The sequence below is a fragment of the Eriocheir sinensis genome, unplaced genomic scaffold (assembly GCF_024679095.1).
Source record: "Eriocheir sinensis breed Jianghai 21 unplaced genomic scaffold, ASM2467909v1 Scaffold3, whole genome shotgun sequence".
NCBI classification, from domain to species: domain Eukaryota; kingdom Metazoa; phylum Arthropoda; class Malacostraca; order Decapoda; family Varunidae; genus Eriocheir; species Eriocheir sinensis.
This window is the reverse complement of record NW_026111609.1, coordinates 1,567,051-1,639,139: the sequence shown is the minus strand read 5'-3', so window position 1 is coordinate 1,639,139 and position 72,089 is coordinate 1,567,051. Positions and strand designations below refer to the sequence as shown.

General features: G+C 51.0%; 1 protein-coding gene and 1 long non-coding RNA gene across 3 annotated transcripts in view; both read right to left on the bottom strand.

Annotated features, from left to right (window-relative positions):
• Window positions 1-2,108, bottom strand: part of LOC126991532 (uncharacterized) — a 9,683-nt gene extending 7,575 nt beyond the window's left edge. For both annotated transcript variants that reach the window (XR_007745630.1, XR_007745631.1), the window contains exon 1: window positions 1,992-2,108. This is a non-coding gene — a long non-coding RNA (uncharacterized LOC126991532). The remainder of the gene's footprint in view (window positions 1-1,991) is intronic.
• Window positions 2,109-20,809: 18,701 nt separating this feature from the next.
• LOC126991547 (histone acetyltransferase p300-like) lies at window positions 20,810-22,789 on the bottom strand. Its single transcript, XM_050850284.1, has one exon. It carries the CDS (start codon window positions 22,787-22,789, stop codon window positions 20,810-20,812), a length of 1,980 nt encoding a protein of 659 aa, XP_050706241.1.
• Window positions 22,790-72,089: the final 49,300 nt, after the last annotated feature.

The window sequence follows — 72,089 nt, the reverse complement described above, 5'->3', positions numbered from 1 at the left end:
GTGTGAGTGGTCTCAGCCCTCCCCCAAAATCGGTACAATGAGACCCTGGCTCGCTTCCGTAGGGGAATGGCTGGCTGTCTCGAGAGAGACCTGCAGCAGACCAAAAGGTGAATTACACACACACACACACACACACACACACACACACACACACACACACACAATACGCCTGCCTCGTATCTCTACGGTGACTGTAGAGTTGACTTAGAGAGAGAGAGAGAGAGAGAGAGAGAGAGAGAGAGAGAGAGAGAGAGAAATTAGTTGACCATAAACTGGCTTGACACGTTTTCTGCGTTTTTTCATCTACATCTATCAGGGACAGACTACGAGAAAATAAAATAAAAGCATTACTTACAGATGTGACTTTATCTCATATCAAATTATGAACAAAAGTAGTGGTCTTAGCTCAGTGGAGCAGAAACAGATGAGAGGTGCAGAGAGGGGCGGGGCGGGGCGGGGCAACATGATAAGGTGATCAAGCGTGCCGGCAACTCGGTGGGCGAGAGGTTTCTACACTCGCAAGTAACATATTTTCCCTCACTTTATTTGTGTTATTTCATGGTAGAAACAAAGGGTATTTGACTACCAGTGGTAGTAACTGTCCGCTAAGATCCAATATGAGTGCATGAAATTACTTCATACTCTGACATAAGAATAATATTGGGAGGTACATAAAACACCGTAGCATATCCGAGCAACATTTTGAAAGTCTCGTGCCATATCCGGGAAGAAATGAAACACACACTGACTCAAGCGACCATGACGCAGTATGCGCGTCACTCGGATATGCTACGAGAGACCAAATGACGCGTATACTGCGTCACCGTGCTGAAGAGGATAATTATTAACCTGTCCCTTCCCATAGGGTTGCCACCTCCACCTCCTAAAAATACAGAACGCATTATCTGAGGTTGGAACAGTGATGGCGGGTAGAAAGTCAATCATATTGACAAGGCTTGAAGATAAGCTCTTCCATAAGAACCCTGTATTAGGAGGAATTCAAGGATATCTTGACTAAATGTGAGGATATATTGGAAAATACGTTCATGAGTCAAGTTATCAGTAATATATTTTTGAAACTACATGTTTGTATAAATTCTAAAGAATGAGACACTGAAAAATATATTTCCCTTAATTAAAGAAAAAAAGAAAACTCATTTGGAGAAAACAGTAACTACCTGGAATATGAATGGATCATAAATATAGCCATTACTTATGCTGTTGGTGATGGACCGTGGAGGCGGTGCGAGATATTACGTGTACTGTTCCCGTAACGCACGGGCCGCGGGTGGCGCGACAAACCCCTAACAAACTCATATATTTTTGTGAACTGGTTATGTATTTGTTTTAATATTTGGTCACGATGACTTATTAATTTATTTAATTTGCTTGACTATTCATACAGGCAAATACGGAACAAATGGCGTTCCGTATTGGTTCAATAAGGAACGCAGCATTTCACGCTTCAATACGGAACGGTTCCGTATTTTAAGGGACAGGTGGCAACACTACTGAAGTTCCCTACCCCTTTCCCCCGGACCTTTCTCCAAGTGGGCTGGCCACCACCAAAAGTTTTGAGCCGAAAAAAAGACCCAGTACGCTCATGGTGCTGCAGTGGGACATAATAGTACTGCTAGCAGTTTAAAGAAGTACTCTTACCTGAGCAGAGACTGCCCCGTAGAGGTAGGCTAGAGGACGCCTCCATGAGAGTCGTACTGGTACTAAACCCGTAACGGACCAGCCAGGCTGACACACACACTCTCTCTCTCTCTCTCTCTCTCTCTCTCTCTCTCTCTCTCTCTCTCTCTCTCTCTCAAACACACAACATATAATAATGATAACTCCCTTTTTCCTTTCCCCCTCACAGCTCAACACTTGAATTCCTCCTGACTTCTGTATACTGCACAAATTAACCTGTCCTTTCTCTAACTCCTTTACCCAGGGACCTTCCTCTTACGTTTATGTAGACAAGCACAAGCAGTTATCCTTACCTGGTATAGTTGATATTGATGAAATCCTGTGTCAGTAGGCTTGTAAAACGAAAATAATGATGAGGCACTCCACAACACTCCGACACTAGCACTGATGGGTGGTGGCACTGGCTTCCCACGCTTCTAGCTCTGCGACCGGGGCGATGGACTGTTCAAGCGACCTTTGGCAATTATGCATGCAGCTCCTGCCAAGTACTGCAGCGCATGATAATGTCTCTTCTCAAATATATCGATATCTCGAAAACAATACGTTTTTATCGTGTCTTTTGTCACAGTATATACTCAGTGTACAAATGCTGAGATTTAATAAAGAGTAACCTTGAAATTCATAGCCTAAAATAAAAAAGCCTCCACACATATTTATTGCTATGTCTCATAGAGGGTCTATTATTGATTTTAAATACCCTTCCTCGTGGTTAAGAAGGGTATTGTTGAAGTTAGGGGTATTTCACTGAAAATTATACCATACACAACTAGTTATACCCTTTCAATACCCTCCAATTTTTACAGTGTACCTCCATTGAGAAGGCGACTTTAAGCGCATTAGACAACAAAAGAGTGCATCTGCTCTCTGATGACAGCATGCCGGGTAATCCTTCTCGTGTTTTTACGAGAGCTTATGGCCACCCTGATTTACCTGAGAATCTGCGTCAAATGCGGAGGACATCTCAAACTGCTTCTACTAGCCGCGCCACTACTGCCACTACTGCTAGTACTACTCATAATGTTGTCGGGGATACTTTAAGTGAAAGTGGTGATGAGGGTGTGTATAGTCACGGAACTAGACCAGTGGCGTGTAATCTATGGAGAAAAGATATAGGAAATACAACGTAGAGAACGTTAATCGATCAAACAAAAGAAAGAGGAGAAACCAATGTCTCCCCATCGCGCCAGCTACCAGCAGCGTCAACATCATCTCCACGGTTGCCTTTATCCTCACCCTCCCCACCCCCGAGAATGGCATGGAGATTCCCTCCCCCACCGGGCTGGGTTTAAGACCAAGGAGCTCACGCAGTGGCTGTAACAGTGACAGAGCTCGCGCTAAAAGCAATCATTGATATAAAGGTCGAATATATAGGTATATGACAGCTCACAATAAACTCGAGTATATTTCCATCTTGCAGAAGGTACTCGAGAGCTATAACCGCACGCCTCACGCACGTCTAGGAAAAAACCCAGCCGAAGTACATGCCATGAAGGACCCGCGAGGAATCATTCGTCAGTTTAAGAAAATGAATAATTATAAAAACAGAGAAAAGCGTCAAGGTAAAGCCAGTCGTGTGCTGAACATCGGGGACTACGTTCGACTCGTGGGCGCGGATAAAGCTTCTAAATTTAACCGAGGCTTTCATATCCAAAACACAGAAGAAATATTTAAAATTGCAAGCGTGGATTATCGACAATCCCCATTGGGTTATACCTTGCAGGATTTATCCAATCAACCCATCCAAGGCTTGTTTTACAAAGAGGAGCTTATCAAAGTTCAGCTACCGGACGTTTTCCCCATCATCATAAAAAATCGAGAGTGGTGAACGGTCGCAAACATTTTTTTTGTATCTTGGTTGGGTTATGATCCTAGTCAAGACTGTTGGATAGACGCTCAAGATATTTCCTAATGACCTCGAATTCACCAACAAGAAGAAAAAAAAAAGCACCTCCCCTCGCCTTTGTTCACAAGGATCTTGTTTTGTTGTTGGCTAAACTCTCCCCCGACAAGCGGAAAAAAAGTATTTGCAGTGTTGAACAAGAAACATATAGATTGCTTGTCAGAAGTGTTTCTAAATTTCCTAAAAACTAATCTTACGCGAAATACAAAGATTGTGAAATCCCTGAACAAATATAAAAAAACACATAAGGAAACTCGCCAACAAGGGGGTAAGTACACTAAAAAAAAAAAAACTACTGAGAACACAGCGGGGCGGCGCTATACTCTCTGTGCTGTTACCTCTGGCAGCTAGTGTCATAACTGGTCTTTTAACAAAATGAAGGAATATTGTCTCATCCCGAAATCAACAGCAGAACAATTTTTACTCAAGTCTTCTACGGGGAGCCGTAACATAAAACGAAACAGAAAGACGGACGAGGAAAAAAAGAAAAGAGAGTGCGGAAACCGTTGTCGGGTTCGACGGTCAAGGCGTCAACTGCATTAAAAAATATAAAGAGACGCGCGCTGCAAGATGTATTAACCCCAAACAACCACCCGCCATCTATAGCGGCCATAGGTCCTCGCACGACGTTCCCCACCAATACTATCGATTCGAAACCTGCCATAGATAACAAGATTGATGTTAGAATGAAAGCAGCTCAAAGGGATTATGCCAAAGCTTTCTTAGCTCTCATGAAACATACTCCAGGAATTACATGGGATACAAACGGAAATCTTTTGAGCTCCATTAATAATTTTAACGTCATTGATATATTGCAAACCTTAAGTGACGTCAACAGCAAATTAGGCTTCAAAGCTGATGATATACCATTTATTAAAATGCTTTTCCACAACACAAACTTAGATCCCTCATTTATACGCAATAATAAGGCAAGGAAGCAACTGTTTGGAGGAGGAGGTGGGGGAAGAAGGAGAAGTGCCCCAATTCGGGCAAAGCCACGCCCCACGCCTTCTTTCTCCGCCCCCCGCGCGGATGCCGGGTATGACGTGGGAGAATTATCGCGTATAAAAAGGATTTTGTTTTGGGGTGGGATATAGACACTTGTGTGACCTCGCGGGACAGGGAGACTCTAAGCGTGAGTAACAGCGAGATTTAATATATATTTTTTCTATAAACATGTCAGACTATCCCATCATTCCTGTGAAGGGGCGAATGACCGATCGACAGTTCATTGACGACAGTGTGTGTTTAGTAGCCACCATCAACGCCAGCAGTTTTAAACTTAGCGGTATAGCCAAGGACTTGGCTGAAGTGTATGGCTATGCTAATCTCTTTGAAAATCGGAAACAACTTTATAATTTGAACAGAGTCGTTTGGAGTGACAGACCGAATGTGAGGTCGCTCGTAGTGAAGGAACCACCTACGGAATCAAATTATCCCATTGTGGTGGGTATGGTGACTCAATTTTGTCAGGGTGAATCTGTAGAATATAATGACGTGTCAAGATATTTTATTGAAACCAGCAGAGATATGCATTATGTGAACGGTTTCATGTCGGACACCAAGCAAAGCAGACGCGATAATTTTAAATGTTGCCTCAATGAGCTAGGTGATTATGTAAAGCAGAAAAAAAAACATTCGAAAAGTCATTTTTCCTACCGGCGTAGGACGAAGGGGAAAGATGGATCATGAATGGAACGTGGCCTACTTGAAGGAGCTAAGATCTTTTGCCCACCAACTAGATTTGAATAACGTTAAGGTAATGCTCTTGGGGCAGGAAGAGGGGACGAAGAATCTCCCCGCGATAGCCTCAACTGCCGGGGATGGGCGACAGACACAAACCACTGTGTAGCTATAAAAATGACGTTTTATATATTTTTTTTAACTAGTGGTCATGCAGTCATCGTTGCGAACAGTGTTTCTTCCGCCTACGGAGGGTGAATTTTCAAGTCTTTTGAGTAGCTTTCCACATCAGGTGGGGGGTGGTTTTGGCAATATTCGAACTGTGCATTTCGCCCATCCTGCAAGACTACATCAAAGAGGTGGCGGTATTTTTAGTACGCTCGCAAACCTAGCCAAGAGTGTAATGCCCTTTCTATTCAGAACCGGAAGACATACGAGGCACAGTGCCTCTTGAACACAGTGGAAACTTACGCATAAGCCTTCAGCTTAAAAAAGGCTTGGATGAAAATTTAGTAATTATCTGTTTTGGGGATACAAAGGGAGTGTTGTCAATCAACTCGGAGAGGCACGTGTCTTGCGACACTAGAGCATAATGAATAATCAACAAATTATGAAAGCTCTACAAGGAAGACTTTATCACAATAATATATATTTCTTAGGCTGTCTTCCCGCTGACGATGTAGCGAAATTAAATCTAAGGAGTGAGTCAGACAAGCCCATTGTCTTTATTGCTAACGTGTTAGGCGCACCGCAAGCTTCGAAAATGGGTCACTGGGTGGTGTTCTATGTTAGTGATAAGTGTATATATTTCTTCGACACATACGCCCTGACCCCATCATTATATTCTAAGTACTTTCGAAGTTTCTTAAAAAAGCATAAAGATTATCCTGTTTTTAAACTTGCCACAAGATTACAGTCGGACAAAACTCTGGTGTGTGGCGTGTATTGCATTCAATTCGTATACTTATGTAATAAAATAGGCTTAGAGAGGACTAGTCAGTTTTTGAAAGATAATTATGATTTAGGAAATTTTTTGAAGAATGACAGAAAGGTGTTAACATATGCTTATATAATGTTTAAAATGCCCCCATGTATAAAAACATTTTGTCAATCTAGTCAAGGACTGACTTACAAGCATTGTATTTCTAAGATATGTGGCTAACTTATTAAATGCTACAATGTGCGTGTGTGTAAAAAATGTAGAGAAGTAGCATGTAGCTTATTCATTTATGGCGTGTGTGTGCATTTATATGTAGTTATTAAGAACAAGGATTCTTTTTTTTTTTTTTTTTTTCGTGCGACGTGACCGGATGGGCGTGAGTTTGTTCACGCTTTCCTATGTGTAAAAAAATGTAGAGAAGTAGCATGTAGCTTATTCATTTATGGCGTGTGTGTGTAGTTATATGTAGTTATTAAGAACAGGATTATGTTTTTTTTTTCGTGCGACGTGACCGGGTGGGTGTGAGTTTGTTCACGCTTTCCTATTGTTCGGAAGAAGAATGCCTTGTGGTTTTGGGCATGTGCGCGCGTGTTTGCATACATGTGTGTGCGTGTCCCCTATAACCTGGGGTAGCCTCGGAAGAAGAAAAGGCTTGTGGTAGTGTGCGCCTGTTTTTTTTTTTTTCGTGCGACGTGACCGGGTGGGTGTGAGTTTGTTCACGCTTTCCTATGTGTAAAAAATCTAGAGAAGTAGTATATAGCTTATTCATTTATGGTGTGTGCGTGTGTGTAGTTATATGTAGTTATTAAGAACAGGATTCTGTTTTTTTTTTCGTGCGACGTGACCGGGTGGGTGTGAGTTTGTTCACGCCTTCCTATTGTTCGGAAGAATGGCTTGTGGTTTTGGGCATGTGCGCGCGTGTTTGCATACATGTGTGGGCGTGTCCCCTATAACCTGGGGTAGCCTCGGAAGAAGAAAAGGCTTGTGGTAGTGTGCGCATATGCCCCAAATAACCCCGGGTAGCTTAGTCAGTCCCCTAACGTTGCGAGAGGAGCATCATGGAGGAAGTCTTCGCCGTCATGAACTTACAACAACAACAACAGCCCCACGCTGCCGCTGCAACTCTTCATGCTGACGATGTTGACGATCAGATAATGGGCCAAGCCGCATTAGAAGTTGAAGCCATGGATAACACATCCCAAGCTGAAGCCGTGGATAACACATCACATCCCAGAAACGGAGGTGAGATATCCGCCTCTTGTATTTTTTTTTCTGCGCGCACAAGAGCTGGTGTGTGTGTGTGTGTGTGTGTGTGTGTGTGTGTGTGTGTGTGTGTGTGTTTATATATATATATATATATATATATATATATATATATATATATATATATATATATATATATATATATATATATATATATATATATATATATTTCTTGTCATTTCAGCGGATGTTGGTGGTGGTGAGGCGGGGGATGTTCCAGAAACTCCCAAGTCTACCGGTGAACACATCACGGGCGAGTCATTGGGCAACAACAACCGCGGCGCGTTGGGAGGTGTCGGTAAAATGGGGCGGCGCGTGCTGAGAGAGGGGCTTCTGCGACTTCTGAAGGATGTGATACCTCCATTACCAGTGTCTCGTCTGAAGAACGACCCACCGGCCAGCGTAACGCATAGTAAGTATTTTTTTATTCTTACAAAAGAGAGAGAGAGAGAGAGAGAGAGAGAGAGAGAGATTTTTTTGTCTAATAATGTTTCTCTATCTTTTCATAAGTCCACGGCAACAACAACAGACACGCTTCGGTGATGGTGTGTCTTGACTCTCCGTCGGGCGCTGAATCGCGAGAGCGGCGGCGAAGTCGTCTGCAGCAAAAAGATCATGAAATGCGTCAATCACGACTGGAAAAAAAAATGCAGCATATGGCGGAAGTGTTGCGGCAGCTCCAGCAGCAGGGGCGTAGCGAGCAGCAGGAGACGCACCAGAGACGACAAGATCGCGACCGGGGACAAGAACGGCGGCGAAGAATGACAATGAATAATTTGCCGAAGCAGCAAGAACACCGGGACCCAAGACTGTCTCAGAAGAGCCTCCATAAAGTTGGGAGAAAAACTTCCAGGTGGCCAAACGTGAGGCGGGTCTCTTCTCCTCAGCAGCGGCGTACGGTCAGGGAAAACCAATGAAAAAAATCTCTCTGTGACCAAGAAACTCGTCTTTGAAGACCCACCAGCGCGGCGTGCAGCAGCTGCCGCTGAAGAAAATCTCGCGCCACAACCGGGCCCTTCCAATGCGGCTTGTGCGGACGAAACAAATGAAAGCTTCTCAAGCACTGACCTTCCTTCAGCTTTCAATTCTTTGAATTTTTCTCATAGCATGGACGTGAATAATATTATAAATGTTATTGATGAGACTCCTATATTTAGTGCTTAACAATCATTTTTTTTATATATGTACTCGCTCTGTGTGTATTATTTTTTATATATATGTACTTGTGTTGTGTATTTTTTTTCTTCATTTGTATATGTACTCGTGTTGTCATCCTTTTATGGGCTGTCTTTGGGCATGTACGACATAGGTCTGTAATATGTCTCTTTCAATTAGGATTTATTTTGGGGGAGGGAAAAAAAAAAGGGTAGGATGGGTGGGTTTCCATTGTATTTCTTTGAGCCTGTACGGTGTGAGTTTGTAATATGTCTTTTTTTTTTATGGCGATTGTGTGTTTTTTGTTTTTAGGCTTAGCATGTATTTAGTCTGGATTAAGAAAGAACAAATTAGCCTGGATTAAGAAAGAACAAATAAAATAGACTAGATTAAGGTAATATAATAACTTGTCATACCATTTTTTTCCACTATATTTCAATAAAAATGTATAAAATCTACTTTTCCCGTTCCTACCCCTCACTGAAAAGACAATCGATATAACTCCAGTCAATATGAAAATCAACAGTAACACACACACAAGCACACACACACGCACACACACACGCATATGCTGGCAAACTGAAAAAAATCAATAGCGGGTAGAGGGAGAGGGAGGGGTAATGGTACCCTCAGACTGACCATCAAGTCACCGCTCGCGAGGGGTGGGGAATAGAGGGGGACACGCACACACATGCTGGCAAACTGGAAAAAAAATCAATAGCGGGAGGGGAAGAGGGAGAGGGAGGGGGAAAGGTAGCCACAGGCCTCCGCCCAACAAGTCACCGCTCGCGCTAACCGATCCCCGGCAGGAGGGTGACGCCCCGGCACGGTGCGAAAGGACCGATCCCCCGGCAGGAGGGTGACGCCCCGGCACGGTGCGAAAGGACGCCCCTAGCCGATCCCCCGGCACTGGGGCGAAAGGACGCCCCGGCACGGCGCGAAAGGACGCCCCTAACCGATCCCCCGGCAGGAGGGCGACGCCCCGGCACGGCGCGAAAGGACGCCCCTAACCGATCCCCGGCACTGGGGCGAAAGGACGCCCCTAACCGATCCCCCGAACAAGGCACCGCTCGCGCTAACCGATCCCCGGCAGGAGGGCGACGCCCCGGCGCGGCGCGAAAGGACGCCCCTAACCAATCCCCGGCAGGAGGGTGACGCTCAGGCCTCCGGGGAGACACGATGGCGTGGAAGGTGGTGGGGTTTGGGGTGGGGTGGGGTGGGGGTGAGGGGGGGGGGGGGGATGGTCACTTTGGGTAGGTTTATGACCACTCCCCGGTTGGGTAGTGGGGAGGTCCCCTCGGCGGCTGGCTGCCCGCGCGGCTGGCTGGCCGCCCTGCTGACTGCCCCGGCCGGGAAATTCGACGTATAAAATTTTTCGACGTCATTTTTTTTGCTGCGAATTCTTGATTATGCTTGCGAATTATTTTGGTCCCGTCACTGTCACCATTACCTACTACTCTTTTAGTTTGTTATCTAGCTAGTTTTGTGTTTGTCTGTTATCTAGCCCTTTTGCTTGTTTTGGCTGGCAGGCAGGCAGGGAGGCAGGCAGGCTTACCTATTTATATGCCTGCACACCTACTTTCATAGAAACGTATTTGCAGCTTTTTAGTCATCCACCTGTCTACTGTTGGGCATCTAGGCGCTTGCCCAGGGTTCCGACGGGCTACTCGATGGCGGGGCTGGTTCAGCGTATCTGAAAAGCGGGTCCAGTAAGAGAGGGCGCAACGTTATGATGAGGACGACAACGAGAAACAAGAAGAAGAAGAAGAAGAAGAACAAGAACAAGAAGAAGAAGAAAAAGAAGAAGAAGAAGGAGGAGGAGGAGGAGGAGGAGGGAGAGGGAGATTCCCACTTCCTCAGCCTGGCCCTTCAAGTTCGCTCTGAGCCTGTCCCTCCCCCTCTAACCCTACCCTTGCTTTCCTATACACTCCTGCACATTCCAAGAGACAATAGAAGGAATGGGTCAAGAAGGGGAGGCTTCTTTTTCTCTCTGTCTATATATTTGCCGTCTTTCTCATTATTGCTTTCTTTTTTAAACTTTCTATGTCATCCTTCCTCTCTTTCTTTTCCTCTTCCCGTCAAGACGTCTCTTTGTTTTGTCTATATATTTTCCAATATAGTTCTCTCTCTCTCTCTCTCTCTCTCTCTCTCTCTCTCTCTCTCTCTCTCTCTCTCTCTCTCTCTCTCTCTCTCTCTCTCTTTTCATAGATATCCTGTTACTGATTTTACAAAGAATTGACAGGAACAGGGGAAATTATGGCAAAATGATGTTTCTGTAAGAACTGAAACAAACAAATTGGAGCTTACTAGTGTCAAATGAGGTGGATGGGGAGCAGTGGGCGGAGGTGTGAACCATCATTAGGCAGGAGGGAGGGAAAAGATGGGGGGGAGGAAACATACTGGAGCTTACTAGTGTCAAATGAGGTGGGTGGGGAGCAGTGGGCGGAGGTGTGAACCATCATTAGGCAGGAGGAAGGGAAAAGATGGGAGGGAGGAGACAAACTGGAGCTTACTAGTGTCAAATGAGGTGGATGGGGAGCAGTGGGTGGAGGTGCGAACCATCATCATTAGGCAGGAGGGAGGGAGGAAACAGAAAGAAAGAAAGAGAGAAAGAAAGGAAATATAACTGAAGTAAAAAGTGTGCTACTATTCTCTTAGTGAATAAGAATGTGGACCTCAAAGAGGTCCGGGGTGGGGGGGTTAGGTCGGGCTCGCTCAGGCAGCGGTATTAACCACCGAAGCCGTACAGGGTGCGGCCCTGGCGTTTGAGGGCGTACATCACGTCCATGGCGGTGACGGTCTTGCGCTTGGCGTGCTCAGTGTAGGTGACGGCATCCCTGATGACGCTCTCCAGGAACACCTTGAGCACACCACGGGTCTCTTCATAGATGAGACCTTAGATGCGCTTCACACCGCCATGGCGCGCCAGACGACGGATGGCCGGCTTGGTGATGCCCTGGATGTTGTCCCGAAGAACCTTGCGGTGACGCTTGGCGCCTCCCTTTCCGAGTCCTTGCCTCCTTGCCGCGGCCAGTCATGGTTCAAGTGGGTAGCTCAACAGTGGAGTGAGTGTTGGGTTGGTGCAGCGTTCGCTCTATATATGTAGAGCCAGCGGCTGCGGTGGTGGGTCTTTGGGTGATAGGCTGGTTCCTGCCGTCTAGTTCCGGACGGCCTAGTGACGTTGGGTGAGCCTTCACACTGTACTAGGCTCTAGCATATGCAGACAGCTCCAAGAGACCCCTAAATTCCTCCAATAGGGCTAGATAGATGCACTGCCTGACGGGGGCGGGCAAGCGCGGGACTAGGAGGTAGCGCACGCGCAGGACGCAGACCACCGCTCCTCCCCCTGCCGCCAAAATATAAAAACGAGAAACGGCTGGCAGACACAGTGGAACGCCAGCACTCCTCGGGCGAGCAGCTGGGGGGTCCTTCTGCGGCGGCGTGGTTGACACGCCTGGTTATCCTCGCTTAGGGCCCCACAGCGGCAGTCAAGTCGACCGGTCGGCTGCTCGCCCGTGCACCGCTACGGGTGTCTACTGGGCGCCTGCCCAGAGAGCCCGTGCCTCCGTCGCTGCTCGCCGGCTGTTACCCGTGGCTGTGGCGGCGGCGGAGGCGTCCCGCAACGAGCTTGCATTGCTCGCCCACCACAACGGGCTGCTCCTAAGCTCCTGCTCGGAGGGCCTGTTACTCCGTCGCTGCTCGCCGGCTCCTACCCGTGGCTGTGGCGGCGGCGGAGGGGTCCCCACACCCGCCGCACGCCAGCGGCGGGTTCCCCTCTGCGACGGGCCGTCCACGGACAAAGGCCCGTTCCCCCTTTTTAGGGGGTAAATCCTAAGAAGAAGAAGAAGAAGAAGCTGGCAGACCCTCGACTCGCCAGCCAGCAGCCGCCGCGGAAGGACCTCCTCCTCTCCTCTCCTGCTCTCTCCAGCTCCAGCTCCAGCCCAAGACTTCGCTCTGCCTGCCAGCAGCGCTTGACTCCACGTTGGACTCTGCCTTGCACACCACACCGCAAGCCGACTTTGAATTTGACTTCATCTTAGGGAGACTTCCCTATTACGGAGTTCTTTTCACACTCCACATCTGTCTCGATTTGCCCCTTCAAGCGGCAAGTAGCGTTCCCCCACGGGTCCGGATTCTTGGAATCTACCCCCCAGACCTGCGGAACGTTTACTTGTCGTCTTGTTGAAGGCGAGGGTTCAGACAGGCTTTCCCTACCACTCTAACTCCTTCCTTTTCTTCCGTCCTTGGGTGAGGGACCTGGGGGACCTAAGAAGCCCCCAGGAGTCCTGAAGCAGGGACAGCCTGCGATGCCCTGTTGCAGCCCGTGAGCGTGCGGGTCCAGCATCAGGTGCGGGTTCAGGTTTAGGCAACACCTTAGCTACCTGTCAGTCTCCATAAACTGACATCTTTAGGACTTTGACCCGGACAAGGACTGACGTCCCGACTCCACACCGGTAAGAGGTGTGGGGGGCGTCCCTAGGAGCTCCTTGGGCCACAGGTAGGGTTTCACGGGAGGGTTGTTCTTGCGTCGCACCAGGGGCAGGCTGTCGAGCCGTTGAGGCCGGCCTGACTCCTCGGTGCTGGGTGGGCACCTTCACTCCACACCACATGGCCCGGGACAATGTTGGGGGTACCGCCCCTAACAGGAAAATTCCGTTCACCTAGAATCCGGTCCCTAGACTCCAGAGAATCCAAAGTTCTCTTAGCGCCGAGCCCAGAAAGAGAACCTTCGACGACAGCGAGTTTGACCCCTTGGCACCCCCCAGCAAAAGACCAGATGAAGATTTGAGTGACGCGATCGAGGTCGACCCCATAGACACGGAAACCCAGCGAGACGAAGAATTGACCGAATACAAGGACCCGGGGAAGGAAAAGAAAGACCGATAGAAGGAGAGGAAAACAGACGCCGCCACTGCCCCCCCTCCGAGACCTACCCCCCGTACCAGCACCCCGCCCACTCAGCCGGCCCAGCCTCCGACACCACCTGCACCTGCACCTGCACCGATCGACCATCGGCCAAGCCACTCGACCCTCGCGCAGCCCTCACCCTACATCAAACTATCACCCACCCCAGGCTTCTCCAGTACCTTCCGACTCCTGCAGGACCTCCAAGCGGAGCACCCCACCCTTCGCTGCAGCAAAGTGAGGCAGAGTCCGAGAGGGGATTTTTACCTACACCCGGAAGACACGGCCACTCTGAACTCCCTAGCTGCCATCACACAGGTGAAGGGCTTCCCTGTGTCCCTTCAAAAAGTACTCCCCCCCACAAGATACACGAAGGGGATAGTCCTCAAATACTACCTGAACGACCTGTCCTTCCTCCTCAATCACCCCGACGTGGTTACTGCAGAACGCTGCACTCGCAACGACGGACAGAGAACCTCCCAGGTCCTCATCGAGGTCGACGGCCCCCTACCAAGCAGCCTCCACTTGGGCCTAGTGGGCCTGTACTTCCTGCGCCCATACACGCCAGAGCCAACGAGATGCTACAGATGCCACTCATTTGGCCACACACAGGGAAAATGCTTCAAGAACCAAGTGTGCGGAATATGCAGTGCCCTTCATCCCACGGACGAGTTCCTCCAGAAGTTCAAGAGGAAAGAAGCTATTTCTTCGAAATGTCCCAACTGCCAGGGCACCCACCATGCATGGTCTAGTCCAAAAGGGCATCCAGCACCAAGCCGCCTGGGTGGAAAAGCACTCCGATGCCCCTCCAGGTACCTTCGCCTGGGGGAAACAGCGAAAACAGCCTCCTCAGCAAACACCCCCGAGTAAGGAGGACTTCCCTGCACTACAAGGCCCCTCAACCACCCACCCCCTACTCGCCCATCCGCCCCCACAACCCAAGCCTCAGAGGCAACAGCGCCACCGTCCCGGGAACACCACCCCGCCAGCCACCCAGCCCTAGATCCCTACGCCTCCACTGCCAGAAGGGACCCTCTATTCCATCTACAATCCACCACAATCACACCTCTATCTGGGTGAATTACTCACTTCAGCGGAATTACAGACCACACTCATAGCGGGTGACTTCAACTGCCACCAACCCATACTCGGCTCAACCTCACCTACTAACCCTGCAGGGCGACATCTTGGCACCATTCTCCGGCTCCACCCAGGAGTCACCCTCCTCAACGACCCCGAACCCACACACACCCACGGCGGAATCCTTGATCTCATGTTCATCTCCACTCCCCTCACGCCAAATGCTAACTTCACCGTGCACCCCACCCTCGCCAGTGACCACTTTGCCACCACCTGCACCCTCCATCTTCCACCCATACCGCCAGCCCCACCTCTACCCGCACGCTGGAATGTAAAGAAAGCTGATTGGACCATATTCCGTGAGGCACTACAAACCACCGCACACCATGACACTCCTGACCTCGACATCCACGCAGCGCATGTCACCGCGGCCTTCCGGGCAGCAACTGACGCTTCAATGCCTGCGATTACTGGTTCTGGGACGACCGGGTGGCGGAAACAAATCAAACCATCAACAGGGTCAGAAAAATCGACAGAAGACACCCTACACTAGCCAACAAAAACATCCTCATCGATGTTATCACCCACACCCGTACTGTGAAGCTCGAGGTAAGAGAACAAAAGTGTACGGAATGGTGCAGATCCATTGACGCCCACACTTCCCTCAAAAAGATCTGGGAAAATATCCGCCGTGTCAAGGGAAGTCCCTATCCCAGACCCCGTCACACCCGACCCCTGCGGCAGAGGCCGATCGAATTGCGGCATCCTTTGCACAACGAACCTCCCTCGGGCGACCCGCCGAAAACTCGAGGCCAAAAGAGATAGGCAAACAACGGCCATCAATACTGCAACAGCCAGAAATGCCACCACTGACACACCACTGAGCGCGCACGAAGTCCAAAATGCGCTTCGGACGGGTGCCGACACTTCCCCCGCCTCCGACGGCATCACGCACACCATGATACGCCAAGCTGGCCTGTCAGGGCACGCTGCCCTCCTGTCTCTCTTCAGCGCTTCACTGGACGTAGGGCGACTCCCCCACATATGGAAGGAGGCGGACATTATCCCAATCCCCAAGCCTAAGGACCCGGGCAGCTTCCGGCCAATCTCCCTACTCAGCTGCATAGGAAAAACTATGGAGCGGATCATCCTCTCCCGCCTCCAGTGGGTCATAGGCCCTCTACACCCGGCAATATCCGCTTACACAAAGGGATCAGGCACCGCCCAATGCCTCATCACCCTCCTCACTCAGGCCAGCTCCCAGAAAACATCGGCGGTCTTCATAGACCTGGAGAAAGCCTTCGAGCTAGCGGACAAACAGGTCATACTGGCTCTCCTCGCAGGCAAAGGGGTTGGGGGGAAACTCCTCCAATGGACACAAGACTTCCTCACGGAAAGAAAAGGGAGGGTCCTTTTCCAAGGACATCGCTCGCCTTACCATCAGCACGAGCGATGCACCCCTCAGGGCAGCGTGCTCAGCCCCTTCATTTTTAACATCCTAGTTGAAGCACTCACCACCACTGAACTATCCAGAGGATCCAAGCTACTCCTCTACGCTGACGACATCACCCTCCTAAACAGCAACAGGCGCAGCTTGGGGGCGGACCTAGAAAAACTATACAGGAAATGCCAAGAGCTTGGCCTCAAGGTAAACCTAAACAAAACAAAAGCAATGGCCTTCGGTGCTGCGCCACCTGACTACCCCCTCATCATTGAAGGCACGACCATTGAGTGGGCCAACTCTTATCAATATCTCGGAGTCTGGATAGATTCCAGACTGACCTTTGCCCCTCAGGTCCAGTACCTAAGTGAGAGACTGGACACCAGACTAGCCGTCCTCTGCAGCATTGGCGGCCTGAAAGGAGGGGCCAGCCCAAAGGTCAGAAAACTATTCTTCACACATGGAGTACGATCTCTCTTGGACCACTGCGCACCATGCCTCGCAGCCCTTCCAAAGAAGCGTATGGCGAGGCTTGAAGCGAAGCAGAACACCGCCCTCCGTGCTATTCTGGGCGCCCCCCCTTGGACAAAGACGGTGACCCTGCGAGCGGAGCTCCGCACCCCAACACTCAGACACAGGGTGACCCAATTCACCGCCTCGTCAATCGCAAAAATGGCACACTCAGAGAAAGAATACTCTGCCCCTCGAAGAGTCCTTGCTGCCGCAGCCATGGACCGACGCCTCCACCTCCGTCCCAGCTGGGTCCAGGCTGCCGGAGAAACACTCCTCACAATAGGGATACACGACCTTATCCGCACGAAGGGCAGAGACCTCCCGCACCAAGGACACCAGCGCCCTCCCGCGTGGGACCCTCCACTACCCGCCATCACTGGCTCCTGCCTTCCACTCGCGAAGGCCCTTCTAAACCCGTCTGTCCTCAGGCAGGAGGCCCTTCAACGCATCCGGCCCCTCTCCTCTGACCATGCCACAACAGTCTACACGGATGGTTCCGTCGACCCCGAGACAGGAACGGCGGGAGCTGCGCACGGCATCGGTGAACACAGAACACTGACGAGGATAACGGATGGAGCCTCATCCCTCCAGGTAGAGCTTGTCGCCATCCTTGAGGCCCTTCGGCACTGCCAGCACATACACACCCCAAGCACGCTGATCCTCTCAGACTCTCTTGCGGCGCTCCAGACGCTCCGCAACCCCGAACCCCAAGACAACGTCAAACTGATCACGGAAATCCACAGCCTGGCAACCTCTATGCGTTCGAGGGGAGGAAAAATCACCTTACACTGGATCCCCAGCCATGTCGGGATCCAGGGAAATGAAAGGGCCGACGCTGCCGCCCGGGAGGCAGCCCTCAAGCCAAACACCGACAAAAAAAGTGCATCCCAGCCTCTCCAGCACCACCCTCAAAATCAGGGTCGTCACAAACAACCTCTGGCGCGGTGATTTAGCAAACGAACTGGCCGCGGGGTCACCCTCCGCAACGTGGTATGCCCGAGCGACTGGACTCCGCCCACCCAACATACCGTCGAAAACTCCTCTGCTGGCACGGCTGAACCTTCACCGCCTCAGGCTAGGATTCCAGTCACCCCCAAACATGGTACGAGACAACCCTCCCGACCCTTGCCCGCACTGCAATTCGCCATCACCAACACCCCTGTTGCACTACCTGCTCGACTGCCAAGACACAAACATCCTAAGGGATGGCATAGCACCAGAGAGGGACCAACACTCCAGGCAAAATGCAGCTGCAGCTATAATAGCAAGCACCCCGGACGTCGTACTCCTTCAGCTCTGCGAAGATACGCCACCCCCCAGATAAGACCTGAGCTCACGCCCGCACAGCTATGGGATGCATTCAACACTCCGTAAATGCGGACATGTTGACTCCCCATGGCTCAGGGCGGCAAGCCAGCTCAGCGACCCACACCTCTGCAGGGCTCTAAACACAGCCCATCCAGTCACCGAACTGGTAAATATCAAAGCAGAAGAAGAAGAAAGACTCAACTGTTCGTCCGTAGCCATGGCCCGTACCAAGCACAGACTGCCAGGAAATCCACCGGTGGCAAGGCGCCCCGCAAGCAGTTGGCCACCAAGTCGGCCCCGGCCACCGGAGAAGTCAAGAAGCCTAACCGCTACAGACCCGGGACCGTGGCCCTCCGTGAGATCCGCCGCTACCAGAAGAGCACCGAGCTCCTCATCAGGAAGCTGCCCTTCCAGCGTCTGGTGCGCGAGATCGCCCAGGATTTCAAGACCGATCTCCGCTTCCAGTCCTCTGCCGTCATGGCTCTGCAGGAAGCCTCCGAGGCCTACCTCGTCGGGGTCTTCGAGGACACCAACCTCTGCGCCATCCACGCCAGGCGTGTCACAATCATGCCAAAGGACATCCAGCTGGCCCGTCGCATTCGCGGCGAGCGTGCCTAAGCGGGCGTTGCCCGTCTGAGTACTACAATCTGCTCACACTATATCTAGGCCCTTTTCAGGGCCAAAGTCACTTTCCGGGAGAGAGTTTAGACAGACACTGGGGCGGGCAGGGGGGGAGGAGGAGGATCACTGGCTTGTTGCCTTTCCCACATATCCTTCTGCTTCATAATCTCATATCAATTGATTGGGGGGGGGGGGGCTTGCTTCGATTTCTCTCTAAACTTATTTGAACTGGCGGGTGCATGAGTAGGGAATATGTGGGGACTACATGCAGGCAGGAAGACAGGAATTACCGGAACAAGTAAATAAATATAAACGGAGGGGCGGAATCACTAACTGCTGATGACGGCTGCTATGTAGGCATATATCGCTCATCATGATCCCCTGCAGCTGACAACAAACGACCGAGAGAAGCATTGGCGATTTCAAGCCTTGGTCGCTGTTTGGCGAGCACTGGCGGGACACGGTCCGCTTATTGATACCATGCATCCCTTGGTGGGTCAGCTCAGTGAGTGAGTGAGCGAGCGAGCAAGCGAGCGAGAGAGAGAGAGAGAGAGAGAGAGAGAGAGAGAGAGAGAGAGAGGGACAAACCGTTTTCGTTCTCTTTCGGGAAATAGTTTGTGGCTCCGATGGAGCCGGTTCTTTTCCAGTGCAAGCATGTTGGTGGGTTGCTTATTTGGAGGAGGTGTACTTGGTGACGGCCTTGGTGCCTTCGGACTCGGAGTGCTTGGCCAGCTCACCGGGCAGGAGGAGACGGACGGCCGTCTGGATCTCCCGACTGGAGATGGTGGAGCGCTTGTTGTAATGGACGCGAGGCGGCACGCGCTCCCATTGGCAGGCTCGCCCGACCGTCCCCGCCCTCCGATCCTGCGCTGCACTATATTGGGCGAAAAAGCGGCGCGGCAAGGGAGGAAAGGTGAAGGGGAAGTCAAAGTCCCGCTCCGGCCGTGCTGGCCTGCAGTTCCCCGTGGGCAGGATCCACCGTCTCCTGGGGAAGGGCAACTATGCCGAGCGCGTGGGCGCCTGCGCCCCCGTGTACCTGGCGGCCGTCATGGAGTACCTGGCCGCCGAGGTGCTCGAGCTGGCCGGCAACGCGGCCCGCGACAACAAGAAGACCCGCATCATCCCCCGCCACCTGCAGCTGGCTATCCGCAACGGCGAGGAGCTGAACAAGCTCCTCTCCGTCGTCACCATTGACCAGGGAGGTGTGCTGCGTAACATCCAGGCGTTGCTCCTGCCCCAGAAGACCGAGAAGAAGTAATCGCCCTCGGCTTTTCAGGGACAACAACAGTACCGTTTAATCCGGCTCCCCTTGGGAGCCACACCCTTTTCCAAAAAGAGAGTTATGGACACCCCCTTAAGTACATAGTGCCGTTCCTAGGTCAATTCCTGCTGATATTACTAGGAAGAAGACCCTCAGTCATGACAACAACAATTAATAACCCCCGAGTCTGGCAGGCTTCACACAGTCCGCGGGCGACGGCCCCGCGGAGGAGGGGGATCGCCTCATCAGCAGCAGCTGTGAAGGTGTCAACCAGGCGCGCGTCCGCCGCCCCGAGGTCGTCGGGCCGGATGGTGGCGGCCAGACGACGGGCGACGGCCCCGTGGAACCGAGGCCAGTCAGCCCGGCGCAGGTTCCAGCGCGGAGGCCGCTGTGGTAATACAGGCGGCGGGACAGGGAGTGCAACAACGGAGGCGAAATGGTCGCTCGCGAGGTGCGGGTGGAGGGTCCACGTTGCGCCGACTGCAAGTGGCTGCGACACAAAGCTGAGGTCCAAGACGCCACCAGCCATGTGCGTGGGCACCCCGGTGTTGAGGAGCGCAACCCCAGGAACGTCCTCCAAGGCCGAGGCAAGGTGGCGCCCGGCGCGGTTCCTCCCCCCACTCCCCCACATTTCATGGTGGGCGTTGAAGTCACCCCCGATGAAGGTGGGTTCGTCATTAGCCAGGGAGAGGAGTTCAGTGATGTCGGGCTCGGCCCGCGGCCCGCTGTACACGCAGTAGAACGCGACACACGCGCTCGGCAAGGTCACCTTGACTGCCAATACCTCCACACCGGCACCGCACAGCACGGGGCGATGCACTCGAGAATAGGGAAGTACATCCCTGACCAAGATACAACACCCACGCGCCGCACCGGCGACGGCAGAGAGGTAAAAGGCCCTGTAGCCCTTGAAAGGCACCGACTGGCCCTCTCGAAGGAGCGTCTCCTGTAATAGGATGACGTCAAAGCCGTCGGTGCCGATCGCAGCTCGCAGGAGGTTAACCTTGCCGCGCACGCCGCACACGTTCCACTGCATAACACTTAGCGGTCGGTCGCCGAGGAGGCCCCCGGGGTGATCACAGGGGCCGCCGCGCGCGAGGGGGCCTGCCCTCGGCGCTTCGGGGTCACCATGCCCTTGGGCTGCGGGATGCGGGAGCGGGTTGGAGCCGCCCGCACTGGGATGTGTGAGCGGGGCTTGGCGGTCTGGGACGCCTGCGCTGGCTGGGCCACCGAGACGGCAGGTGCCACTGCTGCCTGGGAGGGCGCGTCGACCTCCATGCGGGCCTCCGCCGCGGGAGGTGGAGCGTCCTCGCGGGCAGTGGTCCGCACAGTTGGAGGCGCAACAACTGGAGTTTGCAGCGGGGTGGCGGGAGACGAGACCGGATTGTCGACGGTGGGGAAACACTCCTCCACCGTCGTCTTCGCGATGACTCGCAGCGCCGCCTCGTCCGGTGTGAGCTTTAGGAGGCCGGTTAACGCCAGAGCGAAGCTCGCCAGCATCCCCTCTAGTGCAGCCCTGGTGACCAGGACATGGCCGGGAGGAGGAACCAGGGGTGCAGCTGGCGCGATCAAGGAAGGGCGTGGCCCGCGGTTCCTTCGACGCCTCACGCACTGGGGGAGGGCCGGTGGAGGTATTGCGGGAGTGAGCTGCGTGGAGGGGACCGAGGCGGATGCCGGGCGCGGGGGAGGGGCTGGTGTTGAGGTGGAGGCCGGGTGGTTTTGCGTGGCGGGCAGTGGAGGAGGCGTGGCTGGCGGCGGCACAGCCGGAGCAGCGTTGCCGCGAGACGTGGCCGGTGGTGGGAGGGCCGGGAAGTGCTCCCGGGAGGCGAGCGTTGTCTGACCGATTGGGGCAGGCCGACGCTGGGACCTCGAGCGGGAACGCCCGGTCCACGCCGGCCGAGAGGGGTTGTGTGCCGCACGCCACTCCTCCTGCCGCTGGATTCCCCGGTCCACTATGTTCAACCGGGAGGGGCAGCGCCGGCTCCACGCGTGGGGGTGCTGGCGGCAGTTGGGGCAGAGGGCGGTCACGCTCTCGCCGGCCTTGTATTTCGCAAGGCAGGCCTCCGTCATGTGCTGCCCCGAGCACATGCCGCACACTGCCTGGCGATTGCAGCGGGAGCGATGGTGGCCGTATTGCTGGCAGCGGTAGCAACGGAGGGGCTCGGCGTTGAAGGGGCGCGTGTAGAATACGCCCCAACTCCCCAGGTCCAGCATGCCTGGCAGGGGGCCCCTCACCGAGATGAGGACCTGCCTCGTGGCTAGGTTGTCGCGCGTCATACACCGCTCTGCCGTGACGACGCTCGGGTGTCGGAGAAGAGCCTTGACAGGCATGGCAACCGGGTAAGTGGTCACCACGCCCTTGGTGGTTGCGTCGCCCATCAGCCGCAACTGCACCGCCTTCCCATGCACCGACGTGGTGTCCATGAGAGCAAGGAGGGCCTTCTCGGAAGGCGGGGTGACCAGCACGCTGCCGTTTTCCAGGAAGCGCATCTGGAAGCGGAGCCCGAGCTCCTCCTCCAGGGCCTCCGCCAGGTCGAGGGCAGTCTCGAACCCCGGTGTTGGAGGGACGACAACCCTGGGTGTGGCAGGAGATGCAGCAGCGTAGCGGGCAGCAGCCTGCTCGGGGTGCGAGACGGCACCGAGCGGGGTGGAATGGGGAGCGGCGGAGGCAGATGAAGGAGCAGCGGTGGAGGCAGTTGAGGTGGCAGCAGTGGGGGCAGCAGCAGTAGAACGGGGTAACGGCGTCGGGCGTGAGCCGCAGGGCAGGGTGGGGGTAGCAGAGTTGCCAAGTGGTGAACGGGAGCGGGGAGGCGAAGGTGGCGGAGGTGGGTGGGAGCGGTGGTTACGGTCACGCACCCGTCCTACCACCACCCAATCCTCATCAGAAGAGTCGGGGAGCGGGATAAGGGCCGCCTCATCACTCTCACTCCCCGACTCAAGGCGTAGCTGCTTATCCGCAGGCGACTCGGAGTCGGAGCTCTCCGAGTCGCTAGCGGGGCGGACACGCTTGTCCGTAGACATCCTAATGACAAGACAGCACAACGGCTGTAACACAGCTAGACATTGAACACAAAATAAAAAAAAAGGGTAACAAAAACTATCCTACGAAGAGCTGGCTCACCTACGGCAGCGGAGGGCTAAAGCCCGCCAACCCTCTAAAGGGCTCGGCAGGCGCCGCTGTCGCCCCTTGCGGGTCTTGGGGGACCTAACAAGAACCCTGGTTTTTCCTCTAACCACCCCTTTATCCTAAGGGGCCCCCTCGTGGCACTGCCCTCGGGGTTCGGCGTCGTACTAAACCAGGGTCTAAGGCTCAAACACACAAACAAAAGACAAAAAAAAAGCACAAAAACAGAGCAGCAGGAAGGCTGCAGTCGCGTGTAACGAGCGACGCGTGACCAGAGACACGCAGACAGTGTACACTGGCACGGCAGAGCGCGGAGCAGGGTGAAGTGTGCAGCGCGGGGCAGGTAGGTGGAAGGCGCGTGGTAACGCTGGCAACTCCGGGGAGTGAGTAACCCGTAGTCAGGGAGCACTGACACGGTGACTCACAGCCTGGCAGTAGCAGAGCAGCTCAATCGCTCGCCCGCGAGAGCTGTTGCTAGAAGGTGGGGAAGAAGTGCACACGCTGCCAGGTCCGGGAAGCCAATGAGCGAATGAACCCGGATTCCCCCTTTATGTCGGCGCCGCTCGGGATCGCGGGGACGCGAGGCGGCACGCGCTCCCATTGGCAGGCTCGCCCGGCCGTCCCCGCCCTCCGATCCTGCGCTGCACTATATAGGGCGAAAAAGCGGCGAGCGGCGGACCGCCAGCACTCGTCGAGCGAGGAACTCTCCCGGCCTCTGGGTCACCTATAGACTGCTGAGTTGCTCGCTCGGCTCAGCTACGGGCTGCTCCTGAGTGCCTTCTCGGAGGGCCCTTGCCTCCGTCGCTGCTCGCCGGCTTCTACCCGTGGCTGTGGCGGCGGCGGAGGCTTCCCCACACCCGCCGCACGCCAGCGGCGGGTTCCCCCCTGCGACGGGCCGTCCATGGACAAAGGCCCGTTCCCCCTTTTTAGGGGGTAAATCCCTACCGAACCGAACCGAACCGAGCGGCGGGTCAGTGGACCGCCAGCACTCGTCGAGCGAGCAACTCTCCAGGCCTCTGGGCCACCTATAGACTGCTGAGTTGCTCGCTCGGCTCAGCTACGGGCTGCTCCTGAGCGCCTGCTCGGAGGTCCCGTGCCTCCGTCCCTGCTCGCCGGCTTCTTCCCGTGGCTGTGGCGGCGGCGGAGGCTTCCCCACACCCGCCGCACGCCAGCGGCGGGTTCCCCCCTGCGACGGGCCGTCAATTAACAAAGGCCCGTTCCCCCTTTTTAGGGGGTAAATCCCTAACGAACGAACGAGCGGCGGGTATTCGCTCTCCGAGCCCACAGCAGAAGCGCAAGTCAACGCCCCCACCACTCACTGTCGACATGTCTGGACGCGGCAAGGGAGGAAAGGTGAAGGGGAAGTCAAAGTCCCGCTCCAGCCGTGCCGGCCTGCAGTTCCCCGTGGGCAGGATCCACCGTCTCCTGAGGAAGGGCAACTATGCCGAGCGCGTGGGCGCCGTCCTTTCAGGGACGACAACAGTACCGTTTAATCCGGCTCCCCTTGGAAGCCACTCCCTTTTCCAAAAAGAGAGTTCTGGACACCCCCTCAAGTACATAGTGCCATTCCTAGGTCAATTCCTGCTGATATTACTAGGAAGAAGACCCTCAGTCATGAAAACAACAATTAACAACCCCCGAGTCTGGCAGGCTTCCCACAGTTAGTTTGTTTGTTTGTTTGTTTGTTTTCTTCATGGCAGGTAAGGGACTCCTCTGTTGAGAACGACAACAACAACCCACAAAACATAACATAACAAATAAAAAAAAAACGCAAAACAGAGCCGGGAGGTAGGTGCTGCAGGTCGTTGAGACGATGATAGCCGTCGTGCAGATCAGATGCGGCGCTGCCCCCGCCGAGATGAAGTAGGTAGGTAGTAGCTGGGTGGGCTCCGACCCGCCCGTCGTCATCACTGCTGTGGCCTGTGGAGAAGGTCCGGAATGAGTAAAATGAATCCGTCAGTCAGTCACTGACGTGATGTATGATCCCCTGCCTCACCCGAGAAAGCATGCATCGGTTTGTATCTTAACCTTCACCTTCACACGCACACACAGCCATCATCACGGTATAGTTTAACCCAACCTAAACATCCTGTCTCACACGCAGGTGCTAGGTGGCGAGGTAGACCCTGAGGAGAAGAAGAAAACGTTTGGGAGGGTAAGCTAAACTAAGCGCAAAAGCACCAGGGCCAGCCAGCACAGACACTGCGATACAGGACTCTAACCTCGCGCTAGCTTATAAAAATTAGAATTAGAATTAGAATAACACACACACACACACACACACACACACACACACACACACACACACACACACAACAACAACAACAACAACAACAACAACAACAAAAAGAGTTTAAGGAGACCCACGCACATAGCTCCGCCGTAGGTTCCCCTAGCGGACGGGGAACCCCACTAGTTGCTCTTCTGCTGTAACTAAAAGCCATTGCTAAGGAGTGATTTTTTTTTCCTTGATAAATATCTTTAGCATATTCTTTGGCCAGTATGTGGGTAGAGTTTATTACATTGTATGATTCTCTCTTGATAATATCTTTGAAGTCTTTTGCTACCATAAACCATACAGGAGCAGTATATTCACACATAGGTGTTACGGGAGTTATGAATAGAGATCTTATATGATTTTTCTACTTCGGTAATCATTACGCTTTTAACTCTGAACTTTTTAGACTTTTTTGAGGTAAATTCTTAGAATAAAAGCCTTAACAAGCAAATAATTCCCTCTATACCTCTCACATACAATAATGAAAATATATATGTTCTGTTTGTAGGTATTAGAATATTTCAGTAACTATGAAAGAGTTGATAAAAGCGCTATTAGATTTCATTTTTCCTCCCATATGCACAGAATGTAAAAACAAACTTGTTCAAGGAGAATTATTTATTTCTACCATTTGCTTGAGTAACAGATAATCCTATTACCAATCGTTTTGTAGATACAGCTACTATTACCTATGGTCTTGCATTAAAAAAAAAAAAAAAAAAAAAAATTGGGGAGGTATTAGGAGTTGAGTATGGCAATATTTTTGTATCAACATCCAGTTATTTCAGTGATAGATGGAATAATACTTAATCCATTGCACAGGCAAATATTGCAGGAAAGACACTATAATCCAAGTGATTATTTTCGCTAAAGGACTTTCAGATTCACTAAAAAAAGACAGTGGAGTAGGTAGGAAGACACCTACCGAACGGGCGCAAGCCACTCCCGGTGAGGTATATATGGGAGGTGAGAAGGGAGCTGAGGCCCTCCAAAGACCCTTCCCATGTCCTCACTAACCGTTTCCCTATTTTCTCACAAACACCGGAGAGTAGTTCAGCATGCTCTCTAAAGACAGATCCTCTCTTTATCCACACCACACTACATTCACACAACATACACACCTTTTCCCAAAATTAAAATTTCAAAATGGCGCACATACACCAAGCCTCGGAGTCCCCGCCTGGGGGGGGGACCACAAATTCCCCCAGGGAGGACTCCCCTTCTGGCTGCCGACCCGAGAGGTGTCTTGATAACTCCTCGAACCTCTTTCTTCTCAATTTCTGCAACATTCGCGGTCTTCGCTCTAATTTTCATTCTGTGGAACATCATCTCCTCCTCTAAACCTCACCTTCTCTTCCTTACCGAAACACAGGTTTCTGAGGCTACTGACAGCAATCTCTACTCTGTTCCCTCCTACTATCTCTATCCTAAATTTCAATCCAAAGCTGGATGTTGCGCCTACGTGCGCAACGACATCACTTGCTCTCGTGCCCACAACCTTGACTCTTCTGAATTTTCCACCATCTGGCTAGGACTTCATTGCCATTCTATTACTAAATACATCTGTGCTGTTTATCTCTCACCTAACTCTACCAACTATGTAAAATTCTTTGACTATTTGAATTCTAAAGTGAAGCACATCTTGACCCACTCTCCCTTCGCTGAAATCTCCATCCTAGGAGATTTCAATGTTCACCACCAGCTTTGGCTTTCATCCTCTTTCACTGACCATCCTGGTGAACAAGCCTACAACTTTGCTATCCTCAACGACCTAGAGCAGTTGGTCCAGCACCCTACACGTATTCCCGACCGTCTTGGAGATCGGCCCAACATTCTAGACCTCTTCCTTACCTCAAACCCTTCTGCTTATTCTGTCAAACTGTTCTCTCCGTTGGGCTCCTCCGATCACAGTCTTATTTCTGCATCCTGTCTTATCGCTCCTGTACACCCTCTGGACCCACCGAAGAAGCGATGCTTCTGGCATTTTCCTTCAGCTCGGTGGGATAACCTGAAGATGTACTTTTCCGATTTCCCGTGGAATGATTATTGCTTCCAGGATAGAGACCCCTCTGTGTGTGCTCAGCGCATCACAGAGGTGATTGTCTCTGGAATAGAGGCATACATTCCTCGTTCTTTCTCTACTCCTCACGCTAAAAAGACTTGGTTTAATCACGCTTGTTCTCGTGCTGTCAATGATAGAGAGGTAGCTCACAAAAGGTACCAGAGCCTTCAAACTAATGCTAATTATGAACTTTACATTTCTGCCCGAAATCATGCCAAATCTTTTCTCCGACTAACCAAAATTATTTCATTAATAGAAAATGTCAAAACCTTGCTTTCTCTAACTCTTCCCGTGACTTCTGGCATCTAGCCAAAACATCTCCTCCAACTTCACTTCTTCATCTTTCCTCCACTCTCAGTCCTGACGGCAACACTGCCGTCTCATCTATCTCCAAGGCTGAACTCTTCTCTCAAACTTTTCTAAAACTCCACTCTGGACGAGTCTGGGCATATTCCTCCTACTCATCCCCCCTCTGACTCCTTTATGCCTGTTATAAAGATTCTTCAATATGATGTTTTCTATGCCCTCTCTGGCCTCAATCCTCAGAAGGCTTATGGACCTGATGGAGTGCCTCCTATTGTCCTTAAAAACTGTGCCTCCGTGCTGTCACCCTGCCTGGTCAAACTCTTTCGCCTCTGCCTGTCAACATCTACCTTTCCTTCTTGCTGGAAGTATGCTTTAATACAGCCTGTGCCTAAGAAGGGTGACCGCTCAATCCCTCAAACTACCGTCCTATAGCTTTACTTTCATGTCTATCTAAAGCTTTTGAATCAATCCTTAACCGGAATATTCAAATGCACCTTTCCACTTCTGACCTTCTATCTGATCGCCAGTATGGGTTCCGCAAGGGGCGTTCTACTGGTGATCTCCTAGCCTTCTTAACTGACTATTGGTCATCCTCTCTTAGCCGTTTCGGTGAAACTTTTGGTATTGCGCTGGACATATCAAGAGATTTTGATAGGGTCTAGCACAAATCTTTGCTTTCTAAACTACCCTCCTACGGTTTCTATCCTTCTCTCTGTACCTTTATCTCCAGTTTCCTTTCTGACCGTTCTATTTCTGCCGTTGTAGACGGTCACTGTTCTTCCCCTAAATCTATTAACAGTGGTGTCCCACAGGGTTCTGTCCTATCTCCCACTCTTTTTCTGTTGTTCATTGATGATCTTCTTTCCAAAACGAACTGTCCTATCCATTCCTACGCCGATGATTCCACTCTGCATTACTCAACTTCTTTTAATAGAAGACCCACCCTTTAGGAACTTAAAGACTCAAGGCTGTAGGATGCAGAACGCTTAGCCTCAAACCTTACTATTATTTCCGATTGGGCCAAGAAGAACCTGGTGTCCTTCAACGCCTCAAAAACACAGTTTCTCCACCTATCCACTCGACACAATCTTCCAAACAGCTATCCCCTATTCTTTGACAACACCCAGCTATCACCTTCCTCAACACTAAACATCCTCGGTCTATCCTTAACTCAAAATCTCAACTGGAAACTTCATATCTCTTCTCTTACTAAATCAGCTTCCTCGAGTCTGGGCGTTCTGTACCGTCTCCGCCAGTTCTTCTCCCCTGCACAGTTGCTGTCCATATACAGGGGCCTTGTCCGCCCTCGTATGGAGTATGCATCTCATGTGGGGGGCTCCACTCACAGCTCTTCTGGACAGAGTGGAGGCTAAGGCTCTTCGTCTCATCAGCTCTCCTCCTCATACTGATAGTCTTCTACCTCGTAAATTCCGCCGCAATGTTGCCTCTCTTTCTATCTTCTATCGATATTTCCACGCTGGCTGCTCTTCTGAACTTGCTAACTGCATGCCTCCCCCCCTCCCGCGGCCCTGCTGCACTCGACTTTCTACTCATGCTCATCCCTATACTGTCCAAACCCCTTATGAAAGAGTTAACCAGCATGTTCACTCTTTCATCCCTCACGCTGGTAAACTCTGGAACAATCTTCCTTCATCTGTATTTCCTCCTGCCTACGACTTGAACTCTTTCAAGAGGAGGGTATCAGAACACCTCTCCTCCTGTATTTCATCTTCCTTTCGGCCACCTCTTTTGTTTTACTTTAGGAGCAGCGAGTAGCGGGCTTTTTTTTATTACTGTTTTCTTTTTTTGTGTGCCCTTGAGCTGCCTCCTTTGTTGTAAAAAAAAAAAAAAAATTACAACGCGCGTCACTGTCGCAGAGAGCCCACGCGGCAGGTCGAGGTGACGTTTCGGGGGTCTCTCCCGTCGTCCCTTGACCTAGGCGTCTGGGGTGTCTTCTCCGTCAGGAGGTTCACCCCGGAGCCCCTGCGGTGCTTCAATTGCCAGGCCTTTGTGTCACGGGGTAAAATAATGATTTAATAACAGGAGTGTGCTCACAGGGCGGTAGCTAGCCGACAAGGGTTGATTCCCGCGGCACGCCAGGAGACAACGGTGTACACACCTGACTAGGGAGTACTAACACGACTTACCTGCTCAAATCTCCCGTGGGGTTCTTATTTACTCTCCTTATGGGGCTGGAAGGCACAGACGCACAGGCAAAAAGGTTACTAATAAAGCTCGTGTACAACTATGCGCTAACTTTATTACACACAAAGAAAACACAGACAAATCTTACATACACACTCAGCTGAGACTAGCGTTACTCGTGCTCGCACAAGACTAACCTGCCCTGGCTACACTAACAACTATCTACTTAACTTGGTGCGGAGGGAGAAGAGCAGAGGTTCGTTGCACAGCCTTGCTCGAGGTGGATGCAGCTTGTCCTTCCTGCCGTGGGTCCAATCATCAGGCGCGTGATGTCGGCGGTAGATGCGGCTTTCAGGAAGAAGCCGCCGCGGACTAGACACACCCAAACTGAGACCCGGTTTGGGCTGTATCCCGAAGTGGCGAAGCCCAGGATCCCCACACTCCAGCAGGAGGAAAACCGCGTGGTGTCAAGAGATAGGCGAGAGTAGAGGAACGTCGCCCCGTGACCTTACCAGACGGCGGTCAGGGGGAGAAGGCCGAGCTGCTACACGGTGACCCGACCTCTCCCAGGCAGAGGTGCTATACACTGCTGGCGCGGGAATACACGGGGCACTTCCGACAGCGCTCTGAACACACTGCCATAGGCAGGTATAGTTAAAGCTTCCCCACATGTTGCTAACTTGCATGTTCAGGGCACAGCAACTGTCGCGTAGAGAACTACAGCATGTTAGACAACGCAGGGAAGGACAGCAAACCTCGCGCCGCAAGCAGCCCAGCCCGTGGGTGGCCATGGGGGTGCAGCGCTACCAGCCTGGCCCGGGAACTCTGCACAGACAATACAAGACTTCCTCATCAACAGAGGCGTAACTAGCTGCAGTAATGCACACTAATGTGCATCTGCAGAGTGGAGTGGTGACTCTTGAAAGTGCGTAAGCGCAGGTAAAACACAGCGGGCGACCCGCAACGAAAATGCACGCCTTGGCATCACTACGCTCGTCGCCTAGGCAACGAACAGGCTGAGTCATCGTAACCCGCCCCGCGCCTAGGTCACGTGACGAACTAGGAAAACGCGTCAGCAGCTTCCCTATAGCAAATAATATAAAAATAACTTGTCGCGAATCTAAACCGCGACATTCGCCCATGCAAATGAAATTTTATCATGGGCGCTACTCCTAGCGTACATATAAATTTTGAACTAACCCCTAGCTAAACCTAGTTAAACAAGCACAAGGTGTACGTCATCGGTGGCTCCCTTCAGCTTGATGAGTGTAAAAACTCCAGCCTTTTACTAACAAGCATGGAGAAAACTCCTGAAGCTGCAGCGAGGCCCGAGACAAGGCTAGGGACACATGTCCAGAGTTAGTGTGGTAGTGTGGAATGTGGTGTGGCACTGTGTGAAGTGTGTCTACTTGTTTCACAGAATCACGGCGACGACCTACACACGACGGCCTACCTACACTTGCGGGTCTGGCTGCACGCCAGAAGGAACTCGGAGGGCGGGCTTTCTAAGGGCGCCTGGCAAGAGCGCGACCTCTAAGCCCTCGGGTGACACGCCTCCTTCTGCGGCGGCGTCGCCCGGAACCCTTACACAACACTGAACAGTCACGCTTACCTAATCCAAGGCGAAGGCGAGATAGCTTGGCGGTGAGGTGACCTTGTCTTCCGGGAGGGGTTGCGGCGCAACCAAGCGAAGCCTTGACATCGATGTCAGAAGGCTTCTTGCGCCAGGCAGTGGGAACCGAGGTGGGCGAGGGAGACGCTGTGGCCAGCTGCCCCACGTCACTAACCTTCAGCTCCAGCGCCTCCTCCTGCGGCACCGTCAGCAGCGCCGAGGGCTCGAGATCCCTCTTTTCCCCTGCTCCAGTGCCGGCAGCAGTACTCGGAACGCAAGGCGGCTGCGCGTCTGCGTCGTCCAGTGAGACCGCCGTGCACTCTTGCACCGTCAGGAGCGCCGGGGAGAGAGGTAAAGCCTTCTCCTTCAGGCACTCCTTGGTCGTGGTCCTCCCCAGCTACTGCCTGCCGAGCAGGGTCACACGGCACAGTGCTGACAGCCTCAGGGGAGGGCTGGGGCTCGGTTACCTGTGTGTCCAGGTCGCTGGTGTCGAACCAGTGGCAGGCGAGACGTGCAAGGGCGAGGCGTTGGAGCCTTCCAGACTCCTTCATGGCCCTCTCGTGGGCGCGCTGAGCCTCTTGCATCTCGCACTCGTGGGAGAGCTCAGCCTCGCGGTCTCTCCTCTCCAACTCCTCGAAGTGGGCCTCCCGCAGCAGTTCCTCGCGAACCCACGCGACGAGGTCTTGCCCCGTCAGCTCAAGGCGCTCACCCAGCTGAAACCAATACTCGGTAGAAGGCTCACGAGTAATAAATATCCTGCCTGGCTTGCCCTGCACTAACTCTGGCAGAATAAGGTGACTGAACAGCCCAAAAATCTAGAATTATCTAGAACACACTCCCCCTAAATAACCTGAACTCACTACACAGGCTGGAGAGAGAAACTAGCCCTAACTAGACCGCTGCACCCTGCACAGTCCTGAGCTAACTAAAACCCAGGCTAGGGGTGACTAACTGGCAAAACTAGAGCCTTCTAGAACCCTACACAAACCTGAGTAGCTAGCTGCAGGTAGAGGTGAACTAATCTGGCAACTAGAGCTTATGCCCAACTCTCAACAACACAAGGAACGGCGACGAGGAGACAAGAAAGTGGAGCCCAGGCACGGCTACTGGAACGGCACAGCAAACCCCACCGAGCCTCCGTCAGGCGCGACTCGCAGACACAGGACTTATGCCCACACTCTGCCGGCGAAGCACAGGGCACCTGCTGTCTTCAGGGATCGCGATACCTGCGGATAAAGTCACGGTAGCACTGGGGGAAGATAATATGTCCTAATATCAAACCCTATGCTCACTGGCACTCAGGGCAATAGGAACAGAACAAAAGCTGGCACTAAAACAGAACCTATACCTAAGGACAACACACAAAACTAGTCAGAGGTAAAAACTAACACTCTGCTAGCTAATAAGTCTCACTAACACAGTTATACTAAGCTGTGACCCTAAACACACACACACCTAGCCAAGTGCACACACTTACCAGCCAGAAGGAGTTTCTGTTTCGGGCGCAAATTGTCACGGGGTAAAATAATGATTTAATAACAGGAGTGTGCTCACATGGCGGTAGCTAGCCGACAAGGGTTGATTCCCGCGGCACGCCAGGAGACAACGGTGTACACACCTGACTAGGGAGTACTAACACGACTTACCTGCTAAAATCTCCCGTGGGGTTCTTATTTACTCTCCTTATGGGGCTGGAAGGCACAGACGCACAGGCAAAAGGGTTACTAATAAAGCTCGTGTAAAACTATGCGCTAACTTTATTACACACATAGAAAACACAGACAAATCTCACATACACACTCAGCTGAGACTAGCGTTACTCGTGCTCGCACAAGACTAACCTGCCCTGGCTACACTAACAACTATCTACTTAACTTGGTGCGGAGGGAGAAGAGCAGAGGTTCGTTGCACAGCCTTGCTCGAGGTGGATGCAGCTTGTCCTTCCTGCCGTGGGTCCTATCATCAGGCGCGTGATGTCGGCGGTAGATGCGGCTTTCAGGAAGAGGCCGCCGCGGACTCGACACACCCAAACTGAGACCCGGTGTGGGCTGTATCCCGAACTGGCAAAGCCCAGGATCCCCACACTCCGGCAGGAGGAAAACCGCGTGGTGTCAAGAGATAGGCGAGAGTAGAGGAACGTCGCCCCGTGACCTCACCAGACGGCGGTCAGGGGGAGAAGGCTGAGCTCGCAGGCGGCGAGCTACACGGTGACCCGACCTCTCCCAGGCAGAGGTGCTATACACTGCTGGCGCGGGAATACACGGGGCACTTCCGACAGCGCTCTGAACACACTGCTATAGGCAGGTATAGTTAAAGCTTCCCCACATGTTGCTAACTTGCATGTTCAGGGCACAGCAACTGTCGCGTAGAGAACTACAGCATGTTAGACAACGCAGGGAAGGACAGCAAACCTCGCGCCGCAAGCAGCCCAGCCCGTGGGTGGCCATGGGGGTGCAGCGCTACCAGCCTGGCCCGGGAACTCTGCACAGACAATACAAGACTTCCTCATCAACAGAGGCGTAACTAGCTGCAGTAATGCACACTAATGTGCATCTGCAGAGTGGAGTAGTGACTCCTGAAAGTGCGTAAGCGCAGGTAAAACACAGCGGGCGACCCGCAACGAAAATGCACGCCTTGGCATCACTACGCTCGTCGCCTAGGCAACGAACAGGCTGAGTCATCGTGACCCGCCCCGCGCCTAGGTCACGTGACGAACTAGGAAAACGCGTCAGCAGCCTCCCTATAGCAAATAATATAAAAATAACTTGTCGCGAATCTAAACTGCGACACTTTGGCCATGTGCAGAAGTACTGCAGGACCAGTGCTCTCTGCGGCGTGTGCAGCGGGAAACATCCCTCCTCGAAGTGTATTGATACACTGAGGACCGGCAATGTCCGGGCTGCACGATGTCCGAACTGTGGCGGGAGACACCACGCCTGGTTCAAGGGCTGCCCCGAACGACTGAGGAGGCTCCCCCCTCGGCCCTCGGGTGCTATAGACACCTTGCCCCCAAAGAACCAGGCTGTTTCCCAAGCAGCTCCCTCTGCCTCACCCTCTCCAAGCCCAAGAATGGACGTGGTGGTCCATGCACCTGCCTGCCCACTGCCAACATTTGAAGACGCCGCCACCACCACCGACGACGCTGCCCCGCCACAACAAGATGAGGTCGCCACCAACACCGACGACCTCGCTCAAGAAGACGCCTGCACGCAGACTAGCTGGAAGAAGCGAGGCAGAGCCTGCCAGACCGCTCCTCCGCCCACTGAGGATGCGGCGGCCCAGTCAACTTCAGAGACAGCAGCCCAGGAGACGCAGACGCCGAGGACGACCACTGCAGACGCTGAGACTGCCGCCCTGACCCGAGCCTTTGCGCAGGCCCCCTGGGGCGAACTGGGAGGTTCAGTTCGCCCCCGCGGTCACGCTCACCAGGGTGGAGTTGTTCACCATGCTGAAAGCTCTAAGGGCCTCATCTAGAACCACGCCGAAGCAGAGCAGAAGGGCCGAGAGCACCTGTACGAGAACCCCATCCAGACGGTGCTTTACGAAGCCCTCGGAGCCGCGCGGACGCAGAGGAAGCCCGATTTCCCGATCAAGTGCCCGCAACGAGACCCACGGCGAGACGCGCTCTGGCCGCAGTGAAGATGCAGTTAGAGGCGGGCCAGCCTATGGCATATACCCGCGAGGGCTAACAACACTCAAAACCCACCAACCAACCAACCAACCACCAACCCAACACTCACTCCACTGTTGAGCTACCCACCTGAACCATGACTGGCCGCGGCAAGAGAGGCAAGAGACTCGGAAAGGAGGCAAGGGACTCGGAAAGGGGGGCGCCAAGCGTCACCGCAAGGTTCTTCGTGATAAGATCCTGGGCATCACCAAGCCGGCCATCCGTCGTCTGGCGCGCCGTGGCGGTGTGAAGCGCATCTCCGGTCTCATCTACGAAGAGACCCGTGGTGCTCAAGGTGTTCCTGGAGAACGTCATCAGGGATGCCGTCACCTACACTGAGCACGCCAAGCGCAAGACCGTCACCGCCATGGACGTGGTGTACGCCCTCAAACGCCAGGGCTGCACCCTGTACGGCTTCGGTGGTTAATGCCGCTGCCTGAGCGAGCCCGACCTAACCACCCACCCCGGACCTCTTTGAGGTCCACATTCTTATTCACTAAGAGAATAGTAGCACACTTTTACTTCAGTTATATTTCCTTTCTTCTTTTTTTTTCTCTTTCTTCTTTCTGTTTCCTCCCTCCCTCCTGCCTAATGATGATGGGTCGCACCTCCACCCACTGCTCCCCATCCACCTCATTTGAAACTAGTAAGCTCCAGTTTGTCTCCTCCCTCCCATCTTTTCCCTCCCTCCTGCCTAATGATGGTTCACACCTCCGCCCACTGCTACCCACCCACCTCATTTGACACTAGTAAGCTCCAGTTTGTTTCCTCCCTCCCATCTTTTCCCTCCCTCCTGCCTAATGATGGTTCACACCTCCGCTCACTGCTCCCCATCCACCTCATTTGACACTAGTAAGCTCCAATTTGTTTGTTTCAGTTCTTACAGAAACATCATTTTGCCATAATTTCCCCTGTCCCTGTCAATTCTTTGTAAAATCAGTAACAGGATATCTATGAAAAGAGAGAGAGAGAGAGAGAGAGAGAGAGAGAGAGAGAGAGAGAGAGAGAGAGAGAGAGAGAGAGAGAACTATATTGGAAAATATATAGACAAAACAAAGAGAAGTCTGGACGGGAAGAGGAAAAGAAAGAGAGGAAGGATGACATAGAAAGGTTAAAAAAGAAAGCAATAATGAGAAAGACGGCAAATATATAGACAGAGAGAAAAAGAAGCCTCCCCTTCTTGATCCACTACTTCTATTGTCTCTTGGAATGTGCAGGAGTGTATAGGAAAGCAAGGGTAGGGTTAGAGGGGGAGGGACAGGCTCAGAGCGAACTTGAAGGGAAAGGCTGAGGAAGTGGGAATCTCCCTCTCCCTCCCCCTCCTCCTCCTCCTCCTCCTCCTCCTTCTTCTTCTTCTTCTTCTTGTTCTTCTTCTTGTTCTTCTTCTTCATCTTCTTCTTCTTCTTCTTCTTCTTCTTCTTCTTGTTTTTCGTTGTCGTCCTCATCATAACGTTGCGCCCTCTCTTACTGGACCCGCTTTTCAGATACGTTGAATCAGCCCCACCACCGAGTAGCCCGCCGGAACCCTGGGCAAGCGTCTAGATGCCCAACAGTAGACAGGTGGATGACTAAAAAGCTGCAAATACGTTTCTATGAAAGTAGGTGTGCAGGCATGTAAATAGGTGTGCCTGCCTGCCTGCCTGCCAGCCAAAACAAGCAAACGGGCTAGCTAACAGACAAACACAAAACTAGCTAGATAACAAACTAAAAGACAAACTAGCTAGCAAGCAAGCAAGCAAGCAAACAAACAAACAAACTAACTCAGTTCAACGAACGAGCTAGAAAAGGAATAAACCGACCAACCAACAAACAAACAATCAAGCTAGCTGGCAACACACAAACAAACAAACTTGTTAGCAAACAAACAAACAAGCTAGCTAGCTAGCTAACTAATACACAAACAAACTAACTAACTAGCTAGCTAGCAATCAAACAAACAAACTAGCTAGCTAGCAAATAAACAAACAAACAAGGTAGCTAGCTAGCAAACAAACAAACAAACATACAAACAAGCTAGCTAGTAAACAAAGAAACTCAATAGCTAGCTAGTAAACAAACCAACTAGCTAGCTAGCAAGCAAACAAATAAACAAACTAGCTAGCTAGCTAGCTAGCCAGCAAACAAACAAACAATCAAGCTAGTTGGCAAACAAACAAACAAACAAGGTAGCTAGCTAGCAAGCAAACAAACAAACAAGGTAGCTAGCTTGCAAACAAACAAACAAACAAGCTAGCTAGTAAACAAACAAACTCACTAGCTACCTAGCTAGCAAACAAACCAACTAGCTACCTAGCAAGCAAACAAATAAACAAACAAGCTAGCTAACTAGCTAGCAAGCAAACAAAATAACTAGCTAGGTAGCAAACAAACAAACTCACTAGCTAGCTAGCTAGGTAGCAAACAAACAAACAAGGTAGCTAGCTAGCAAGCAAACAAACAAACAAACAAGTTAGCTAGCAAACAAAATAACTAGCTAGCTAACTAGCAAGCATACAAACAAACAAACTCACTAGCTAGCTAGCAAGCAAACAAGATAGCTAGCAAACAAACAAACAAACAAACAAACTAACTAACTAACTAACTAACTAACTAACTAACTAACTAACTAACTAGCAAGCAAGCAAGCAAGCAAGCAAGCAAACAAACAAACAAACAAGGTAGCTAGCTAGCAAACAAACAAAAGAACAAGCTAACTAGCAAACAAACAAACAAACAAACTAACTAACTAACTAACTAACTAACTAGCAAAAAAGCTAGATAGGGAGCTAGCTCGTTTGTGTTTGTTTGTTTGTTGCAAGCTAACTTGTTAGTTAGTTTTGTTGTTGGAGTTTTGTTCTTAGTTTGTTGAGGTTTGTAATGCGTGTTGGCTTTCCTTTTTTTTTTTTTTTGGGGGGGGGGGGGGTGCTTGGGATGGAGTATTGCGATTTCTTTTTACATATGTTAGATGACTGTCTCTTTTTAGTGAATCTGAAAGTCCTTTAGCGAAAATAATCACTTGGATTATAGTGTCTCTCCTGCAATATTTGCCTGTGCAATGGAATAAGTATTATTCCATCTATCACTGAAATAACTGGATGTTAATACAAAAATATTGCCATACTCAACTCCTAATACCTCCCAATTTTTTTTTTTTTTTTTTTTTAATGCAAGACCATAGGTAATAGTAGCTGTATCTACAAAACGATTGGTAATAGGATTATCTGTTACTCAAGCAAATGGTACAAATAAATAATTCTCCTTGAACAAGTTTGTTTTTACATCCTGTGCATATGGGAGGAAAAATGAAATCTAATAGCGCTTTTATCAACTCTCATAGTTACTGAAATATTCTAATACCTACAAACAGAAAATTCATATTTTTATTATTGTATGTGATAGGTATAGAGGGAACTAATTGCTTGTTAAGGCTTTTATTCTAAGAATTTACCTCAAAAAAGTCTAAAAAGTTCAGAGTTAAAAGCGTAATGATTACCGAAGTAGAAAAATCATATAAGATCTCTATTCATAACTCCCGTAACACCTATGTGTGAATATACTGCTCCTGTATGGTTTATGGTAGTAAAAGACATCAAAGATATAATCAAGAGAGAATCATACAATGTAATAAACTCTACCCACATACTGGCCAAAGAATATGCTAAAGATATTTCTCGAGGAAAAAAAAAAACACTCCTTATCCATGGCTTTTAGTTACAGCAGAAGAGCAACTAGTGGGGTTCCCCGTCCGCTAGGGGAACCTTCGGCGGAGCTATGTGCGTGGGTCTCCTTAAACTCTTTTTGTTGTTGTTGTTGTTGTTGTTGTTGTGTGTGTGTGTGTGTGCGTGTTTTTCTAATTCTAATTCTAATTCTTATTAGCTAGCGCGAGGTGAGACTCCTGTATCGCAGTGTCTGTGTTGGCTGGCCCTGGTGCTTTTGCGCTTAGTTTAGCTTACCCTCCCAAACGTTTTCTTCTTCTCCTCAGGGTCTACCTCGCCACCTAGCACCTGCGTGTGAGACAAGATGTTTAGGTTGGGTTAAACTATACCGTGATGATGGCTGTGTGTGCGTGTGAAGGTAAAGGTGAAGGTACAAACCAATGCATGCTTTCTCGGGTGATGCAGGGGATCATACATCACGTCAGTGACTGACTGACGGATTCATTTTACTCATTCCGGACGTACTCCACAGGCCACAGCAGTGATGACGACGGGCGGGTCGGAGCCCACCCAGCTACTACCTACCTACTTCATCTCGGCGGGGGCAGCGCCGCATCTGATCTGCACGACGGCCATCATCGTCTCAACGACCTGCAGCACCTACCTCCCGGCTCTGTTTTGCGGGTTTTTTTTTTATTTGTTATGTTATGTTTTGTGGGTTGTTTTTGTCGTTGTCAACAGAGGGGTCCCTTACCTGCCATGAAGAAAACAAACAAACAAACAAACAAACTAACTGTGGGAAGCCTGCCAGACTCGGGGGTTGTTAATTGTTGTTGTCATGACTGAGGGTCTTCTTCCTAGTAATATCAGCAGGAATTGACCTAGGAATGTCACTATGTAGTTGAGGGGGTGTCCAGAACTCTTTTTGGAAAAGGGTGTGGCTCCCAAGGGGAGTACTGTTGTCGTCCCTGAAAGGCCGAAGGCGATTACTTTTTCTCGTTCTTCTTGGGCAGGAGCACCGCCTGGATGTTAAGCAGCACACCTCCCTGGGCAATGGTGACGCCGGAGAGGAGCTTGTTCAGCTCCTCGTCGTTGCGGATGGCCAGCTGCAGGTGGTGGGGAATGATGCGGATCTTCTTGTTGTCGCGGGCCGCGTTGCCGGCCAGCTCGAGCACCTCGGCGGCCAGGTACTCCATGACAGCTGCCAGGTACAAGGGGGCGCCGGCGCCCACGTGCTCGGCATAGTTGCCCTTCCTCAGGAGACGGTGGATCCTGCCCACGGGGAACTGCAGGCCGGCACGGCTTGAGCGGGACTTTGAATTCCCCTTAACATTTCCTCCCTTGCCGCGTCCAGACATGTCGACAGTGAGTGGTGGGGGTGTGGACTTGCGCTTCTGCTGTGGGCTCGGAGAGCGAATACCCGCCGCTCGTCGCTTTTTCGCCCTATATAGTGCAGCGCAGGATCGGAGGGGCGGGGACGGCCGTGCGAGCCTGCCAATGGGAACGCGTGCCGCCTCGCGTCCCCGCGATCCCGAGTAAGCGGCGCCGGCATAAAGGGGGAATCCGGGTGCGGCCCGGCAACATTTGCTCGCCGTCTGGGAACCAAGAAGCAGACATGCCCCCCAAAGCATCAGGAAAGGCCGCCAAGAAGGCTGGCAATGCCCAGAAGGCCATCGCCAAGGGTGACAAGAAGAAGAAGCGCAGAAGGAAGGAGTGCTACTCCATCTACATCTACAAGGTGCTCAAGCAGGTCCACCCCGACACCGGCGTCTCCTCCAAGGCCATGTCCATCATGAACTCCTTCGTGAACGACATCTTCGAGCGCATCGCGCCGAGGCCTCTCGCCTGGGCCATTACAACAAGCGCTCCACCATCACCAGTCGGGAGATCCAGACGGCCGTCCGTCTCCTCCTGCCCGGTGAGCTGGCCAAGCACGCCGTGTCCGAAGGCACCAAGGCCGTCACCAAGTACACCTCCTCCAAATAAGCAACCCACCAACTTGCTTGCTCTGGAAAAGAACCGGCTCCATTGGAGCCACAAACTATTTCCCGAAAGAGAACGAAGACGGTTAGTCCCTCCCGCGATCTCTCTCTCTCTCTCTCTCTCTCTCTCTCTCACTCACTCACTCACTCACTGAGCTGACCCACCAAGGGATGCATGGCATCAATAAGCGGACCGAGTCCCGCCAGTGCTCGCCAAACAGCGACCAAGGCTTGAAATCGCCAATGCTTCTCTCGGTCGTTTGTTGTCAGCTGCAGGGGATCATGATGAGCGATATATGCCTACATAGCAGCCGTCATCAGTAGTTAGTGATTCCGCCCCTCCGTTTATATTTATTGACTTGTTCTGGTAATTCCTGTCTTCCTGCCTGCATGTAGTCCCCACATATTCCCTACTCGTGCACCCGCCAGTTGAAATAAGTTAAGAGAGAAATCAAAGCCCCCCCAATCAATTGATATGAGATTATGAAGCAGAAGGATATGTGGGAAAGGCAACAAGCCAGTGATCCTCCTCCTCCTCCCCCCGTGCCCGCCCCAGTGTCTGTCTAAACTCTCTCCCAGAAAGTGAATTTGGCCCTGAAAAGGGCCTAGATATAGTGTGAGCAGATTGTAGTACTCAGATGGGCAACGCCCGCTTAGGCACGCTCGCCGCGAATGCGACGGGCCAGCTGGATGTCCTTTGGCATGATGGTGACACGCTTGGCGTGGATGGCGCAGAGGTTGGTGTCCTTGAAGAGACCGACGAGGTAGGCCTCGGAGGTTTCCTGCAGAGCCATGCCGGCAGAGGACTGGAAGCGGAGATCGGTCTTGAAATCCTGGGCGATCTCGCGCACCAGACGCTGGAAGGGCAGCTTCCTGATGAGGAGCTCGGTGCTCTTCTGGTAGCGGCGGATCTCACGGAGGGCCACGGTCCCGGGCCTGTAGCGGTGAGGCTTCTTGACTCCTCCGGTGGCCGGGGCCGACTTGCGAGCGGCCTTGGTGGCCCGCTGCTTGCGGGGCGCCTTGCCACCAGTGGATTTCCTGGCAGTCTGCTTGGTACGGGCCATGGCTGCGGACGAACAGAACAGTTGAGTCTGCCAGCCGTTTCTCGTTTTTATAGTTTTGGCGGTCGGGGGAGGAGCGGTGGTCTGCGTCCTGCGCGTGCGCTGCCTCCTAGTCCCGCGCTTGCCAGCCCCCGTCAGGCAGTGCATCTATCTAGCCCTATTGGAGGAATTTAGGGTCTCTTGGAGCTGTCTGCATATGCTAGAGCCTAGTACAGTGTGGAGGCTCATCCAACGTCACTAGGCCGTCCGGAACTAGACGGCAGGAGCCAGCCTATCGCCCAAAGACCCATCACCGCAACCTTTGGTTCTGCATATATAGAGCGAACGCTGGGGCAACCCAGGCGGACCAGCCAATAGCATATAGCCCGCGAGGGCTAACAACCCTCGAAATTTAAAGGAAGGAAGGGCAACCCAGCACAAGAGTTGCTCTCCGATCTCCACGGCGCGTGGACCTACTTCTCACCCTGACCTTCTCCAGCAACAGCTCTCGCCTCCTAGCGTTCGAGCTGCTGCTGGGAGAGCCAGCTCTTGACCCAGCTTGAGGAGTACCTGCCCTTTGTGGAGTTTGTTGTGTGCAGCTTTAGCGGGCCCTTTTTTGGGGCTCTGCTCCGTGTGCTTACGAGTGTTACCTTAAGTGCTTGTGATTAGTGTTTTCGAGTGATTTGCGTGTCTCCGCGGTGCTCTCTTGCAGGGCACCGAGTTGAGTGTGTTGCGCTCTGCGGATCAGGCGCCGCTTGTGTAGTGTGCTTTCTTGCCGTGCCCATTCACAGGGTGTGGGCAAAGAGTTGAGCGTGTTGTGCTCTGTGTAGTGCGTTTCTAGTGTTGTCTACAGTGCGTCAGCACGCCTGCGTCTCGGGCTCAGGCGCCTCTTGCGTGCAGTGTTTTGTTGCCGTACCCACTCACAGGGTGTGGCTTCGAGTGCTCGTGCACTGTTAGGTGTGTATTTCAGTGCAAAGTGTAGTGGATGATAGACACTGTCTGACAGACATGTCTGCCGTCGCCCCCCTAGAGGCCGTCTCCTTGGACACGCCCAAGAGGAAGGCCGACCGGTCCCCCAGAGGACCACAAGCCACCCAGGAAGCGGTTGCTGGAGGACGACGACCTACCGCTGCTCTCGGACCCGGAATCCTCGGAGCAAGAGCTAGACCGATCGTCTACCAGCGCCGACCCCGAGTTTGTGACGCAAGAGAAGAGGAAGACCGTGCAGCAGAGGAAGAGGCAGCAGACACCAGCCGTGGAGGTCGCTCCCGCCCCCCGGGCAGCGGATCGGAGGAGGCCCACGGAGGGGCCCCCCCGGTACCGCCTAGTGCACAGGGGAGACTGCACCAGCGATTACCTCGCGGTGCGGCACCTGGAGACACTGCCGCCCGGCGCCGGCTGTGCACCTCCAGACCCCGACGCCATTCCTCCTAACTCCGAGGGACGCGGCCGCGGCGGAGTTTCTCGAGGAGGTTGTAGCTCGTCGCCCTCGAGGCATTGTCCTCCAGAGGCTGGAGCAGGTACCGAGGAGAGTGAAGGGGTGCTTGTGGGTACCCTCGAGTACGATGCCGAGGACATCAGGAGACTAGCAGACAGGGGTGACTCACGTCAGGCGTTGCTATGTCGTGAGAGAAGGACGGAGACTACCCACGAGGAACGTGGAACTAGTCATGGACCGGGAATCGCTTCCCAAGGACCTGTCCCTCGGCTGGCTCGGCAGGTACCGTGTACGGCCTTTCGTAGAGGAGCCGAAGCGGGGCTTCAAGTGCCAGAAGTTTGGCCACGTGGCCAGGCTCTGCCGCGGCTCGCGGCTAACCTGCGCGGTGTGCGCGGGCAACCACGACTCCATCGTGTGCATCGGAGCCAGACGGGAGGAGGCCAGCCGGCCTCCGCCAAGATACTGCAACTGCGGGGGGAGCCACCCAGCGTGGTCGCGGAGGTGCGCGGAGCGGAGGCGGCGACTTCCAACCACGGAGAGGGGACCGGTGCCTCAGCCACGAGGCCACGGCCAGACGGAGATGACGGCGCCACCACGGCTTCCGCCCCCGACGGAGGAAGACTATCCGCCGTTACCCGCTCAGCAGCCACAGCGGCCAGGGAGCGCACCCAGCCGCAGAAGGAAACGCAAGAAGAAGAGACGACCAGCAGTCACGGCGGAGGGACCCACTCCCGCCCCAGTGGAACGGCGCACGCCCACAAGGACGGAGCAATTCAACTCAGCCGGAGCGGAGACGCGTGCGTCGTCCGGGACGAAGGCCGCCCCGCCACTCAACCGTGCGAGGAGGATGAGCGCGCCCGGCCGTCTAGACGCTGGGTTGCTGAAGACGTTTTGGGTCAGCCCAGACTCCACCAGGAAAGCGACCGTCACGTATCGCCCCACCGCTCCGACCTTCGACCTGCACGATCTGATGATGCGCCTGCAAGCAGTGATGGCAAGGATGCACTGCGACCTGCTACAAGCCCTGGGCGCCCAACTCACCTCGGCGACGGACGCTGTCTTGAAGAGAGCAGATAACGACCTACTGACCTTGACGCCAGGGACGCCGAGGAAGACGCGACCGACGACGAACTCCGTGGACGAGGAGAACCCAATGCTGGAGGACCTCCGGGCCGCCCAGGCCTAAGGTTCTTACAGTGGAGCATCCGAGGACTCCGCGCCAACAAGACTCTGCTCCAGGCCGCTCTCATCGAGGATGACGTAAGTGTTTGTCTCCTACAGGAAACGCTGGTTAGGGGGGACTGCCACCTCCGCTTTCCCGGATACACTGCCCACCATCTCCCGATCAGGGACGAGACTGGGGGTAGAGGTTGCCTGATTTTGGTCAGCAACTCCATCCCCCACAGGGTGGTCGAACGCCCCATAGACTGCGGCGAGGGTGTCGAGACCCAAGCCGTCACCCTCCTCCTTAACGGGACAGAGGTTATAGTCTACAATGTATACAATGTATACAATGTATACGAAGGTTGAAATGATGTCAAAACAACACAAACAGGCCGTCCCGGTGAATTTCAAAGAGGGTGACACAGTCATGATTAAGCAAGCGGAACGGAGTTCGAAACTGGGGGCTAAATTTGTGGGTCCTTACCGAGTTGTTCGGAATGTCAGGGGAAATCGGTTCGAGGTACTCGAGTCGAATAGTGGAGTCAGTCTACTTTCCTTTGCTGCTCGAAATCGCAGGGTGATCAATGCCAATTGTAGAAAACTTGCGCAATTACATACTAACATTGCGGTACTGCTAGAGGAGACAAATAAGATGGTAGAGGTTATCAACATAGTTGTCAAACAGATCGACCAGGTGAATCAGTTTCTCCTCCTAGATCAGGCCTTGCATGTATTGGAAAACGTCATTACCTCCGTCGCAACGGCTAATCAGCAGGTTATTAGCAACATGGTTGATGCAGCGCACGGTAGAGTCACACCTGCCTTGTTCCCTCTACACGATTTGAGAACGACTGTCCAGATCGGGTATCAAAATTATAGCCTGACGCCTTTATTCACCCCGGACATGAGTCAATATTTTTACCCCTTGATTGAGTCCAGCCTCACCCCTGATGCCATAATCATTCATGTTCCGTTTCAGACGGCGGACGTGTTTGAGGCACACGAAATTGTCCCGTTCCCTTTTTCGGCAAAGGGCAGTGTGTTGGCCCTGGACACGTCCCCGTCTCTTGTTCTAACCGCGAAGGATTTCGCTCTGTATTCAACGGGTAGCTACTCACTCTTGCAGTATTGCAAGGAGACGGTCTTCGGGCGATTCTATTGTTCTGCGTCTCTCTTTGCCTTCCTTCCAGTTCGGGGAGGGGTATGCGAGATCGCCCTCACCCGCGTGAACGCGTCTGACGCTCTTTCCCTGTGCCCTTACAAGCAGCTAACACCAACGCCTGTTTTCCATAAGAACTTTCGGGGTCTGCATTATTTTTATTTCCCTCAGTCCTTCTATGTATCGGTCATCTGCCCGGAGGGTACCACTTATCAACGGGTTACTGGTCACTATGCCATAGCGGAAGCATGCTATATCCGCTCCACTAACATAACAACGTACCCGTCCCGGATTCGTCTGGTTTTCACGGCCAATATTTCCCATCGAGTGTTTCCTCTACGGTCTCTCGATGACATTCATTTCTCCAGCATCTCGTATGTGACTAATTCCCTTAATTCATTGTCTTTCGCGAACAAAACAGAGTTTGCGGAAACCCTGGAGGAAACGCTGCCTGATTATTTGCATCTCCCCTACCTGTACCCTGGATTTTTTGTACCATTGTTTCTGATGTTCGTCAGTCTCGTCGTCATGTGCTACCTTCTTAGGAGAAACTCTGTCCTGCACGATTATTTGGTTGTGCAGACGCGGCGACTGGATGCCGGGAGGCCACTGGCAAGGTAGTTTTCCTTTTCTCAGACAAGTCAGGGGACAGAAACCTGGCTGCTCCTATACTTAACATTGTACTGTGTTTCACTACTGTATTTTTTTTTTAGGAGCTAGATCAACGTTTCATTGTCTGTAACTATGCCGGTTGATAGTTTCTTATACATGTGTCCTTATATTTATCTTTTGAGAGGTTTCTTATGTTTCATGTCACACACGTTGTGGTTTCCCTCTCCCTATTTATATTATAATTCCACATCTGTTCTTACGTTGCCAGTGTTTTAATGTAATTGTATCATAGGCAGTCTGCTTGACAAACTCCCACTATGTATGTTCATGGTAACTCGCCTGCTTTTTCGATTTTTATATATCGCGAGGTCGCGATCACTGGTAGGTGACCGAGCAGTGTTATAGTAGGATATCAATGTATTATTATTATTTAATATCACCACGAATTAGGCATACAATTGTCAATGGAAAAAAACCACGACAGATAGATCACGCCACCTTATAGGAATGTCGTCCGTCAGTGTTTACCGTCTCAGTTTTGTATACTTCGCACTCCGATGGTGCGTGGAGGTCACCTTGACATACGTGACCGATTGTAACAATTATTTTCCAACCTGTAACTCGACTCCTTCACGAGAGTCCGACTGACACACAACGACAGTCGCTCTCGCTCCGTCGCTTCTTGTACATAAAGGCTACGAATATAATTCGCCTTAAGGAAGCTGAAGTCTTAATCAACACCCTTTAAACGCCCCCCGACAAGCCCGTTACACACCCGACCTTGACGAGCGACCATTTTGCGATTCTGACGACGCTCGATGTCCCCCTCCCGCCGAGGGAGGCCGGGCCGAGCAGGTAGCGCAAGACCGTCACCGCCACGGACGTGGTGTACGCCCTCAAACGCCAGGGCCGCACCCTGTACGGCTTCGGTGGTTAATGCCGCTGCCTGAGCGAGCCCGACCTAACCCACCCACCCCGGACCTCTTTGAGGTCCACATTCTTATTCACTAAGAGAATAGTAGCACACTTTTTACTTCAGTTATATTTCCTTTCTTTCTTTCTTTCTCTCTTTCTTTCTTTCTGTTTCCTCCCTCCCTCCTGCCTAATGATGATGGTTCGCACCTCCACCCACTGCTCCCCATCCACCTCATTTGACACTAGTAAGCTCCAGTTTGTCTCCTCCCTCCCATCTTTTCTTTCCCTCCTGCCTAATGATGGTTCACACCTCCGCCCACTGCTCCCCACCCACCTCATTTGACACTAGTAAGCTCCAGTTTGTTTCCTCCCTCCCATCTTTTCCCTCCCTCCTGCCTAATGATGGTTCACACCTCCGCCCACTGCTCCCCATCCACCTCATTTGACACTAGTAAGCTCCAATTTGTTTGTTTCAGTTCTTACAGAAACATCATTTTGCCATAATTTCCCCTGTCCCTGTCAATTCTTTGTAAAATCAGTAGCAGGATATCTATGAAAAGAGAGAGAGAGAGAGAGAGAGAGAGAGAGAGAGAGAGAGAGAGAGAGAGAGAGAGAGAGAGAGAGAGAGAACTATATTGGAATATATATAGACAAAACAAAGAGACATCTGGACGGGAAGAGGAAAAGAAAGAGAGGAAGGATGACATAGAAAGGTTAAGAAAGAAAGAGAAAGAAAAAAGGAGGAGAAAAAGAGAAAGACGGCAAATATATAGACAGAGAGAAAGAAGCCTCCCCTTCTTGATCCACTCCTTCTATTGTCTCTTGGAATGTGCAGGAGTGTATAGGAAAGCAAGGGTAGGGTTAGAGGGGGAGGGACAGGCTCAGAGCGAACTTGAAGGGAAAGGCTGATGAAGTGGGAATCTCCCTCCTCCTCCTCCTCGTCCTCCTCCTCCTCCTCCTCCTCCTCCTTCTTCTTCTTCTTCTACTTGTTTTTCGTTGTCGTCCTTATCATAACGTTGCGCCCTGTCTTACTGGACCCGCTTTTTCAGATACGTTGAACCAGCCCCGCCACCGAGTAGCCCGCCGGAACCCTGGGTACCGTCTCCGCCAGTTCTTCTCCCCTGCACAGTCGCTGTCCATATACAGGGGCCTTGTCCGCCCTCGTATGGAGTATGCATCTCATGTGTGGGGGGGCTCCACTCACACAGCTCTTCTGGACAGAGTGGAGGCAAAGGCTCTTCGTCTCATCAGCTCTCCTCCTCATACTGATAGTCTTCTACCTCTTAAATTCCGCCGCAATGTTGCCTCTCTTTCTATCTTCTATCGATATTTCCACGCTGACTGCTCTTCTGAACTTGCTAACTGCATGCCTCCCCCCCTCCCGCGGCCCCGCTGCACTCGACTTTCTACTCATGCTCATCCCTATACTGTCCAAACCCCTTATGCAAGAGTTAACCAGCATCTTCACTCTTTCATCCCTCACGCTGGTAAACTCTGGAACAATCTTCCTTCATCTGTATTTCCTCCTGCCTACGACTTGAACTCTTTCAAGAGGAGGGTATCAGGACACCTCTCCTCCCGAAACTGACCTATCCTTCGGCCACCTCTTTGGATTCTTTTTAGGAGCAACGAGTAGCGGGCTTTTTTTTTATTAATGTTTACTTTTTTGTGCCCTTGAGCTGTCTCCTTTGCTGTAAAAAAAAAAAAAAAAAAAAAAAAAGCGTCTACATGCCCAACAGTAGACAGGTGGATGACTAAAAAGCTACAAATACGTTTCTATGAAAGTAGGTGTGCAGGCATGTAAATAGGTGTGCCTGCCTGCCTGCCTGCCTGCCAATACAAGCAAACGGGCTAGCTAACAGACAAACACAAAACTAGCTAGCTAACAAACTAAAAGACAAACTAGCTAGCTAGCGAGCAAGCAAGCAAACAAACAAACAAACTAACTCAGTTGAACGAACGAGCTAGAAAAGGAAGAAACCAACAAACCGACCAACCAACAAACAAACAATCAAGCTAGCTGGCAACACACAAACAAGATACTTAGCAACAAACAAACAAACAAACTTGTTAGCAAACAAACAAACAAGCTAGCTAGCTAACTAGTACACAAACAAACAAACAAACAAACAAGATAGCTTGCTAGCTAGCTAGCTAGCTAGCAAATAAAATAACTAGCTAGGTAGCAAACAAACAAACACACTCACTAGTTAGCAAACAAACACACAAACAAACTGGCTAGCTAGCTAGCAAGCAAACAAACAAACAAACAAACAAACAAACAAACTAGCTAGCTAGCAAACAAACAAACAAGCTAGCCTACTAGCTAGCTAGCTAGCTAACAAAGAAAATAACTAGCTAGGTAGCAAACAAACAAACACACTCACTAGCTATCTAGCAAACAAACAAACAAACAAACTAGCTAGCTAGCTAGCTAGCAAGCAGGCAAACAAACAAACAAACAAACAAACTAGCTAGCTATTAAACAAAAAAGGTAGCTAGCTAGCAAGCAAACAAACAAACAAACAAACAAACTAGCTAGCTAGCTAGCAAACAAACAAACAAGCTAGCTAGCTAGCTAGCAAAGAAAATAGCTAGCTAGGTAGCAAACAAACAAACACACTCCCTAGCTAGCTAGCAAACAAACAAACAAACAAACAAACTAGCTAGCTAGCTAGCTAGCAAGCAAGCAAGCAAGGAAACAAACAAACAAACAAACAAACAAACAAACTAGCTAGCTAGCTAGCTAGCAAGCAAACAAGCAAGGAAACAAACAAACAAACAAACAAATAAACTAGCTAGCAAACAAACAAGGTAGCTAGCTAGCTAGCTAGCTAGCAAGCAAACAAACAAACAAGCTAGCTAGCAAACAAACTAACTAGCTAGCTAGCTAGGTAGCTAGCAAGCAAGCAAACAAACAAACAAACAAACAAACAAACAAGCAAACTCACTAGACCGCAATTATATTACTTTCTCTGCATTAAATTTTGTGGGAGGCTACCAGTGGTTAGACGTGTTTTATGTGTTTAACCTTTCTGTATACATACCGGAATGAACCAAGGTTGTAGCCTTAATGCCGTTCTTTAAATACAATGTGATCATGTTTTTCTTCCAAACTCATTGTTTTAGCACGCATGCTGGCTTCTATCAGTAATGATTTACATTGAATCATTGGTTTGTAGGGGGAAAGCGTGAGCGAATATAATTATCTTGGACTAACTTATACTGTTTATTATATCGCTATTCACGGCAATATCTTTCTCTGCTCCGATTGCAACGCTGCCTCGTTCAAAAATCATAACACCGCCGCGGCCGCCACGTTTACCAGCCGGAGTTTCAAATCATGTCCTTTTGTGGTGATAAAGAGGACACAGCCTGGTGTGAAGCTACATTTATTACGGAAGGATGCCAGCCGGGGTAAGTGATATATAAAAATAATGATAATGTGAAAATTCTAATCATTTTCAAGCTGACAACTGTTCTGAACTTGCTAACTGCATGCCTCCCCTCCTCCCGCGACAAGAGGCCGAATGGCCTACACACGACAGCTCCAGATTCCTCCCCATTACCACCTGTCAGCCTCGTCCATGTAGCTATCCAGTTTACTCTTAAAACAAGCTATCGTCCCTGCAATCACGATGTGATTGCTGAGTCTATTCCATTCCCCCACCACCCTATTACTAAACCAGTGCCTGCCCATTTTCCTCCTAAATCTATACTTTTCTGATTTAAGTCAATTACTGCATGTTCTATCTTGCCAAACATCTTATGCAAAAGTTAACCAGCATCTCCACTCTTTCATCCCTTACACTGATAAACTCTGAAACAGCCTTCCATCGTCTGCATTTCCTCCTGCCTATAATTTGACCTTCAAGAAGAGTGTATCAAGACACTACTTTTGTCTGTTTGAGAATGGTGAGTAGTGGGGCTTTTTTTCTAGTACGCTTTGTTGCCCTTGAGCTGTCTCCTTTGTATAAAGAAAATAATAATTAAATAAATAGAAGTTAGCCGCCAATGCTTCCAACACATTTTGGTGCCATATCTACAAGTGGCTGGTGACTGTAAGTATCTCAGGAACCTGCATGCATCTATGCCATTCCTATCACGGTGATTGGAGCAAGGTTCACATAACACTCAGCGACAGTTCAGTTATGGCTATATTTCAGACTCAGTTTATTGCTCAGTCTATTAGGTGCAGTGCTGTTAATATTGTTAGTGGTAGTATTAGTACAGTTAATGTATTTATTTTCATTAATTTATCAATATTTATTTAATATATTATTAGTGTATGAAAATTCCAATACTATTATTATGATAAACACAAATATCAGAAATATATTTATACTCATTAATTATTATTTCTTTTCTTATTATTACTTCCTTCAATGCCCTGGCACTTTGACATCTAGTGCTTTTCCGTCTAGCAGCCAAAATTGTGGTCTTTCTTATTGTGTATGTCCTAAGTCTTCATTGGTGTTACTAGCTATATAACATAAAAATCTGCATATCTCTCCCTTCTCATCCAGTTGTCCCCGTACATCCTTTCAGTATCTAAAGAATTTCAATTTACATCGTGTAACCACTCAACTAATGCAGTGCAATCCTCATCTCTGTATTTTACCGTGTGGACATACTCTTTCCTTCCATGTTCCACTGTCGTATGTTATTTCACATCTAACACAACCACATCCCAACAGATCCGAACACGTCTGATATCATCCAAGAGAATGTGGCAGCTGAAGGGGAGTATCGCACAGAATGAGGTATCCAAAATCGTCATCGGTTGCTTAATTGATCTAGCCCCCCTCCCGCTCAAAAAACAGTGCATTTCTGTCTCATCTAGCTTTCTCATATCTCCACATGGTAATTTCTCTTGCATTACAGTGGGATAAAGACTGCTGAAGTCAAGATATGAAAGGAAAGTGTTTGTATCATGTTTTGGATTAAACTGAGGGTTCGTGTAGATGTTATTAGTGCGTACAAAACGACGCACAACACTTGTGTAGCCCACACGCACATTTGTTTGAATGCAATGATATATGTCTGGGCTACTAAACATCTCTAATTCCTGCTGTGTTTTTAATAGAAAAGAGTCATAGGCAGATCCTGGCAGGCTAACATAATTTACAATATCCAACCTCCACTGGGTTTTCAAAATACCTCTCCACTCTAGGAAGACATCACATAGAAGGCCAACATCCACTTTTACATAAAGTAAAAAATAGCCCATCAGGCTCTGACACCCAGCTACTTTCCAATCATTCTGAGCATGTTTATAATCACTTTCGGAAAGTTCTGCTTCTTGAAGCGAATTGAAAAAAATCTTCGCGGGATGGAAGACGTGTCTCAGAAAGTCGCTCCATCATTCCATATAGTCATAACAAAAAACCTACTTTCCCTTGATCAATAATGGTAACGCAGGTGCTGGCACATCTTTCAACATCTGTTGTGTGCATATGGGTTCGTTCCCATTGCTAATGAGTTGGTTCGCTAAATCCGCGAGTGATCCAGACATAAAGACATACGCGTCAATAAATCTCAAGTCATTTATAATGACTTCATGGTATTTGTGAACTGAATGTTTTGGTCTTAATTTGATTTTCAAAGTCAGGTAGCGTTAATTCAAGCGCATTATGTGCAATGAGAGTGCGCTGCAATTTGTGATCTTTTTCATTTGAAGGTTGCATCTATTACAATAAGCTTCAATGTAATTGTTTCCTGATTTTTCATGGTCATGATGTTTTACTCCTTTACCTTTTAAAACCCGTATTTACAGAGAAGACAGTGAGTTTATTCAATGTGACGTGCCGTATCTTCATCGGTCATATTGATTTTATTGTAGCCTTTAGGAAATTTTAACTTCTTCCAGGAGTGTGGGTTCAGCTAATGTAAGTTCGTTCAATATTCAAAACAGTGTGAGTTCAGTTAATGTAAGTTCGTTCTATATACATAACAGTGTGAGTTCAGCTATTATAAGTTCGTTCTAAATACAAAACAGTGTGAGTTCAGCTAATGTAAGTTCGCTCTATATACAAAACAGTGTGAGTTCAGCTAATGTAAGTTCGTTATATATTCAAAACAGTGTGAGTTCAGCTAATGTAAGTTCGTTCTATATACAAAACAGTGTGAGTTCAGCTAATGTAAGTTCGTTCTATATACAAAACAGTGAGAGTTCAGCTAATGTAAGTTCGTTCTATATACAAAACAGTGTGAATTCAGCTAATGTAAGCTCGTTCTATATACAAAACAGTGTGAGTTCAGCTCATGTAAGTTCGTTCTATATACAAAACAGTGTGAGTTCAGCTAATGTAAGTTCGTTCTATATACAAAACAGTGTGAGTTCAGCTAATGTAAGTTCGTTCTATATACAAAACAGTGTGAGTTCAGCTAATGTAAGTTCGTTCTATATACAAAACAGTGTGAGTTCAGCTAATGTAAGTTCGTTCTATATACAAAACAGTGTGAGTTCAGCTAATGTAAGTTCGTTCTATATACAAAACAGTGTGGATTCAGGTAAAATGGTTTACAGCATTACTTCCACAATAGGATCCGCTTTCTACTGTTTCTCCGTTTCTATTCACAATAATGTAAGCATACGCTATGGCAAAGTGATGTATTTTTACATCCATTCGAAGAAGGCTTTACGAGAATACTCTCAAAGTCATAGAATGCTAAATAAGATAGCTAATATGCTTTAGCATGATTAATAAATTTCACAGTATATCCCGCAGGTGGGAATCATCTTAGTCTTGTGATCTTCATTGGGTGCTCAGCAAGCGTTGTCTTGTTCTCACAGGCAAACAAATTTCCATGCAGTTTTTCCATGCTGCATGGTTCTTTTTCATTTCCCGCCGTAGGATAGTTTCCTTAAGCAGTTAATTAGAACACCAACGAGGGAAGAAAATATTTTGGATTTGTTGTTAACTAATAAAGAGGACATAATAAGCAACATTGATGTTGCGGGCTCATTAGGTAACAGTGATCATAAGGAAATTAAATTTAATATTAAATGGGATAATAGAGTCAGCAGAAACAACACTAATACCTGACTTCAGGAAGGCGGGCTTCGAGGGTTTAAGAAAGCAGCTGCAAAGGCTTAAGAGAGTAAGATCAGAAGTAGCTGAGAGCTTAAATCATAGGGTTCGTTATGTTGGGAGTATATAACGTGTAAGAGTTTCTTTTTCCTGGAGTTCACCATTGGAATACGCGTTCACCTGGGAGGCTCTCCAACAATGTTTGAGCGAAACTACAGGGATTCAGGAGTATTTATACCCAAATCAACAAGAAGATATCCATAAGGACGTGAATATACAGCATATATATATATATATATATATATATATATATATATATATATATATATATATATATATATATATATATATATATATATATATATATATATATATATATATATACAAACTGGTTTGCCTTCTTTTTCCGAATATTTGTCTGCCCAGACAGTGAATTTGAGATAAATCTGACTTATTTAATAACACGAGGGAAGGAAAGTGAAGGGGAGGGAGGGAGGGAGGGAGAGAGAAGAGGAGGAGAAAGGTATGATGGAAGGGAGAGTTGAGCGAAACTGTAGGGATTCAGGAGTATTTATACCCAAATCAAGAAGAAGATATCCATAAGGACGTGAATATACAGCATATTTATATATATCTACAAACTGGTTTGCCTTCTCTTTTCCGAATATTTGTCTGCCCAGACAGTGAATTTGAGATAAATCTGACTTATTTAACACTCTCGCGCACGATGGCGCATTTCGTGTCATCAAGGGTAAAAGGTTATGGCGGACGATGACGCGAAACGCGCCATAAAAGTAAATAAAAAAGGATTACATTTTTTTTAAAGTTTTCGAGGAAAGTGCGTCAAAATTGCAGTTTTTGGGATAAGTTTCTTAATAGTAACATATGGCAATCTTTCTAAGGAACATAGATGAGGAGCTTTGAGTGATTTTTATTTGTTAGGCTACTCTGACGAGAGAAAAAAAATCAGTTTTCTCGGTGTAACTCGGGAGCTAATAGACGTATGAGGAATTTGAAGATACCATAAGAATCCTCATTAAATTCCGCTTCGGAACATATATTCGGCTAAAAAAGTTGGCCTTCAAAATTTCGAGCTAGCCGCAGATTTCTCAAGAATCAGAGGGGAATGGATCACACACACACACACACACACACACACACACACACGCACACTTTTCCTCTCACATCGCTCTTTCTCCCTTCCATTCGCTGACTCACTTTGGTATTTCTGGGTTGCCTTCGGTTGAGCGCTATCTTGATCTAGGGAAAAAGGTAAACTCGATGCGGCAACGTCTAAGGTCAAATGACACCGAAGAGCAGGCAGAAAATATAAAGAAATGCAAGTTGAGAAAAAAAATAAGAAGAAAGAAGTTAAGAGATGAGATATAAGACATTAATTAATGCAAAATCAGAAAAAAAATGAAAGAGCGCCAAATTTGCAGTTGTTGGGATAAGTTTCTTACTAGTAACATATGGCAATCTTTCTAAGGAACGTAGATGAGGAGCTTTGAGTGATTTTTATTTGTTAGGCTACTCTGACGAGAGAAGAAAAAAAATCAGTTTTCTCGGTGTAACTCGGGAACTAATAGACGTATGAGGAATTTGAAGATACCCTAAGAATCCTCACTAAATTCCGCTTCGGAGCATATATTCGGCTGAAAAAGTTGGCCCACAAAATTTCGAGCTAGCCGCAGATTTCTCAAGAATCAGAGGGGAATGGAACACACACACACACACACACACACACACACACACACACACACATGATATGATCCCTTTTTCACGGAAAAAAGGTAAACTCGATGCGGCAACGTCTAAGGTCATATGACACCGAAGAGCAGGCAGAAAATATGAAAAAATGCAAGTTGAGAAAAGAAATAAGAAGAAATAAGTTAAGAAATGAGATATAAGACATTAATTAATGCAAAATCAGAAAAAAAAGACTTGGTGCTGCAGTGTTTAGGGTTAGATGGCACCAAAAAACCGGAGTAAAAAAAAAATATATAAGTTGAGGAAAGAAATAAGAAGAAACAAGTTGAGAAATGAGAAATAAGAAGATAATGATACAATACATCGAGCAAAAACTTAAATAATTTATCGAGTCTTACGTTCAATAGTGATTTTTTTTTTTACTTTCGGACTTGCATTAAAGAGTAAATTCATATTCCAGCCTGGTCATTAACCTAATGTCCTTAACCTTTTCCGTGATTATAATCTCGTGGTCATTCGAGGACCCAAGATCTTATCTTAACCCTTCAAGAACCCCCTCTCCTGTCACCCCCCCCCCCCTCCCTGCTGGGCACCCCTACTCCCGTCACCCTCCCGCTTCCGTACGCTAGTCCGAGAGGGGGGGGGGGGGTGAAAAGGTAAAAGAGTTTTGTGGGTGGGGGGGTCCAGATACCCCCTCTTGCGTAACCCCCCCGCTGACCCCCCCAACCTCCACTTCCAGTGCCCCCTGCGGAGGCAACCCCCACTTCCGTACATTTGTTACTACTCAGGGCATGTGGCCTTAGCCTAGCAGCTCCTACCGCCGCCCACAACCTTCGTCGGAAAAGGTCTGGGTCTTGTAGGAGGGCCTGCCCCACGGAGTCAGGGAGTGACTCCGACCCCTTGAGGCGGAGCAGCTTAATTAGGTGGCTGATGGAGAGCTGGTTGACCCTGGTGGAGATGGAGGGCAATCGGGCCTCCGGTCCTGGGCACACGCATTTTGACCATCACGGGGCCCCGAGAATGTGGCGGAGTGCCGCGTTCTGGGCCACCTCAAGCAGCTCGAGTGCAGCGGTGCTAACGGTGAGGAGGCATGGCGACCCATAGTCCACACAGGAGCGCACCGCCTGGACATAAAATCACCTCAGCACCCTGCCGCTCTCACCGCCTGGACATAAAATCACCTCAGCACCCTGCCGCTCGCACCGCCCTCCGTTCGTGCCAGGGCGCGCATGATGTTGGTGCGGCTCTTCACCCTCGCACTGAGAGAAGCGATGTGTGGCACAAATGAAAGCCGTGAGTCGATGGTCATGCCCACGTACTTGTACGAGGGCACCCACGGTACCGGCTCGCCGCCAAGCAGGAGAAGCTCGGGAGGACGCCTCTGCCGGAACATCATTGCCTTGGTCTTTTCCCTGTTAACGACGAGGCCGAGGGAAGCACAAGCCTGGGTGAGGCGGCGGAGGAGTAGGCGAGAGCTAGCCACAGGATTTGGCCCCGTAGCCACCATGGCCACGTCATCAGCATAGCACAGCACTTTGCAATACCTGCTAGTCGGGAGGGCCGCCAGTTTCTCGACTAGCAGGTTAAAGAGAACGGGGCTCAGCACTCCACCCTGTGGCGTACCGTTCTCCAGGTGCTCAACAGCGGAAGTACAGCCCTGATAGCGCACTGCGGCCTGTCGACCCATGAGGTAGTGCCCTATCCAGGCTAAAAGGCGGCCCCGTACACCTTTCTCCGCCAGGATCGAGAGAATGGCAGGCGCCGATACAAGCTCGAAAGCTTTTTCTAAGTCGAGGAACACCACTATCACCGCCCTATCGAGGATGGTTGAAAGGAGGGTGGAGACGCAGTCCTGTGTCCCCTTGCCTTGCCGGAAGGCAAACAGATGGTGGTGCAGAGGGCCCATGGTCCAGAGGAGGCGAGAGAGGATTACCCTCTCCATCGTCTTCCCCAGGCAGCTGAGAAGGGAGATGGGGCGGTGTTGGCCATCTTCGCCATTGGGGATAGGGACAATGGTGGCTGTTTTCCATGCAGCGGGAAGGGCACCGAGAGTATAGGACTTGTTAAAAATAGCCGCTATTTCGTCCTGCATCTCCGCCCCAGCGTTCCGGAGGAATGTGTACGGCATCATCTCCAGGGGCAGTGTCTTTCCTGGGGATGGCTCGCACAAGCTCCTCCACGCTGATGGGGGAGTCGGCAGCTTGGTCCCCCCTGCAGGCTGCCGTGAATGCCTCGATCCTGGCAGCGTAGGCTTCCCTCTGAAACTCCCTGGTGGCCGGAGGCAGCCTGGCAGACGAGGCCCGGGAGACAAAGGTGCTAAGCAGTCTCCCGGCCTCGACTTGAGGCTGCTGGTGAAGCGGCGGCCTAGGCCTGGCCCCTCGTGCAACCGCTCGGAGCTTCCGCCAGAGCACGGCGGTGGATACACCGGCGTCGATGGTGTCGCACCAGGATAGCCAGTGCTCCTCTTGCACCCTCGCTGCAGTTGCCTTAGCCCGGCGGATGGCCGCCCGGAGGAGGCCCCTCGTGGCGTCGGTGTTGTGACGCCTGTTGAGTTTACGCGCCTGATTTACTCGGTGGTTGGCCTCTTTTATGTCCGCATTGTAGTACCACCGGTCCATATAGTTCCGCTTCGCAGGTCTGGTGGTGGGGATGGCCTCGTCAGCTGCACTGCGGAACATCTCAATCAGGCGCCCCGCCATCCCCTCTAAGTCGTCAGGCCTGTCGGTGGTAGCCAGATGACGAGCAACCGCCGCACGGAACCAAGGCCAGTTAGCCCTGCTCAAGTTCCAGCGTGCCGGCCGCTGCGGAGGCACAGGCGGTGCCACAGGTAGGGTGGTGATAGTGGCAAAGTGGTCGCTGGCTATGCTGTCATGCAGGGCTCACGTCGCGCCGACAGCAAGAGGCTGCGACACCAGGGAGAGGTATCCAGCACCCTTCCGCGGACGTGAGTGGGCTCCCCCGTGTTTAGCAGAGTGACAGTCGGCAGGTCCGCCAGCGTTGTTGCGACACGGTTGTTCTGGCAGCTCTCCTACCTCTCGTGGTATGCGTTTAAGTCGCCGCCGATGAAGGTGGGCTCATCGGCGGCGTGAGAAAAGCTCGGTGAAGTCTGCAACCGCAGCCTGGCCACTGTACACACAGTAAAGCTCTATGGTCGCGCTCGGCAAAGCCACCCTTACTGCCAGCACCTCCACGCCGTCACCGCATGGCACGGGATGAGTCACCGTAGTGTAGGGAAGTGCATCCCTGACCAAAATGCCACACCCACGCGCCGCAACGACAACGGCAGGGAGGTAGAAGGCCCTGTAGCCCTTAAACCGCACCGACTGGCCCTCACCCAGGAGTGTCTCCTGCAGGAGGACGACATCGAAGTTGCCGGTGCCAACGCAGCTCGCAGGAGGTGGACCTTGCTCCGCACGCCACAGACGTTCCACTGCAGTACGCTCAGCGGCCGCCCCTCGCGGACGCCGCCGGGGTGGACACGGGGGCCGTCGTGAGGATGGGCGCAGGGCCGCTGCTCCACCTTCCGCTTAGGCTGTGGGATGCGGGAGCGCGGCGGGACTGTTCGCACCGGGACGTGCGACCGTGGTGGGGAGCGGCCGATGGCGAAGGTGACTGCTGTCTGACCCGGTGGGGAGCTCTGGGTGGCGGGAGCCTCGGTAGCGTCTGTGTCCATCACAGGTGAGGGAGGGGGGTAACGGTCGGCATGGGCTCGGCGGGAAGAGAGGCGGGGCTCCGTATTTCTTGAGGCGCAGCCGGTGTTGGAGCTGTGTTTGCAGTTGTCGGAAAGTGCTCCGCCACGGTCGCCTTTGCAATTACCTCTATCGCTGCCTTGTCCGGCGTCAGCTGTAGTAGAGTGGTGAGGGCCAAGGCAAAGCTTATTAGCATGCGCGTCCTTGGTGACGAGCACTGACCCTAGGGGTGGAGCCTGCGGACGTTGCGGGGACTGACAGTTGCGCCGTCGGTGTTTGCGCTGTGCCTTGGGCGGGGCCCGGTGTGGGAGCACGGTGTTGCCGCTGCGAGGGGCCCGAGGTGGAGGCAGGAGATGGTTGTGAGGCAGGTGTTGAGGTTGAGGGTTTGATGGCGTCCGCACGAGGTTCCGGGGCAGGTGGTGCCGCTGTGGTTGGGGTTATGGCTCGGGTGGCGCTTGGCGGAAGGAGGCTGAGGAAGTGTTCCTCGGAGGCGAGCGTTGCTGGAGCAGGAGGGGCTTGCACGTGGCGGGGCGGGAGAGGGAACGGGACTGTCGGGTCCAAGCAGGGCGAGACGGGTTGTGGGCGGCCTGCCATTCCACCTGCCTCTGGATGCCTCGCTCGACTATAGTCCTCCGTGTGGGGCAGCTTAGGCTCCAGGCGTGGTGGTGCAGCTTGCAGTTCGGACAAGCTGCCTGCACCTCCTCCCCGGCCTTGTATTTTTCCAAGCACCCCTCTGTCATGTGCGGCCCGGAGCACATGCCGCACACAGCGGGGCGGTTGCATCGGGAGGGGTGGTGCCCGAATTGTTGGCAGCGGTAGCATCTCAGAAGCTCTTTGTTGAAGGGGCGGGTGTAGAATACCCCCCAGCTACCCAGGTCTAGGGAGCCCGGGAGTGGCCCCTTCAGGGTGATCATCACCTGTCTGGTGGCGAGCCCTTCCCGCGTCAGGCACCTGTCTGCAGAGAGGACGTCTGGGTGGCGAAGGAGGGCTTTCAGGGGCATTGCCACGGGATAGGCGGTCACCACGCCCTTGATGGTGGCCTCGCTAACCTGTCGCAGGGTGACAAGCTTGCCCTGAACCGAAGTAACGGCCAGGAGGGAGTGGAGCACGGCTTCCGATGGCGGGGTCGCAAGCACGCTCCCCGACTCTAAAAAACGGAGTTGCAAGCAGGTGCCAAGCTGCTCCTCCAGGGCCTCGGCAAGGTCGAGAGCCGTATCGAACCCCGCCGTCGGAGGAACCAGGACTTTGGGGGTCGAAGGGCCGGAAGCAGCAGACTCGGGGTGTGATGGAGGAGCAGTGCCGGGCGTGGCAGGGAGGGAAGCAGCAGAAGCGGCGTTGGAGGTAGAAGCGGTGCCGGGCGAGGCAGAGGCAGCAGAGGTAGCGGCGTGGTTGGGGGGCGCCTGGCGCCTACCGTGGAATAAGGTGGCAGCCGAGGAGTCAGAGGAGGCGGGCGTGGCAGCAGCGGTGGCGGTCGTGGTAGCAGCGATGGCGGTGGACGAGGCAGAGGGTCGAGCAGCGGCGGCAGCGGGCGGCAGCCGAGAGCGGCGTCTACGTCTCCCCTCCACCAGCACCCACTCATCATCAGACGAGGGGGGGAGCGGGGCAAGGGCCGCCTCATCGCACTCTCTCAGACTTAAGGCGGAGCTGTTTGTCCAAGGGCGACCCGGAGTCGCAGACGTCCGAGTCGCTGACAGGGTGGTCACGTTTGTCGGAGGGCATCCTATCAACGAGACAGCCCGAAGGCTGAACCACAGCTGGACATATAAAACAAAATAAAAAAAAGTAAAAAAAAACAGAACTAGCCTAACAAAAAGCCGCTAGCCTACAACAGCAGGGGGCTACAGCAAACCCACCCTCTGTCTAAAGGGCTCGGCAAGCACTACTGTTGCTCCTAATGGGTCTTGGGGGACCTAGCAAGAACCCTGGTGCTTCCTATGACCACCCCCTTATCCTAAGGGGCCCCCTCGTGGCAATGCCCTAGGGGTTCGGCTTCGTACCACACCAGGGTCTAATGGCTCAAGCTAACAAAAAACAAAAGAAAAGAAAAGCAACAGTCACACAGTCGCGTGTAACAAGCGACACGTGAACAGGTGCACGAGACAGTGCAACCTGACGCGGCAGCGCGAAGCAGGAGTGCAATGAGGGACAGTGAGTGAGGTGGCGGGCTGGGAAGCCTTCTCCAGGTCCAGGAACACCACCACAGCCTGTCTACACAAGACACAAGAGAGGAGGGCGGGCACCGCAGGCTGAGAACGGGGGATCGCCTCATCCGCCGCAAGCCGGAAGGCTTCAACCAGGCGCATCTCTGCCCCCTCTATGTCGTCTGGCCGGATAGTGTCGGCGAGGTGGTGGTTGACGGCTCTGCGAAACCTTGCCCAGTCCGCCAGGCCCTGGTTCCAGCGCACAGGTCTTTGAGGTGGCAGTAGCGGCGAGAGTGGAAGGGTGACGACTGTTGCGAGATGATCGCTGGCAAGGCTGTGATAGATGGCCCACGTAGCACCAACGTCGAGTGGCCGCGTGACCAGGGATACATCAAGCACCCCTCCCCTGACATGAGTAGGTTCCCCAGTGTTCAGGATGGCGACCCGAGGCACATCCCCCAACGCTGCAGCAAGGTGACGCCCAGCGCAGTTTCTCCTCCCGCTTCCCCAACTCTCATGATGGGCGTTGAAGTCGCCCCGATGAAAGTGGGCTCATCGTTGGCGAGGGAGAGGAGCTCTGTCAGGCCTGGTACAGCGGTGGGGTTGCTGTACACGCAGCAGAATGTGACAGTTGTGCTCGGCAAGGCCACCTTAACCGCCAATACCTACACGCCGTCACCGCATATCGCGGGGTGAAGCACTCTGGTGCAGGGAAGTACATCCCTGACCAAGATGCCACACCCACGCGTTACACCGGCAACGGCAGGGAGGTAGAAGGCCCTGAAGCCCTTGAAGGACACCGACTGGCCTTCCTGAGGGGGTGTCTCCTGCAGGAGGATGACATCGAGGCCGTCGGGGCCCGTGCCTCCGTCGCTGCTCGCCGGCTTCTACCCGTGGCTGTGGCGGCGGCGGAGGCTTCCCCCACACCCGCCGTACGCCAGCGGCGGGTTCCCCCCTGCGACGGGCCGTCAATGGACAAAGGCCCGTTCCCCCTTTTTAGGGGGTAAATCCCTAAAAAAAAAAAAAAAAAAAAAAAAAAAAAGGCTCGCTCGTCAGTGGACCGCCAGCACTCCTCGGGCGAGCAGCCGGGTGGCCCTTCTGCAGAGGTGAGGGTGACCCCTCTGCGGTTATAGTCGACTGCTGGGCTGCTCGCTCGTGCACCGCTACGGGCTGCTCCCTGGGCGCCTGCCCGGAGGGCCCGTGCCTCCGTCGCTGCTCGCCGGCTGTTACCCGTGGCTGTGGCGGCGGCGGAGGCGTCCCTAGACCCGCAACGAGTTTGCATTGCTCGCCCTCCCTTACAGGGCCGCCATTTGGCCAAGGCCCTGTCCCCCTTTTAAGGGGGTTAATCTTAAATGGAATGGCTCGCTCGTCAGTGGACCGCCAGCACTCCTCGGGCGAGCAGCCGGGTGGCCTTTCCGCAGAGGTGAGGGTGACCCCTCTGCGGTTATAGTCGACTGCTGGGCTGCTCGCTCGTGCACCGCTACGGGCTGCTCCCTGGGCGCCTGCCCGGAGGGCCCGTGCCTCCGTCGCTGCTCGCCGGCTGTTACCCGTGGCTATGGCGGAGGCGTCCCTAGACCCGCAACGAGCTTGCATTGCTCGCCCACCCCTTACAGGGCCGCCATTTGGCCAAGGCCCTGTCCCCCTTTTAAGGGGGCTAATCTTAAATGGAATGGAATGGCTGGCCCGTTCCCCCTTTTTAGGGGGTAAATCCTTCACACACAAGGCTGGCCCAGGGTTGCCACTTTGTGGGATTTTCCCACAAATCTGTGGGATAAACAGGGCCCCGGGGGCGGTGTCGGGAACAAAATTTTGTGGAAATTTTGTGGAAATGTTGGTAAGTTTATGGGAATTTCAAAATAATGTTAATTATAGCATAATATCATAATTATTATACAGAGAGAGAGAGAGAGAGAGAGAGAGAGATAGAGAGAGAGAGTGTGGTGGTGAGGGATGGATGGGGTGTGCTATCTTTACGAAATCAGAAACAATGGTAAAGAATTTTAATGCCAAAGATGCTGATTGGAAGAAAGTGGAAGAAGATGAATGGCTGATAGATTAGTAGGAATAGTGAGGTAAACATATGATGAAAGTAACAATGTAACAGATAGGCTTACATTGAATATATCACAGCTGTGGGTAAGTTAATCAACATTATCTGTTTGTTTATGCAAGCTATAGGCCCCTTAACTGTGGGTAAATTAATCAACATTACCTGTTTATTTATGTTTATCCAAGCTATAGGCCCCTTAACTGTGGGTAAATTAATCAAAATTACCTGTTTATTTATGTTTATGCAAGCTATAGGCCACTTAATGTATATGTACTGATATATGCTACCTAAATAATGTGTAAAGCAACATGTTAAACTTTCTCTATCCTTAATTAAATTTGTGGATTTTTTTGTTGAAATTGTTTTCATGACGTGGGGAATCTGTGGGAGAAATGAAGCCCATCTATGGGAATTTGGCAATTTTGAAGTGGCAACCCTAACTGGCCGGCCCCAACCAGACCTGCTGCATTCGCCTGACAAGACGTCTGCCCCGCTCGCTCCGCTCCAAGTCAACAGTACCGCGCCGAGTCACTCGCCAGTGTTGCCTTGTCCCCAACCCGACGAAGACAAAGGCCATGGCCTTCCGGTACTCCACCCCTCCGGCGCCTTTCCTCGTGAACGACGTGCCAGTCCCCTGGGTTCCCCACTTCACATACCTGGGGATGGTGATCGACTCCCGCCTCTCCTTCCGACCTTATGTGGCCTCCATTCGGGTCAAAATTATGGCCAGAGTCAACACGATGAGGGCCTTGGCTGGGCGCTCATGCGGGGCGAACGACCGAGTCCTCCGCTCCTACTACGTGAGCGCTGTCCGCTCCTGCTTGGACTACGCCACACCGTGTCTCTTGACAGTGCCTCCCGCATCCCTTGAACCCATTGAGACCACCCAAAACTACGCTCTCAGGACACTCCTTGGCGCACCTCGCTGGACGAAGTGCATCTGCCTGCGAACGGAGGCCTTCATATGCCCTCTCACCGAGAGGGTCCGGCTCGGTCTCGTCCTCCTGATTACTCTGCTGCGTCGGCCAGAGGCAGCCCCCCTCGCGGTGCGGGTGCGACGGTCCCTCCACCACGACCCCCGCCTCTTCCATCGAGAAACATGGCCGTCCGCCGTAGCTGGGCTCCTGGGTGTGCATGGCCTGGCACACTTACTAACACCGCCCCCCGATCTCCCTGTGCCGGCTTATGTCTCCCCTCCTCCTTGGCGTCCCAGGCCGTTCGACCTCTCTCTGCGTCCTCTACCTGCCAAGAAGTCGCTGCTGCCCAACGAATCCTGAGGCGTGAAGCTGCGAGTCGGGTCACTGGTGCGCTGCCCCCTCAGACCGTGGTCTACTTCACTGACGGCTCTGTTCACCATCTAACAGGGGCTGTTGGTGCTGCCTTTATTGGTGGGGGGACCACGGCCTTATTCCGCCTGGCCAATGGCTGCTCCTCTACCCAGGCAGAATTGGTAGCCATCTCGATGGCCCTCCTTCACGCGGAGGAGACTGTAGCGGGGCCTGTGGTTATCCACAGTGACTCCATGGCTGCTCTACATGCCATCAGCGGCGACCGAGTACCTGACAACATCCGCCTCACCACCTCCATCTGGCGAACACTAGAGGCCTTAGAATCCACCGGCAGACGAGTTACCCTCAACTGGCTCCCTAACCACTCTGGAGTAGGGGGTAATGATGCGGCTGACGCGGCGGCTAAGGATGCAACCCTCCTCCCTGCGGTGACGATCCACCTGCTACCCAACTTGGGCCTCCTCCGAACAACCATGCTGTCCAAGGCCGGGCGTAGCATAACTACTGACCTGGAGCACTCAGTAGCGGCGAACTCCCCCTCGAGCTCCTGGGACGCGGCCGCCACTGATATGGGACGCTGGCGACTGGAAGCCTCCCACCCTCGCCCCGTCAGTGTTCTCCTACACCGCCTCCGCTTGGGGTATAAGTGCCTCTCCGAGCTCGACCCCGACGACATCAGGTGGCGGGAATGTGAGCACTGCGAGGAAGAGCAGGACTGCCCGCTCCTGCACTACCTCCTCGAGTGCCCTGCTACTAGAGACCTAGCTGCTAACCCTGAAGGGCGATCGGCCCCAGCACTCCTTTTCCATCTGGGAGAGGAGGCCCTCGAACGCTTAGCAGTAAGCTACGCACCACCCAGATAAACACCAGGCATTCCTCCTAACGGGCCGTCTCCGGACTAAGGCCCGTTTTCCCTAGTTGTCCCTAGGGGATAAATCTTAGGCAGCTGGCCGGCCCAGTGGAACGCCAGCACTCCTCGGGCGAGCAGCCGGATGGCCCTTCTACGGAGGCGAGGTGGACCCGTGGGGTCACCCCTCCGTGGTCAAGTCGACCAGTCGGCTGCTCGCACGTGTCAGCTTCGGGTGTCTGCTGGGCGCCTGACCAGAGAGCCCGTGCCTCCGTCGCTGCTCGCCGGCTCTTACTCGTGGCGGCGGCGGAGGCTTCCCCACACCCGCCGCACGCCAGCGGCGGGCTCCCCCCTGCGACGGGCCGTCGCACAAAGGCCCGTTCCCCCTTTTTAGGAGGTAAACCCAATAAGAAGCTGGCCGGCCAGTGGAACGCCAGCACTCCTCGGGCGAGCAGCCGGGTGGCCCTTCTACGGGGGCGAGGTGGACCCGTGGGATCATCCTCGCTTAGGGCCACCCCTCCGTGTCCAAGTCGACAATTCAAAGGACCCGAATAGAAAACTAAGACTACTTCAATTTCTCTCCGAGAATGAGATCTATGTCAATAGAATCTTTGTAGCCAATGAGGGCTTTGCCATATTTACAAATGACGAAACGGACCTGGACAGACTATTCAACGGCATAACGGACAAATATCTTGAAAATAATGGGTTTACTTCTGTAATTCCGCCAGAACTTAAAGCAAGAAGATCAATCATAATATTCAATGTTGATTCTCATATATATAACAACAGTGAAGATGAAATGATAAGTGAAATCATGGACAAGAATACATACACCAACAACCAGCTAACCGAGGTGATGAAATTCACTAGAGCAAAAAACATTAAAATACCTTCACAAAGACCAATATAGCAAAGAAGGCAACGGAAATAGGGGTGAGAATGTTCTCCATGAGCATCTCCCCACACCAAATACAACAGGACAAGTTTATAGAGATAAAAGCCTGCATGAGATGCTATCAAATAGAAAATCACAGTATATCAGAATGCCTCAAGCCAACGGAATACAAGATTTGCTCAGAATGTTCAGAGGAAGGTCATACGTGGAAATAATGCACTAAAGGATATAAAAAGTGCATAAACTGCAAAGGAGACCACAGAACAATGGCCATGAAATGTCCACAAAGAAGAGAAATAGTAAATAAAAAAAAGAAAAAAAGGCCAGGAAAGTACAACATATAACATGGCAAAAAGGAGCAATCAGCAAGCAAACTTGCCGGAAACGACAGCAGTATCCCCAAACACACACACTATAATCTATGCATGTTTCATGTATGCCCATATAGTAAACATTGCCAACCCAGGAACATTCCAACAAGAGGTAAACAAAATGTTTAAAATGAACAACTTGCCAATGATAAAAACTCCAGATAATCCTCCCTCACAAGATATTCTAAATGTGATGTCACAACAACCAAACACAAACATAACAAGTTTGGCAGAGGGGGGGCTAGCACATCGGGTACCCGAGAAAAGGGGAAAGAAGCTGAAAACAAGGAGATGATTGAGATTGGAACATATACAGAACAAACACAAGATATAACTAACACAACACAGGATACAATAATGATTCAAGGGAAAAGGAAATATCAAATTAAAGGAGAAGAGATAGGGCTAACGCTCTATACCAAACAGAGTGAAGGATGGCCAGTGAAGGAGGACTTCACCAGACAAGTACTGGTGAAGGGAATTCAAAGCAAAAGATATAAATACACATACACGGACAAAGAACTTTCAGAAGAAGAAGTAATGAGAATGATAGAGAAAAAATCGATGGACATCACAGCCCAATGCTTCGCAAGGGTTGACAATAGTACCTTCAACAAAATAAGAACAGGACTAATTGAGGAAAAAACACCACCACCCAACAGAGACCCAAGAACAAGGAGAAACACAGAACAATAAACACAGAACAATAAACATACACCACCAACATTCAACATGGAGAAGTTAAAGATACTTCAGCATAATGTTCTACACTGGAAAACGAGAAAGTCCCACCTTACAAACATTTATTTAGAGATCGACCCGGACATCATTCTGATTAACTCACACGGGCTAAAAGAAGAAGAAAATATTAAAATTCCAGGATACAACAGTTATAATAAGAATATATATAATGAAATAAGCGACGGCATCGCAATACTAGTCAAAAATACAATCAAATACAAAATTAAAGACGAATTCATCACCAACTTCCTAGAAAATATAATAGACACATCCTTAGGGAAAATCTCAATAGCAACCACATATCTACCTCCGAGAAGACAATACTTACCATTCCCGGATGTACACAGGCTAGTCTACAACAACCACCCCACCTACATCTTAGCAGATATGAATGCACAAAGCAGGAGGTTAAACAACAACAGAGATAACCTTATCGGGAAAGGCCTCGAAAGATTTCTTAGCAGAGGAACACTTCTTCATCTTGGTCCCAACTTCCCTACCTTCCACGGCATGAGACGCAACACGGCACCAGATATAGTCCTGTCCAACAACAAAATCATGCACAACTATTTCACCAGGTCCCTTAACCACATCAGACCATATACCCATCATCATGACAATAACCGCAAAATCAATAACGAAAACTATACCAGTCAGCCTCAACTGAAAACAAGCGAACTGGAACCAATTTAAAGAAGAAAATAATACAAACTAACCTTTCAACAATTAACTTACCAGATCACATGTCAAAAGAATACATTGGTCAAAAAATCAATCTCTGGTATGATACCATAGAACAAGCTACCAGTAACAACATACCTAAAACGTCAAAACAAATAATCCAAAAACCTATAACAAGCCCTCAACTAAGACTAAGCCAACATTATTATGAAGAGCTGAGAAGAAGGACAGCGATATACGGATGGAACCGACAAGACTACTATAGATACTGGATGCTAAGAACCCTACTAAGAAATGAAAGCGAGAAAATCTATAACAAAAACTGGGAAGAGAAGATAACAAATATAGCTAGACACTGTGCTGAAAACCCTAAGAGATTCTGGTCAGAAATACAAAAGCTAAAAGGTAATAATAGCGCAGCTAATCAACACCTAGAAAAAAAAAACGAAATAATAACTGAAGACAGAGATAAGGAGACTATGTTCCGAGAAATTTGGAGTAAAGTATTTACCATCACGGCAGAAGAAAATGCCAACTATGACCAACAAACAGAAAGAATAGTTGAACAATACTGAAGAGAAAACGAAGGAAAACGCACAACATACGAGACATCAGACAAGAGAAGACTTGGAGGAACTGAAAACATACACACGCTAGTAACTACAAGATAAATTAAGAACACAATAGAAGGATTTAAAAACAATACACCAGGCCATTCACTAATCAATAAAATAATTTTAAAACACATACCGGACAACGCAGTAGAGTTGCTAAAATAGATATTCAACCACACCCTTTCATTGGGTTTTCATCCAACAAAATTCAAAACGGTAATCATCAAACTAATACCAAAGCCTGATACTAACTCTAAAAAAACAGAAAACTACTGGCCAATATCCTTACTAGAGGTACCCGGGGAAATACTGGAGAAAATAGTTAACAGAAGGCTGAGAATCTATCTTGAAAACCACAACAAACTCCCCTGCACATAACACGGATTCCGATCAAACAGAGGCACGGACACAGCACTCACGGCTATTCACGAAACAATATCTCACCATATAGCACGAAAAGATCAGATATACATAGTACTTCGAGACGTTGCCAAAGCATTTGACAAGGTTTGGCACGGAGGCCTTCAATACAAGATAGCACTTCTCAACTTACCGGACACAATCACCAGATACCTCAACAACTACATCACGGGACGGAAAGCAAAAATAAAAGTTGGAAACTACACAGGTCAAAAGCTCTTTCTATCAGCCGGAGTACCATAAGGATCAGCAATCTCACCCACATTATACACAATATACACTTCAGACCTACCTCAACCAGCATGGGGATGCACAAATGTACAATATGCAGACGACGTCACACAAATCATAACTTACCCTGGCCAATCGAGAGAATTAATGACACGACGCACCATCCAGGAAATAACCAAAGTCAATACATACGAGGCAAAATGGAAAATAAAAACCAACAAAAACAAATTGAAAATAGTTCCCATATCAGTGAAAAAGAAAAACGACATTATCATAGATGGATCAAAAATAGAATACTCTCCACACGGCAAAGTACTAGGACTCAGAATGGGAAGGACAGGCATAGAACGCCATATCAATGAAACCATTAACAAAGGAAAAAGCAGACTTACAGAACTCTACAGATTCAAGAACTTACCTACCAACATAAAAACACATCTTGTCAAGGCATTCATCGTACCCATATTGCTCTACCCATCGATTCCCTTAGTAACAACAAGCAGGAATAAACAAAACAAACTACAAAAAGTGCAAAATAAAGCCCTTCGCTTTGCCATGAATGAGAGACACCCATATACAAGAAACACAAAGATGCTACACGAAGAAGTAAACCTGGAACATACTATATACAAGAGCAGTAAGCACATTCAGAAAATTGGAAGCCCTGGAGGACCCATACATGACATACATTCTCGACAACTACGAAGAGGACCACCAGTACTACAGAAGAGGACCACCAGTACTACAGAAAAACTAAGATCATAATAAACAGAGAACATCCAGAAAAAGCATACACTACGCGATAAAGCTAAACAAGTAACCACTATCAAACCATTCTCTCGGTGGTGCGGAGCCGAGGGGCAGGAGGGGCTGCTGAAAGCACGGACCTCCTGTCAAACTTAAAGCTGCAAACCACGGAGAGATGTAATAACCAACTAAAATCACAAATAAGAGACACAAGTTTGTTACGTACTAGAAAATACGTAACCCTAAACTTACCTGTCACGGCGGGGCTGGGTGGGTGGCGGGGAGAGACGGGCAGTGACGCACGGATCTCCTCTCTCACCGACTACTCTGGCCCGCCGTGAGAGGGTTGATAATTGAAAACCTATTGGAGCACTGTGTTACTGAGGGCTCCCCGTCAGGCTGCTGGTACGCGGCCGCTACGGACATGGAACGCTGGCGATTAGCTGTCACCCACCCTCGCCCCATCAGTGTCAAGCTGCACCGCCCTCGTCTCGGCTACAAATGCATCTCAGAGCTCGATCCTGAACGTCAGGTGGAGGGAATGCGACCACTGCGACGAAGAGCAAGATTGTCCGCTACTACTTTACATCTTAGAATGCCCGCTCACAAGAGACCTGTCCCCCAACCCTGAGGGACACTGCCCCTGAACTCCTCTTCCACCTAGGAGAGGCGGCCCTGGAACAGCTCGTCAGACGATACCCGCCCCCTCGCTAAATCTTCATGCAGTCCACCTAACGGGCCGTCCATAAACTAGGGCCCGTTTCCTCTGGTGCTACCCAGGGTCAATCTTAAAGGAAGGAGGAAGGCAGTGGAACGCCAGCACTCCTCGGGCGAGCAGCCGGGTGGCCCTTCTACAGAGGCGCTTTGACCCGCGTGGTCATCCACGCTTTGGGCCACCCCTCTGCAGTCATAGTCGACTGGTCGGCTGCTCCCACGTGCACTGCTACGGGCTGCTCCTGGGGGCCTGCCCGGAGGGCCCGTGCCTCCGTCGCTGCTCGCCGGCTTTTACCCGTGGCTGTAGCGAAGGCGTCCCTACACCCGCAACGAGCTTGCATTGCTCGCTCCCCCTTACAGGGCAGCCTTTTGGCCGAAGGCCCTGTCCCCCTATATTGGGGTAAATCTTTAAGGAAGGAAGGAAGGAAGGCGGGCCGGCATCAACACGGCAACATCAACACGGCAGTCATCGACACAACATTCTTGCTCCAGCCTTTGCAGCGAGAGGACCTCCCCGCTCTACGACTGGCGCGCCTTCCCATTGGCTGCCGCCACAGAGGCTGCGCACGCTACGAAGGAGCCTCCTGACAGAGAAGGAGAGGACAAAGAAGAAGGGAATTCAATTCAATAGTTTATTGATATCTTTTACATAAGACATAAATAAAAATAAACATGAAAATTACAAAAATAATCGGTTATCAAAGCAGGCTCTAAACAAGCAGCCTGCCCGATGTACAATACATACATTACACTAGATACAAATCTTCAAAATTACATATGGGAAAATGTCTTGGTATTCAAAGGTCACCGGCGTAGTAGCTTGCGAGCTCCGCGTCGGTGAGGTCCCTGTCTGCGTTCAGGAAGGTCTTCGTCCACGCCTCCGACGTCGACCTCGTCCTCCGAGACGTCATCTTCCTCGAAGGTCGCCCACTGAACCTCCCGCTTGTGGTCGAAGTGGCGTGGGGGGTTGCACAGTGGGCCTGCCGTGCGGATGGAGGCTGG

Bases quoted from the DNA above. Each gene is read 5' to 3' on its own strand.
- LOC126991547 (XM_050850284.1), bottom strand. From the start codon at position 22,789: ATGTCTACGGACAAGCGTGTCCGCCCCGCTAGCGACTCGGAGAGCTCC.